The 72,089-nt window shown below is 39.2% G+C and overlaps 1 protein-coding gene and 3 long non-coding RNA genes across 5 annotated transcripts; all 4 read left to right on the forward strand.

The window, feature by feature from the left end:
* The first annotated feature begins 1,771 nt into the window (after positions 1-1,771).
* Positions 1,772-12,447, forward strand: LOC134623775 (butyrophilin subfamily 2 member A2-like). The gene is made up of 5 exons (XM_065470192.1): positions 1,772-1,821; positions 2,099-2,400; positions 3,423-3,704; positions 3,782-3,867; positions 12,436-12,447. Exons 1-5 carry the CDS (start codon positions 1,772-1,774, stop codon positions 12,445-12,447), a joined length of 732 nt encoding a protein of 243 aa, XP_065326264.1.
* A 6,986-nt stretch (positions 12,448-19,433) lies between these two features.
* LOC134624674 (uncharacterized) lies at positions 19,434-27,331 on the forward strand. 2 transcript variants are annotated; one of them, XR_010093599.1, is made up of 6 exons: positions 19,434-19,490; positions 24,733-24,844; positions 25,330-25,490; positions 26,312-26,360; positions 26,526-26,588; positions 26,985-27,331. It is a non-coding gene; the product is annotated as an uncharacterized LOC134624674 (long non-coding RNA). The 2 variants fall into 2 exon arrangements; XR_010093598.1 differs by lacking the exon at positions 19,434-19,490 and adding an exon at positions 23,978-24,187.
* On the forward strand, positions 19,785-21,626 carry LOC134624675 (uncharacterized). Its single transcript, XR_010093601.2, has 3 exons — positions 19,785-20,083; positions 20,980-21,063; positions 21,187-21,626. It is a non-coding gene; the product is annotated as an uncharacterized LOC134624675 (long non-coding RNA).
* A 41,230-nt stretch (positions 27,332-68,561) lies between the features above and the next one.
* Positions 68,562-69,478, forward strand: LOC134617209 (uncharacterized). The gene is made up of 3 exons (XR_010091502.2): positions 68,562-68,656; positions 68,943-69,166; positions 69,418-69,478. It is a non-coding gene; the product is annotated as an uncharacterized LOC134617209 (long non-coding RNA).
* Positions 69,479-72,089: the final 2,611 nt, after the last annotated feature.

The following is a 72,089-nucleotide window of genomic DNA, read 5'->3' on the forward strand; positions in this document are numbered from 1 at the left end:
GCAGTAAAGAACACTTCCTAAACCCCCTGGGTGTGCGGGGTTATGATATATTTTTCTCAGCGTGTTTTCCATAATCACTTTGACCAAAACACAAATACAAATGACCAGAAAAAAGTGTTAACATACGTTTTTATTTAATTTTCTGTGTAGTGCACAGTAAGGTTTTTTTTTTATAACAAATGTACATTAAATCTTGTGTCTCCCAGACCAGTAGTTTCCAATCATGTGGAGCAGCGCTGATTTAACACCGCGGGTTTGATGATTGGTGTCTAGCAGGTATCTAACATTCTCATCAATGGTGCATACAACGTGCGGCACTGGTCTCAGTTCACACAGAAGACGCTCTGCAGTACTGATGATTTTTTCTTTAGTCTCGCAGACGGTGTATGAGGATACAAACAGACGGATGGCTGGGATGAATCGAGGTGTCCGGAGCTTTTCCATCACCTCATCATAGTAGGTCTCGAAGAAAAACACAGGCAATTCAAACAAGCAGCTGTGCTGTAGCTGGCTGGGGTGACCGGATTGACATCCATAACATATCTCCTGCACATACTTATTCAGTGCCATCGACAGCAGGTGGAAGGTTGCGAGTTTAATGTTGATTTCCGTTTCCTCAGACGGGTGTGATCCTGCAAAGTCCTGTGAGCATCCTGGAGAGGGGGGAGGAGTCGGTGGGGTCTGGATTAGCAGTGCTGGAGGGGGAGACTCTGAGCGGTCCACAATACGGCAGATGTTGTCTGTAAAAGAAATCCATACATTGCATTTTTAAAAATATCGGGTATAATACCAGTGGCTCTCACACATAGACAACCTACCATTTGTTTTTTTTCTTTTTTTTCTTTTTTCAGTCCTCAGGGTTTTTGATGATTTTTGGCCTGAACATGGCAGAAGGTAAACCAATCTTCGGGCCATGTGCGAGCTGATCGTATACAAGACGCTTCCTAATATTCTCATAAGAAGAGTTGACCTTGTCTCTCTTGATAGTCTTATCGACCTCATTAAACACCCGCTGCAGTGCTCTCCAGTCTGACCACTGAATAAAAAACAAATCCTTAAACCATGATAAACGTTCTTCAAGGGTGAGGGGGTATGGGTTCAACCTCCAGTTTTCAAGGCCCCGGTCCGCAATTACACCCTCCCTGTCTTCACACACACTAAGAAAAATGAAGTCGTCGCCAGGACGATTGAAACGGTCCGCTTCTACACGGTAGAGTTCAGGACCTGTTGGACTGACCCATTGTGAAACATAAAGCATCTCCGGGAACCCCGGTTGATCCAGGTCTGGGCAAACGACTGAGCGAAACAGTTTCCAGTTTTTGATAGACATAGAGTGTGTCCCACTAACTCCCCAATTCTCCCCCTCACCAGAATCTACACACAGGGTCACTTTTCCATCACTATATTTAATTGAATAAACATACCCGCACACACCTCTAAACGCAAAATTAAAATCAGTCTCTGTAGACTCTTGATGGAGTGCTGAAGATCGGATATCTGCAGACATACCTAGAGTGTCAGAGGCAGCTCGGATGTCTGATGTGAAGGCCATAGTTGGAGGTGGAAATTCTTGCTGAAAGTGCGGTGGGTATCCCATGAAAACAGTATAAAACCCTAACCCTTTTTGCTCCAATATATAGCTATTTTCTTTAAAACACGCCCAGTAGGAGGAGACAGAGCATGCGCAGTGGGACCGCAGGAAGTGTCCCTTTTCGGAAGACTGAAAGCGCGTACATGAGAGTGCATGCGCGCGTGCTCGTACGTGCACAAGATGTCAGTTTTTAAGCTCGGCAAAGGGGGTGTGGGGGGCAATGCCCCCAGGCAAAACCCCCCTCCCCTGACCTCTGACCCCTCACCCCCCACCCCCACCCCTCACATCCCCCCCAAATAGGTATCATATATATTCTTCTCTTGTGTTTGCTAAATCATAAAACAATAGAAGAAGGTACGACCTCTTCTCGTGACCCCAGGATGTGAGTGTGTATGCCAGAACACTCTGGAAGGCACCCAGAGTCTTTACAGACTGCTAAGGATCAAACCTCTATCAATATGCAATTGATTATAAAACTCTAAGCATATATGAGTAAATATTTCTAAGCATAAATGACAATCAACCATATAAACCTAACAACATTAAACCAAGAGTGGATGCTAATGGGATGAGGCTGGAGTGGGCGAGACCTGACCTAACGCCCGGGTTTGTTTATGAGTGGGCAGACCAAAAAGAACATGTAGTGAACAAACAGCTGTCGTACATAGGAAGGACATCAGTGGTTAAGGAAAAACTGGAACATGGAGACATTTCACTGAAAATCTCAAATGTGACCATCTCTGACGAGGGAATATACAGATGCCTTGTTCCACAAGTGGGTCAAGAGGCCTTCATTAAACTCATTGTTGGTAAGTAAATGCACGTTATATTATTTGTTATGTCCTTTCGTTATGTATTAATGTGTTTTTAAAGTACTTTGAGTGCTCAATTTGGGTTGAAAAATCTCTTGTAACTGAAAGAAAAGAATGGAGACACCGGCTTCTTGTTCTCATGGAAACATTACAAACTACTTCAGATCAAGTTATCCTTTAGTGTCAATGGGACTGGATTGCTGCATGGAGTAGAAGGATTTTTCAGCCTTGAGGGAAGAAAACTTGGGATCCTCTTGTTAATATGTATAACACGACTCGGGATATGTCATTAACTTCGAGAGGTCTAATTCTCCAGCACTGATGACCTTAACCATATCTCAAACCCAAACCATAAGTTTTGTCAAAAAAGCAAAAATGAAAATAAGTCTTTTTTCTGTGCTTTCTGTGCGGCTTAAGAGGTTAATTTATTTATTGCCCCTTAATAAGTGAATACATTAATGTTCAGCATGCTGTTGCAGTGATACCTCACAGTAGTGTTTTGGGTATTAGCTCTGATGGGTTTGACTGGTGTTTTCAGTGTGGCGTTTACATGTTTTTCCCACAACTGTGTGGGTTCTCTCCCAGTACTCCCACCTCCTCCCACAGTCCAAAGACATGCAGTTAGGGGGGTCAGGTTAACTGGCAATTCAAAATTGTCTGTAGGCATGAATGCTTTTTGACTTTATGTGTTAACCTTTCAGCAGATTAGCGAACTATCCAGGGTGTACCGTGTAAAAATGCAATAATATTTGCTTCAAAATGCAACACTATGATAGTAATTTGCTTTCATATTGACTAACTTGTATAATTAAATTAAGTGAATATATGTCTCTTTGGTTATTTTAGCAAAGGTTGTTCCATCGATTCATTTTCTTCTGCTTATCCAGTTCACTTCTAAATTTCTAGTCTATACTAAGCTCCAGGTCACACTGATACCTTTTACAAAAATAATCAACCAATAACTGGCTCTGTGAATTTAAAGTATCTCTCTTGGTTTTGGTTTTCTTTTCTTTTTTTAGGTGCTGTCTCCTTTCCTACAGTCACTGTAATAAGCAAAACCAGCAGCAGGGTGGTGTTACAGTGTGAGTCTGCAGGCTGGTATCCAGAGCCTGAGCTGCTGTGGTTGGACGGTGAGGGAAACCTCCTCTCTGCTGGACCTACAGAGACCCTCAGAGGTCCTGATGACCTCTATACTGTCAGCAGCAGAGTGACTGTGGAGAAGAGACACAGCAACAACATCACCTGCAGAGTCCAACAGAGGAACACCAACCAGAGCAGAGAGACACACACACATGTTCCAGGTAGATTTTATTATGAAATGCTTCATATGCTATATGTGAAACTACTGTGGTTAATAATGTCACATGATATCTTCCAGTCTTGTCCTGGTCTTTGAAATTGGTCTTGGTTCCGGGCTTACTCGCTGTGTTTCTTAGTGTTCTATTGAGCATTCACAGATGGCGAGTAAGGTAAACATCTCTCTTTTTTTCCATTTTAAAATAGTGTTTTTGTCATTACAAGAACATGAAACTGTCTCTACTGAGATCTGAGAAAACATGGCAAACATGTCAACAATGTGCCATGACCCTAAACTTCTTTTTTCATTTATGAAGAATCAGAATAAAACCAATTCCAAATCGGGGGAAAATACTTTAAAAAGTGGGATAAAGTAAGCCAATATTCAAACACAAGTGAATCCTCTTCTCTGTGAATTGTATACATTATTCTATGTGACCACAAAGAACAGAAAATGACAAGTTAACATTGTATTTTAACTAGGATTCCTGAACATGCTGAAAAAGAGGTGATGCTCAAGAATCCAGATGTGTAAACACCACAAGGAACAGCTTTGATAGAAAACCACACAACTCCAGAGGGGCAAGAACTTCAGATCAAGTAAGATCAGGAAGTGGAGGAAGCAGGGGAGCAGCTGAAGAAGCTACACATTTCATTGACAGGAAAACGAGCTTATGTGAATACAGTGACTGTCATTGTCAATATTCCTGAACAAAGCACCTGTGCTTAAACAGTCTTCAGCATGGCTTTAGTCTCTCTGTATGTATTTATAAATGGCAATAACTCAACTCAGTTCATCTGTGCAAATTGGTTGTTACATTTCTTACTGTGTTAGATGACCTGTAGCATCTGAAGTTTCATGTGATGAGGTCATGTAATCACTTTTATTCCATTATAGAGAGTGGATATCATCAGTATTTTGATCTGAGACACGCAGTTCTGACCATGAGCACAAAAGGTCCCCTTACCATTCAAATCTTCTTTTTATGAGGGAAACCAGTCAGTCAGACAAAAGTTGGCTTATAGGGAGAGGAGCCACGAAAAGACAGAACATGAACTGAAATGTCAAACTGAGGCTTAAAATCAAAGAAAAATAACGATTATTTTGAACTGTGAACCATCCGAAGCTGCTTTGGAGTCCAAGAAAACAACATATTGTCTTGGAAACAAGCAGAATATGCTCCATTTCCCATTTCAGTGCATTATTGTAACTTTGTAACTACTTTTCTGGTTGTAGACGCACCATTTCAGAAAAAAAGCTTCTTTGGGTCTGACCCAAAGTCACAGACTGACAATCCTAGTATAGTTAATTTTGGTTAAAAATGGTCAATCAGTCTCAGGATTGGACCATATGCACGGCCATATTACAGGAAGTAAAATTAAAATCACTTTAGAAACCTCAAAAGACCCAAACTATTTTAACTTCCTCTAGGCAACAAAAGAAGGGCTTCTTACCTCTAACCTAGTTGATGACTGTCACTTTCATCAGCTGTTAAATTTGCACTGAGTCTAATAATCTGTGATAGCTACAATGCTAAATCAGAAGCAGCACTTTTCTGTGAGGCACCATTCATAAAGGTCTTGTATTGGAAAGAGTTTTTATAATGAATTTAAGTGCCATGCATGGCAGAGTTGATCTGATTAATAAGAGCTAAACAACATAGTATTAAGGTCTAAATAGGCTATATTTATATGCAGTCCAAATCAAGAACACTTTATTTGAAAATGAGGCAGCACATCTGTACAATATATAATCTGTAGATAAATAATAAGTTAACAGTTTTATTTATTTTGGTTCTCTTTGCATTGACCTATTCTTAATTGTTGTGATAGTGGGCCTTGTTTAACTGTATGTACCTCTGTCTCTCTCCTTTAATATCAAATTAATGTGTTTCTATTGAAAAAGAATACTTTTTAATACAATCTTTGTAAATAATACATTGTTTCTCATTTTTCTTAAATATAAGCCTATTTATTTACTGTGCATGTATCTTGTAACTCGAGCAGCTGCAGCTATGTTACAACTGTGCTACTTAGTGGTGCAATAAGCAGCTCAGTTTCAAGTGGAACTGCTCTCTTATTTTATACTGAGAGAGGACGAGTTGCAACATGTCTCTTGTTATCTTGTTATTCCAGTTTCATTTTTTCTTGGAATGAATACAGTTTGGTCTGCCGCATGCTAAGCCCTGCTTCACTAATGTCATTTTTCCTTTTTTTAATTCATGCCCTGTCTGGCAGCTGTTGCAATCAGAATTCTGATCTGAATGCTTGTGGGGCCAAACACATTTTACTTTTGGAAGATCAGTCTATACATTCTCTGTAGGCTCCACTTGTGTTTCTTTTATCTGTTTATTTATTCATTTGTATTTGTTGTTTCCATTATAAAATTTTGCATGGTATGGAGTATTATAATATCTAATCAGGGACAGGAAGAAAAAAAATCTAGGCCATCCACAGCCCCCAAAATTACTGAAAACCTGAGACCACACATTTCTTCAACATCCTGCGAAGGAGGAGGGAGGCACCAGATGGGGCAGTCATCCAAGAGGACCAGAGGCAAGGGAGGGCTGTTGGAGCGGTGTTATTAGTATCATTATTATTTTCATTTCTCTGTACTAGAGAGTGGAGCCATTCATCCTGTTTTGTATGTTCCATTATGTAACCTTTAGATCACAGCTCATACCGTCTTCCAGACTGTCAAACAGACTATACTATGAAGCAAAGTGTAGTGCTATGCTAACATTTGTATTTTTGCCTAGAGCAGGCAGAGTAGCAACTTTTATAAAATGTAAATACCTTTATTTAACAGTACTGGTATGTAAAGAGTGGGAAGCCTTTTTCTCTTTAATTTAGCAAGCTAGTTAAGTGGCCTATTTCTTTGCTTCTTCATTTTTTTGTCTCATGACCCCAATGTTAACTAAAAATTCTGTTTTGGACTCTAGGTTTGGCTGTAACATTCATCCTTTTAGGAAGTTGGAAACAGCTGAGTCATATTTGTATTATTCTCGTCTTTCCTCAGGCCAGGAGGTAACATCCTTCAATAGTATTACAGCATGATATAATAACTATAACTCTTTATTTTAGAAAATGTATACCCATTTTATAACCTGCTTTTTCCTCCCACTGTCGCAAACTGTTGCTTAAAGCAAAGAGGAGCAAAGAGGTGCCCTTTGCCAACCTGCCTAAGGACAACGTCTCCACAAATATTGACATTCACTGGTCAATTTATTAGTATTTGTGTAGTGACAGTGTCTGCTGATCCATATGAAAGAATGCAGCAACATTAACAAAATATTTACCCACCAAATTGCAGCAAATTATTTTAAAAAGAAATCTTGGCAGCTTTAAAATTTTGGTTTGGAAACAGAGATTAATTCGTAGAAAAGTGTTACTAGAGCAGGGCGTGGGTCAGTAAGGGAAAGCTAGGAATTCACAGGTGCGACTGGAACAAAGCAGGTACATCTGAGAAGAGAAAAGAACAAAGCTAGAAAGGTGGCGAGGCAAAGGACACTGGGGGAACACCAACAGATTTCAGGTTCCTGATGGAATTTTCCAGTCATACCTTCGGATCACTTGGTCTGTGTTACAAAAAAAATTAAAATAAAAAACTCATCTTCCAGTTCCTGCTGCTGATACACATAGTGGTAATAGTATCATGCAGTAGGGCATGACACCTCTACCACTATGCTTCACTGTGATGGTGGTAGCCAGCTGATGCACAGTCAATGCCTTTTATCTTCTAGATATATTGACCAGCAAATTTGTTTCTCATGGTCTGGTCATGGTTTCTCTAACCCGAACCCTAAAATATGTATGAAAAGCATTCATTAAATAAATAAATAAATAAATTTCAAAGAGTCAAAACATTTTGTATTCTGAATAATCAGTGTTTTGTTACATTGCACTACAATCACGTATTTTTTGGCTAAGTCCACACACAAATTCTTTTTACACATACAAATCCTGATTTAGAAGTACAAAATATTTATGACTGTTACGTCCCTCTGCATCCCCTAATCTCCTCAATGTTTTCAGCTGGTGCTAATTGGCCACACCTAGTCAGGTGTGGATAAAAGCATACCTGAGGCAAGCTTCCCAGGGAGCTCACTTGCTTTTGCCTTGGTGACACCAGCCATTTTAACCAACCTGGTATTCAATTTTAAGTTAAAACCTCTTCTCACCTACACTCTGCTATTCGTCTCCTTTTTTATGTTGCGGCTTTTGAGCCGGGTCGTAACATAAGTGGGGGCTCGTCCGGGATTGTTTGGACATTTTAGTGGAGACTGAATATCAGTTTTTTGTATTGCTTTTAAGTGGGTGAGTGATGGTATTCACTGTAATTGGGCAGACTCCCTTTAGTAAGTGTGTTTCAGCTGGGTGGCTGTGCTGCCCTTCCATCGAAGCACTTGTTTGTTGTTTTGCTTTGTTGTTTTAGTTTTTTGTGTTTGGTGGTTATCCTGGGTGGGGGTACGCTTCAGGGTTTGGTGGGAGACTGTACCCCTGGTCTGCTGCCTACCCTTGAGTTTGCGTTTAAAGGTGCCTCGAGCCCGGTACACCACTGAAGACTAGACAGGTAAAGTTTTATTGGTTTTTTTTAGCGTTTTAGGCTGGGAGTTGCTCAAAGTGAATTAGTGGCACCAAACTTGGCAGGAGGTTAAGACATGGTCTTGTAGCTGAGGCGGGTAGGTTGTTTTTAAGTTGGCATAGTGTGTACACTGTGTGTGCATATGTCAGTGTTGATGGATGCTAATAAGATCCTTGTGAGGTGAGTGTTTTGTGCTGTGACCTTTAGTGTTGTGGGGAATATGGCTAGTTTGTTGGATCACTTGTGAGTGTTGTTGGCCAGGTGATGGCAATAACACTGAGGGGTGCTGAGCCGCCCTTGACGTGATCATTGTGTGGCCATAGCTCTCCATTTGTGGTTGGTCACTAGTGTGCTTGCTTTACTGAACTTTTTGGATTAAAGTAACTTGTTGTGGTATAGGGCCACTTGTATGTGACTGTTTGTGTGGTGGAGACAACAGATCACTTAGTTGGGATTATTTGCTGCTACTTTTGGTTTTGTGTTGTAGCAGGTCAGGTAATCATTTTGGGTTTGTGACTGTTGTACTCCTTTGTGTTGGTCACATGTTACTTTGTGTGTGTTCAGTGTGGCAACTTCAGATCCTCATGACGGGGCATCCATGCTTAAAGATGCTAACTAACGAAATGTCAGTATTTACTTGTGTTAGGAGACCTGGTATTAAAGTACTCAAGTGTATGCTTTTTGAGGGATAAAGGCTTCAGAGGGGCTTTTAATTTGTTAAGGGGTCCTAGAGGAACCCTTTTGAGGGAGGAGGTGTTACGTCCCTCTGCATCCCCTAATCTCCTCAATGTTTTCAGCTGGTGCTAATTGGCCACACCTAGTCAGGTGTGGATAAAAGCATACCTGAGGCAAGCTTCCCAGGGAGCTCACTTGCTTTTGCCTTGGTGTCACCAGCCATTTCAGCCAACCTCCTATCCATTATAAGATAAAACCTCTTCCTACCTACACTCTGCTATTCGTCTCCTTTTTTTATGTTGCGGCCTCGAGCCGGGTCGTAACAATGACCACAATTTGAGCACTTACAAAACACAAACTTAGCAACGTGGTGTATGCTGTACAGTGCAGCGAGGAATGCCCAGACCTCTACATTGGAGAGACCAAACAGCCACTTCACAAGCGCATGGCACAACATAGAAGAGCCACCTCCACAGGACAAGACTCAGCAGTCCATCTGCATCTAAAGAACAAAGGTCACTCTTTCGAGGATGCCAATGTTCACATTTTGGACAGAGAGGACAGATGGTTTGAAAGAGGAGTGAAAGAAGCCATTTACGTCCACTGTGAGCGACCATCTTTGAACAGAGGCGGTGGCTTACGACACCAACTGTCTGCCATCTATAATCCAGTTTTGAGTTCCCTCCCCAGACGCCTTAATGCCCACTCACATCCTGGGCCATCTGACCTCAGGAAATCACATGATAGGGTGGGGCCAGGTTTCACAATGAGCTCACCCGAAACCCTGACTGATTGTGACCCACACCCGTTTTCACACCTTGGCTCATGTGATTAGGTAGAGGATCATCAGGGGGTCCTTTGTCCCTCTTTGGGGGGATACTCCCATTGGGTTTAAATCTGGGACTCTCCACCATTTGACCTTAGAACTGAAGAAGCTTCTCGGATGAGAGGTGAAACATCTTCAAGCAACTTAAAGTCCAGACGCTTTTTTTCCAAGCTCCTTAGACTACGATGACCTGGATGACTGAGAACCTTCACAGACATTGCACTACAATGTGTATGTGACAAGTGAGACCACTAGAGGGAAGTAGAGTATCAGAATGATAACCAGTAATTTCCATTAACTTGGTGTTTTCTAAGAGTGGAACAACGATTAGTTTCATAAGAATTTAAAAAGACATATTTTAAATAGATATTTAACTGACCTTGCTTTCTTTTTTCTTGTTTTCCAGCAATTCACAGAATAAAAATATTTGTGTAAGGCTTCCTCATTACTGTCAATTAATTGGCCTGGTTTGTGGCTGCTTGGGTCAATCTGCTGTGGGAGCGATAGCGGTTGCTAACCTATGGCCGTGCTGATTACACAGGCGTGGCTAGCTACAGGTTCATTTGAAGTCTTTTAGATGCTGGTATGGTCCTTGTATATGCATCTAGTTATCTCAAGTCTCTAAATGATTTCACACTTTTTGTTCTAAAATAAGATGAAGCGAGAATCCTTGAAAAACTGGCAAGGTCAGAAATTATAAAGAATAATTCTGCATGTTCTTGAACTCTTGCCGTTTGCCTGCAATCCAAAGAGTGGAGTAGAAGATGTTGTGGTAACTTTATTTTGCTTGTTTGTTAAGCATCTTGCAAACGTTATATATTAACCAGTTAAAGGAATTTGAGACACCAGGGCTATTATATTTTTATAGACCAGTCACCACCCATGTAAAATCTAGGAGGACTTTATTTTGTCTGTGAAACACAATATCATTCTCTTCTTAATAAAAGTGGCAGATAAAAGCATTGATAATGGAGAATAAAATTTTTAAGCATTACTTTGTTTCAGCATGGCTTGTATTACTATAACCAGTCACCGTCTGATAACCCCCTGATGTATTACTTAAGCTAAACATGCAGTTTCCTGTTTTAAAGCACTTTCATCCAGTTGAGGAAAACTGGTTAGTATAGCATGAAAATGATCACCCCAATGTGAACTTTAAGCCAGTTTTATTGTGGCCAGTCAAAAGTTTTGATCAGTCACTGTAGAGGTGCATTTTTCCCAAGTAGTAGCATGTGCATTTAAAAAAAAATGGAGCCACTCCAGATGTTACTTTGAAGCAACACGAGGAGTAGGTATGCTCGGCTGTTACCCTTCACGTAAATTCAGCTTTCATTCTTATTTAGCAGTTTTTAAATGAAACAAACCAGACCAGAATGCTAGAATTGGCTATCTTTGATTTGAGGAGAAGAAAAAGACCCAAAGGAGACAAAAATAAAAAGATACATTAAAAAGTTGAGCCTTTGGCGTTTATCTCTAGTTTCCAAACTCTAAAAAAAGAGAAGGAAAACGTCACAATTCCTTCTCCACCAATTCTTTTAAAGCTTTGACGTTTTCAGTATGCAAGCAGGTAGCTTGGTGGTGCAGGAGAGGCTGGATCTTTGCATGGTTAGAGGTCAATTATAGATGAAGGTGGCACAGGACAGTGGTGCTGCGCCTTCCACAACCCTGAATTGGACAAGAGAACATGGATGGCATCTCATTTTTGTGGACATTTTAAACATGTGTTCCCCTTTCTTTCCTACCAGAAATATTTTTAAATACTTTGAAATATTTTTCAGGTTGACAATTGTATATTGTCAATTTGTATTTATATTATATTGTATTGACAATTTTCTGATAACATTTCTGTAAACAGACACCCTCTGTTTTATAAATACAGGACAGGTTGGGCAATGAACTACCAATTAAAGAAATTAGAAATACTTTATCACCTGGAAAAACTGAGACACAGCCACAACTTTACTTTTTTGTGGAGAACAAAGCATTTTCATCAGAAGGTGGCAGCAGAGATCTCTAATCTGAATCTCCTCTTTTAACTGACAATTTTACAATTTTTACAGATTGTTCTCTCTTTGAAGTTTAAACACGATATTGAAAGAACAGTTTACACTGAACTGTCGCACAGTTAGTCTGAAAAATAAAATCTGCATACCTACTGACTACTTGTGAGATAAAGCAACAGAAATTAACATTGAAAATATAACGAGACGTTTCAAAATAGATCAGTCATACAGCAAAGTACTCAGTTATTAATGAGCTGTGATGACATTGAGCTGTGTTTGTTTAATAGGAGTTGGTAGCAAATGGAGAGGTGATTCTTTACTGATACAGTGGCTTTGAAAACATTCTCATATTACAGTACACAGAGTAAATAATATATATTATGCAGCTCAAGCTTCTTGAGGCGACTGCTCTTGTGAAGTGGCGCGATATAAATAAAACTGAATTAAAAATTGAAATGAATCATTCTGTGCTGTAGTTGTGTTTAACTCCTGCAGCTCTGTGATCACTTCTAATGACACATAAATCAATGTTCAGAATTCATGAAGTTCAGAAGTAGTTTGTAATCCATATGTCTGAATTACAGAGGAACGTGATTGGCTCAGACGGCTAATTTTTCTGCATTTTTATTCTCTTTTTTGTTCTGCAGCTTAAGGAATGAAGAAGTGTGTGCATTACACCAGAGATTTGGTGTAATGCACTCCATTGATTGCATTACACCAAATCTCCATTTTGCTTGTGAAACTGTAGGTTTTTTTTTTTTTAATATGAAATAAAATCATTTAAGCACAAACATCATAAATTATCTAAATATCATATATAGTGGGATGCAAAAGTTTGGGCAACCTTGTTAATAGTCATTATTTTCCTGTATAAATCGTTGGTTGTTACAATAAAAAATGTCAGTTAAATATATATCATATACAAGACACACACAGTGATATTTGAGAAGTGAAATGACGTTTATTGGATTTACAGAAAGTGTGCAATAATTGTTTAAACAAAATCAGGCAGGTGCATAAATTTGGGCACCACAAAAAAAGAAATGAAATCAATATTTAGTAGATCCGCCTTTTGCAGAAATTACAGCCTCTAAACGCTTCCTGTAGGTTCCAATGAGAGTCTGGATTGTGGTTGAAGGTATTTTGGACCATTCCTCTTTACAAAACATCTCTAGTTCATTCAGGTTTGATGGCTTCCGAGCATGGACAGCTCTCTTTAACTCACACCACAGATTTTCAATAATATTCAGGTCTGGGGACTGAGATGGCCATTGCAGAACGCTGTACTTGTTCCTCTGCATGAATGCCTCAGTGGATTTTGAGCAGTGTTTCGGGTCGTTGTCTTGTTGAAAGATCCAGCCCCGGCGCAGCTTCAGCTTTGTCACTGATTCCTGGACATTGGTCTCCAGAATCTGCTGATACTGAGTGGAATCCATGCGTCCCTCAACTTTGACAAGCTTCCCAGTCCCTGCACTGGCCACACAGCCCCACAGCATGATGGAACCACCACCATACTTTACTGTAGGCAGCAGGTGTTTTTCTTGGAATGGTCGAAATGTGCTTTAGCATACCTCAGGCAGCTCTGTTTGTGCTGTGGGCGGAGAAAAGGCTTCCTCTGCATCACTCTCACATACAGCATCTCCTTCTGTAAAGTGCGCCGAATGGTTGAACGATGCACAGTGACTCCATCTGCAGCAAGATGATGTTGTAGGTCTTTGGTGCTGGTCTGTGGGTTGACTCTGACTGTTCTCACCATTCGTTGCTTCTGTCTATCCGAGATTTTTCTTGGTCTGCCACTTCGAGCCTTAACTTGAACTGAGCCTGTGGTCTTCCATTTTCTCAATATGTTCCTAACTGTGGAAACAGACAGCTTAAATCTCTGAGACAGCTTTCTGTATCCTTCCCCTAAACCATGATGGTGAACAATCTTTGTCTTCAGGTCATTTGAGAGTTGTTTTGAGACCCCCATGTTGCTACTCTTCAGAGAAAATTAAAAGAGGAGGGAAACTTACAATTGACCCCCTTAAATGCTCTTTCTCATTACTGGATTCACCTGTGTATGTAGGTCAGGGGTCACTGAGCTTACCAAGCCAATTTGAGTTCCAATAATTAGTTCTAAAGGTTTTGGAATCAATAAAATGACAACAGTGCCCAAATTTATGCACCTGCCTGATTTTGTTTAAACAATTATTGCACACTCTCTGTAAATCCAATAAACTTCATTTCACTTCTCAGTTCAGTTCAGTTCATTTTTATTTCAAACATGTGCCTTCACAATCATTACAAAATATCATTTCATTATTTGTTTGAAAAGGAGTAGGCAGAAGTATTTACTTATTTGTCCCTACCCCCTCAAGTTTTACCTCTCATTCATTTAATTTCCTTTTAGTCTTAAATTAAACAAACAACATATGAAACAAAAGTAAAGCAAAACAAAACAAAACGTACATAAATCAAAAACAAGAAATAAGCAAGCCCCACCACAGTGTAGTTTCTTTCATATGAAAAATACAGAATGTGTATATTTGCAGATTCACAAGTTATAGAAAAACAAACAAACCAAAAAAACAAACCAAAAAAACAAAAAAGAACCACAACACCATTACCAGCAACATTACCGTCCTGGGTTAACCCCGTTTTCTTCATTCTTATAGTTATTTAAAATTAGGTTTTTATATTTTATTTTAAACTGGTTTATGTTTTTACTTTCTTTTATTTCTTCTGTTAGACTGTTCCATAATTTAACTCCTGCAATTGAGATAGACATAGTTCTTAAAGTTGTTCTAGCACTTTGTATTTTTAAATTCCATTTCCCTCTTAAGTTATACCCACCTTCTCTTTCTATGAACAATTTACAGATTTCTTTTGGAAGCAATTTATTTCTTACTTTATACATTATTTGCGCTGTTTTAAGCTTCACCAAGTCTTGGAATTTAATAGCTTTCATTCTCAAATATCACTGTGTGTGTCTCCTATATGATATATTTAATATGCCCAAACTTTTGCATCCCACTGTATTATCTGAGAAGTACCAGCAAAATATAGTCAGGGTCACCTTAATGCACAACTTGGGCTCTAGAATCAGTCCCCTGGAGAGCCAAAGTATAAAATTCTCACCTTTATAGCATGTTTGTAAACAAAATAATTTCTGTCTGTAGCCAATCTAACCCTTTGTAGCATATTTTGATTTAACTAATACTTTTGCAAACCAGTGAGTGGCTATTCTGTCTTTTGTAAAGGAAGAAAGATCTTTGGAATGTTATTTCATGTCTTTTTCCATCCATATATGGCACAGACAAATGCATGTTGCTTATCAAACTCTTTGTTCCAGCATTAAACATATCTCAAAAATTATTATTATTATTATTAATAATAATAATCATAAGAAGAAGAAGAAGAAGAAGAAAATAATATTTAATAATCATATTGTTATTATGGTTATAACTTTATAATTGTCGTTAATTTGTATTACCCACTTATAAATCACATCACAGGTGGAGGCAAAAATAACATAAATAGTATATCATTCTTTTCTCTACTATCCAAAGCAATGTTAGTTCTTAACAGATGTATAGCCATATAGTGTTTCTAATGAAGGTGTCAGTATAAAAAAATTTTTAAATGTTGACACACTGATCATCAGACACCTTCACTAGACAGTGACTAATAAATCAAGCATGAGTATGAATACGCAAATATTTGTGGAGATTTTTTTCGGAGGTAGGGTTACACCGAAGGACTGCTTTGTCACTCACTCCTTGACAAAGCAGTCCTTCATCTGATGGAATAGTGGCTAATCAAGCCAACGAAGTACGATGTTCTTACACCATTTAGTCAGTTGAGCAAGGTTAATAAGGTTTGTATTTTTCCACATCTGTTCAGCTTTTCTACATTATCATCAATTAATTTAATCATACATCCAAGAGGAAGGATTGACGGTTTGAAATAGGCTGTATTTTAAAGGGGCTACACAATAGAAATCAACATCTATTATTACAACAATTAAGGTTATCACAGATTTTTGAAAACTTGGATGTTTAAATGGATAAATAAGTGCAGAGAGTTTAGAATATAAGTGCAGAATTTAAATATAGCTTCTGAACTTCGGAATTGATTATGGAAGTAGTAATTTGTTGAAAATTGAGTATTTCTTATATAGCTTGTTTTTGCTCTACCTGAGCACTCACACCACTTTATACAACATACTTCATTAATGGCACAAGCTTTTTTTCTATAGTTAAGTGCTTTCTATCCCACATTTACACACATTCACACTACAATGGAAACACTGGAGAACAACTTGGGGTTAGTATCTTGCCCAAGGATATTTGGCATGCAGACTGGAGCGCACAGTGATCAAACCCCAACCTTCTGATTAATAGATGTGCTACCTTCTGAACCACAGCCACCCAATATTTCAGTGAGTCCTGTTTTCCAGACAAGAAATGCTATTAGGCAATAATAGCAATAAGAGTGATGAGAGAAATAAAGAGCTTTTAGAAATAGCAGTCAATAAACACATTATTGGAATAATTATTGGAATAAATTCCTTTCACCCTCTGTGCATTACACATATAACCTCGCACAGACACACACAGCACACACTGTAGACACAGGCTGAGTACACAGATGAAATGAGCACTACTAGCCTCGGGTACATTTGAGAGCTTCAGATATATAGAATTACTTAAGGTTATTGTTGAGTGTTAGTAAAAGGCATATATGTGACAGGCGTGTAGTCTCTGACTTGATATGTTTCTGAGGCCAAGGTAAGAGGGCCTGTTAGCACACCCTGGGGACTCTACGAATGGGTACGAATACCCTTTGGACTGACGAATGCACCAGCTGCCTTTCAGAGGTGCATGGAGGGAGTGTTAGAGGGCATCAGAGACGAGTGTTGCGTGCCGTATTTGGATGATGTCCTTTGCTATTCCAAAACGTTTGACGAACATGTAGATCATCTAAGACAAGTGTTCCACCGGATGCGACAACACGGCATTAAGCTCCGCCCAACCAAATGTGAGCTCTTTAAGAGACGAATTCGTTACATTGGGCGAGTGGTGTCAGGAGAAGGGATTCAGATCGATCCAAAGGATTTGGAAGCAGTTCTGGCCCTGAAAGACAAGAAGCCTCGCACAGTCGGAGAGATTCGGACGTTGCTTGGATTTCTCAGCTACTACCGGTCCTTTATCCAAGACTTTTCACGACTGGCGAGGCCCTTGTTTGAAATTCTCCAAAGCCCAGCTGAGACAGGTCATGCCATCAAGCCTCAGACTGTTAAGGAAAAAGTCCAGCGACCAAAGGGAACAAGGGGCAACTTCCATCTCGCTCACCTGTCACTTGGACTACTGAACATCAGAACGTGGTGTCCAGGTTGGTGGACATGTTGACAAACCCCCCCATCCTGGCCTACCCAGATTTTGATCTTCCATTTGTGTTGCACACAGACGCTTCAAATGAAGGTCTGGGAGCTGTATTATACCAACGCCAAAACAACAAACTGCGTGTCATTGGGTATGGCTCCAGGACCTTAACACCTGCAGACAGGAACTACCATCTGCACTCGGGCAAACTTGAGTTCCTGGCACTTAAATGGGCTATTTGCAACAAGTTCCGGGATTACCTGTATTATGCACCAACTTTCACGGTCTATACCGATAATAACCCCTTGACCTACATCCTCAGTTCAGCAAGACTAAATGCTGTGGGTCACAGATGGGTTGGGGAGTTGGCGAATTTCCATTTTGACATTAAGTATAGACCAGGAAAGAGGAACGCTGATGCCGATATGTTGTCTAGGTATCCCGTGAACCTGCAGCAGCAGATGAGTGACCATACAGAGACAGTGTCACCGGAGGTGGTCTCTGCTGTGTGGCAGGGGACAAAAATGGTACAAAACAATGATGTTCCCTGGGTGGCTGCATTGCAACTAAATGGTGATGATGGAAATGCTGTACCACACAATAGTGTTTCAGGCATCATTCCCAGAGATATTAGAGCTGCACAACAAGCAGATCCAGCTATTAAAGAAGTTATTTCTTTGAAACTGAGAGCTTGGACTCCAAATGAAAAAGAGAAAAAAACAATGTCTAAACAGACAAGGAGACTGCTCTATGAGTGGAACAAGTTAGAAGTAGAAAATGGACTACTCTACCGAAAAGCAAACCAAAACCGACAACTGGTCCTCCCTGAACAGCTCAAATCAGTGGTACTGAAAAGCTTACATGACGACATGGGACATGTCGGTTCTGAAAAGGTGATACATCTTGCCCGAGAACGGTTCTATTGGCCGTACATGCAGCAAGATGTGGAAGAATACGTGACAAAAAAATGCCAGTGTATTAAACAGAAGCACCCCAATATCCAGCAGAGAGCTCCAATGGGATCCCTCACCACCAGTGCACCTTTTGAGTTGGTCTCTATTGACTATTTGCACTTGGAGCCAAGCAAAGGAGGATATGAGTATATCCTTGTCCTCGTTGATCACTTCACGCGCTTTGCGCAGGCATACCCAACGAGAAACAAATCAGGAAAGACAGCTGCTGAAAAGATATTTCAGGACATTATTCCTCGCTTTGGGTATCCAGAGAAGTTGCATCACGACCAAGGACGTGAGTTTGAAAACAGCCTGTTCCAAAGATTGCAACAACTATCAGGAATTGCACACTCACGCACCACTCCTTATCATCCTCAGTGCAATCCAGTGGAGCGATTAAATCGTACACTTCTCCAAATGCTGCGCACCCTACAAGAAGAGAAAAAGAGTGAATGGAAAGATCATCTGCCTCAGATCGTGCATGCCTACAATTGCACAAGACATGATGCAACAGGGCACTCTCCATTTTTTCTCTTATATGGCAGGGCTCCACGGCTACCAGTTGACCTACTTTTTCACCAAAGTAAAGACACTGAGGCACAAAACCACCAAACGTTTGTCCAAAAGTGGGCCGAGAGGATGCGAGTCGCTTACCAAATAGCTGCAAATAACAGCCGACAGTCCTCAGCCAAAAGCAAAAAGCAGTACGACAGACATGTAAGAGGTATCACTCTCCAGTCAGGTGACAGAGTACTGGTGAAAAATTTGTCAGAGAGAGGAGGGCCAGGAAAACTGCGTGCCTATTGGGAGAAGGTAGTACATCGTGTGGTGGAGAGATTGGGAGATGGACCAGTCTATAAGGTACAGCCAGAGAGAGGTAGTAAAGCCATGCAGGTTCTTCATAGAAACCTCCTACTACCAGTAAACGACTTACCTTTTGAGGAAGAACTTCCTGTGGAAGAAAAGACAAAAGCAAAAAGGCAAAGACAACCTGTAAGAGTCCCATCATTCTTTCACCCCATCTATTCCCAGCCGTACTACCACAATGACTTCACACTCATACACTGATGGGTCCACACATGAAGAAACAAATGTCAGGAGACATTCTTTTAAGTGGGGGAGAGTGTAGAGAGTTGAAAATAGCTTTCTAGTAAAATCTGGTATCAGAAATAAACTGGGGAAAACAGCCCCCCCCCTAAAGGTTTTTGTTGTGATTGTATTTTTGTACCTGTCATTTATAATGCTATTCTGCATCCAGCCGCTAGAAGGCGCATTACGCGCAGTGGTATCGAGTAGCGTTTTGGGGCACAGAGGAAGAATAAACCTTCCTGTTGTGAAACTGACATCAGCTCAATGTGTGTCCCTTTTTCCTATTCTTTATCACAGGTTAGTAAATGCATTTAAATGAATGTATACTGCAGACCTTACAAACAGAGGATGTTGTTTATGTGGGTAATGAGCGCAACTCGCTAAAGAAATGGATTCGTTCTCAGTTGTGTCTGAATTGTGGGTTAAGGCTGCAGGCTAAATGATGCTAATGCTAGCGGACTTGGCTAATGTGGGATACTGAGGCTGTGTCCGAATTCAGGGGAAGGATGCTTAAAATGCCATATTTGGAGGCAATGACGTCACAGCAACGCGACGAGGACTGTCCGAATTCAAAGAGCACTCAAAATGTGGCGACAAATGTGTCCTACTTTTCCGTGAATTTGAGGGTTAGTCGTGTCCGAATTCAGAGGAAGGACGCTTCAATGCCATATTTGGAGGCAATGACGTCACGGCGACGAGACGAAGGCTGTCCGAATTCAAAGAGTCCTCAAAATGTGGCGACAAATGTGTCCTACTTTGCCCTGAATTCTAAGGATGGTCCGATGTATCCTTCATGTCCTACTATATCCCAGGATTCATTGCGGGTCATAGAGGAGATTTGTTTCTGATAACGATGGTGGTCGAAGCGGGAGAGGAAAACACTTTCAAATGTAAGTATATGAAAATCTGGTTGTACAAAAGTTAAATTGTTATAGTGGTCGTTTTGTTAAGCTTTGGGCATCTGCATAGACATGTTTCTTTTCTTTAAAATAACCGTAAACCAGTTTGTATGGGGGGTCCCGCGATTTTTCATGTATTGCTGCTTACATACAGCTAATTTAGATTTTTTTCGAATTGGTGATATGTTGTGTGGAACAAAGACCAAACGACTTAATTTATTAAAACGAGGAGAAAACGATCACCTCTTCACTGGGTGAAGAATTGAGCCGCTACGGCGTGGAGGTACAAGAATAAATCAGTTTACACATCATATTCATATGAGTGCGGTCCTATTAACCCTCATGCTGTACAGCAGCGGTCCCAAACCTTTTTTACGCCACAGACCGGTTTATGTCAGACACGGAGCGGCCTTTAAGGTATCGCGCATACATACAACCACATAAAATGATCCGACCAAGACAAAAACTGTGGTATTTTGTAAATATAATAATAAACGTGAATGTGCTGTGTAATTGTGTAACTTTATTAGCAGCGTCCTCCTGAAAATGCGCCAATATTGAGAGTAACATCCTCCTCTCTGCCGCTTAATGCTCTCTGGTCGCTATGGTAATGTGTAAATATTTCTTTCAAAATAAGACACGAAACTACAACAAGGGAAAGACCCAGGGAAACCGAGTTAACGATAAAACCCCTGAAAACCATAAATTTCACACCGGAGCTTTAACTCTCGTGGCCCGGTACCAAACGACTCACGGACCGCTGCTGTACAGAACCTGTGATGTCCAGACGGTGTTCCTCTGGTGTTCTGCTGTGAAAAATTTTGGGTTTAGGGATTAACATAGTTGCCATGGTTTCCCTTCTTCTCTTATTTGTTGTGTGTGATCAGGACAATTCTGGAGAAGATGGGCCTGCAGGGGAAAGTCACCCCCTTGCAGGCCAGAAGACATGAGATAACTTTAAAGAATACAAAGTACGTATGTGTGTTATCAAGAAGATAATTCTTAAGAACACAAGTTAATAAATGTGCAATTACTAAGAGTTGTTTTGGTGTTTTTATTTGCCTGCTGTCATTTTTGATTTCCTCTGCCTTTAGGATTGCAAGTATCCAGGCTCAGGAGAGGGGGTCAGTGGGAAGCCCACTGCTGCTACTTGGCCCTGGTTTGCCCTCATGGATGAGGTGATAGGACAGAGGCCTTCCATTAAGCCTCTTGTCCAAATGTCCTCTCTCCCTGAGGACACTCCAGGGCCAAGCACAACAGTGGGTGACCAAAACGACAGTGATGACGAAGCGAGTCAGCCACCTACGACAGGGAGAAAGAGATGATGAGCTGCTAGACCTCATCAGAGAGGACATGAGGCAGCAAAGAGAGGCAGAGGAGAGGAGAGCAGGGAGAGGATGGACAGACTGTTTTCACTTCTAGAAAGATGTGTTCCAAAATGAGTTATATATTGAGAAATTTATTTATTTGAATATATTTGTTACATTGTTACATGTGTTGCATTAGTTTAAAGGTTTTATGTTATTAATAAATTGATTCGAACAAACAGTAATTGTCACTGAACTCAATTTGATTTACAGGCATTTGTAACATGTATGAACATAACGCTAACTTTGAACAATTTTACTTGGATATTTATTTGATAGCAATAAAGTAAATAACAATAACAATTAAACAAGAATATTTCAAATACACAGTATGCAAAGATGGAAAAACAATATTTTCAGTTGTTCACACAGGATTAACCTGAGTGACCTGTTCCTGGACCGTTTCTTGAACAACTGTAATAGATTACAGGAAGTCTGGCAGTGTTGCTGAATCTGCCGGAGCAAGATCAGACGTGGATGTGCTGCAGCTGAGGTTTGTCTTTTCTGGTCGGGGAGTGGAGAATCACACAGGGTGGTCTGCAAAGAGCTTTAGGATGCTTCCTCCCACTGTCCACTGCATCGTCCAGCCACAGGGTTTGCAGGGCTGGCTCAATCAACGGCTGCCACAGCACTAAGATGTTTTCAGAAATATGCAAGCAGGAGATGGTGGATGCTATATTATTAGTATAATACTTGTAACTCTGTAGCAGACAACAGTTTGATAAAGTGCTATGTAAAAAAAACAAACAAAAGATTAGATTCTATACGTTTCAAAGATATTTAGTTTATATATTTTATATGATACAGTACATGTGTGAGAATGACCGATGTTGTGCCAAAAAATGATCGTCTGCCAAAAAACGGATTTCCGGTTTTTGCCCTAAACTGATTGCTCGTATTTAACCTGCTATGAATAACTTGTTGGTCTATAATACGTGAAACATATGTCAAATGTTTCCCTCATCAATGATATCAAGTCACTTTGAGTCACCAGCAACATTCCTGTAACAAGGTAGAAGCTGCAATCAGTTTTTGGCAGTGACTTTTATATATCCTTTATTTATCCAGTTCACAAACAATCTTGTTGACATTAGAAATTTATTTTTTAAGAGTAATCTGGCCAAGAGGACAGCAGACAGCGCAACAAATATATCAATTGTACCTAGATTATAACCAGAGTTATAAAGATACTTGAACAACAGGTAATTATTGTATATATAAAACCCCTTTGTAAACCATGTTCACCGAAGTCTATTTACCAACATACATAAAGATATTACACATGGAAACATTGGAAATCAGTTTTGGCAGGCGAACACTTTTTTGGCACAACGCCGGCAATATTTCAATTATCCGTGTAAATATCTCAGTAATTCCTAAATGCGTGTAGATTAAAGGAAATTATTTTACCTGGATATGATTGTCTCTGATGAGCCTAAGGTACAAAACGTGCGGCCAACGACGATAAGATTTTTCTAGCTCCTCGAGAATTAAAATTGCCCAAACAACGGAGCGACATTTCTGGGTCCATTTTAAAGTTTTCGCGCTGTGGCGCTAGCGACCGGAAAAACACGGAAGTAAGGGCGGAGTTGAAGGCTAGGAGGCTGTCCACAGCCCATCTGTTATGTTTGAATACTCATTGTTTGTTCAATAAAGTTTCTGTGGAGAAAAAAAGGGGGCTGTCCACAGCCGCTCACTTCCTGACTACCCGTCTGTCTAAGGACACTACCTTGTGACGTAGGTAGGTAGTGTCCTTATGAGCATCCTTTCCCTGAATTCGGACACAGCCAGAGTGTGTGTGGGGAAGCTAATCGGACCTGTGAGAGACTTCTGGACTGTGAACTCTTAATGTATTATGCACAATGATAAATGGGTTTTATACTATGTTTTATTCTTCTGGTTGATGTTGTGGTTACAAGAACAAGTTTGTGGTTTAATACAAAGACATTTATAGAGTGTTATAAGGAAACTGTTTGATCAATGCTGACTGCAAAGTAGTAGTGAACGCTGTTAAAGGAGCATTGCACTCTATATAGTTGTAGGTTGTATAAGAACAGTGAATATGTTTGTTTATGTCAAAGACATTATTTTCTTGTAAAGAGTAAAATAGCTATATTAAAAAAAACAGAAGTTATATTGTCAGTACAGTGGAAATACATTTCACATAAATAAGTTAGTGCTGAACGAGAATTCAAATGTTTAAAAATGAGTTCATTTCATGATGTTGTAAATGTAGTTAAAAATGAAGTACAGAGTACACTATTGTGTTTTGTTTATCTTTGTAAAACAAATGTGTTTATTGTGATACATTGTGAATCTGATATTATCAATGGATTTAAGCAACATTTTGTTTATGTTTTGTCAAAGTTGTATTGAGAGATTTATACAGTCTCTAGCTCAGGAAACTGTGGTCATGTATGGTAAACTGGACTGAAGTGTAAGGTCATTTCTTTGCAGTTAGTGTGGTGATACCTGAAGCTGTTCTAAGCTGTTGTGAAGAATAAACCTTCCTGTTGTGAAACTGACATCAGCTCAACGTGTGTCCCTTTTTCCTATTCTTTATCACAGCACCACACGTTGTTGAACAGGAAACCAGTTGCCCCTCTGGTCATCATCTTAGGGAGGCAACATGGGCAACTTTGGGCTGACTCAGCATGTAACGGAGACCACACATAATAGAGGACACACTCTTGACCTACTGATCTCCAAGGGCCTGAGCATTTCAAAGGTTACTGTGTCTGATGTGTATGAACCTTCCAGATCCCTCAGGTCATCTGGATCCGGTTTTTTATCAGTTCCCAGAGTCAGAACCAGACACGGAGAAGCTGCATTCAGCTTTTATGCTCCATATATCTGGAACAAACTCCCAGAAAGCCTCAGATCAGCTGAAACACTCAGTTTATTTAAATCCAGGTTGAAGACTCACCTGTTCTCAGCGGCATTTGAATAAAACACCAAATCAGCACTGTTTTACTTTTAAGCTTAAATTTTAAAACTAAATTTTAACTACTGATTTTATCTACTGTTCCTTCCTTCCTTTTTTTTTCAATTTTAAATCATGCTTTTTATTTGTTTTTGTGTTTTAATGTCTCTGTAGAGCACTTTGAATCACCTTGTTGTTGAATTGTGCTATATAAATAAACTTGCCTTGCCTTGCCTTATTCAAGACTTTTACAATTTATTCTTGATATTATTGTCTCTACATGCACATTTAAAACTTGGAACTGTAGCTAATTTTTTAAATTATTCTTGTGTACTTTTTCTGTTTTCTAGGAGAGTTACTGGTTTTGGATCGATGGAAGCCCTTTCACATATGCGAAATGGTGTCAGGGGGAACCTAACAACGCTGAGGGAAACAAGCCATGCTTGGTGGTGAATTTTTCAGGTAAACCTTCTATGAAATCCCTGAAAGTACAATGTATGAACACTGTAAATATTAAAGAAAAAAGAAAACAATGCCCGCAGTCAGTCATGTCTCAGTGTCAAGACTGAATTTTACATGTCTGTCTTGTATTTCCTGTTTTACTTTGACAGTCATGTGTGATTGTATTCAGTTTTAAGTCCTCCCTGTCTTGTTTCATCAGATTTGGTTCAGGTGTTTCTCCCTTCTGTTAAACAGTCTGTGAAGCGTATAGTGTGTTTTCCTTGGTTCCCTGTCAGATCGTCTCGGTATCTTCCTACACTGTAAAATGTAATATTGTGTTTAATTAAAAATATTAAATAGGCTGAACTCAATTTTTATCAATTTGTTATTAGAACTCAATTTAAATAAGTTACCAGTACTTTTTATGCAAAAATGCTGATAAACTCGATTAATTTGAGCTGTCCTAACTTAGAAAAACTAAGTAAGCTGGAAGTTTTGCTTCTCAGGGCGGAAGGATGAAAGATGTGTTTTGAAAATGCCACGTGACTACCATCCTCCTCCCTCCCGGATCAGTCCGCATGTTCATGGCGCCAGCATTTGTTATGGAATATATTGAGCAAACCTGGAGATATTATTGTTGTCATTGCTGTGGATCTTTACTGACTTGGTGAGTAAATGTTTACTCTTATTCAAACTGATTTTGTGGCTTCTCTTAGTTTAGCACCAGGTTTATAATCTTGCTAGCTAGTTAGTGTTAGCCTAGCGTTGCTGCTGCCGCTGTGCTCATGTTACTTAAAAATTAACACCACAGCCTTAAAAACCTTACATAAAACTATGTCGGTGAATTTTTTTGTTGATTGTTTGAAATAAATAAGTGAGATAAGAGCCCAGACAAAATTCTTTGGGAGGTGCAGCCGTTAGGGGTGGGGTGGGTGTGGGGGGTGGATAACGGAGCTCTCCGAAAACGTGGAAGCACTTTTGCAAATATGTGATATTTTGATAAATCAAGTAGATATTTGAGCATTACTCAGCTACATTCTCGCCTGAAAATATCTTAAAAGGTTATTTTGTGACCCAGAAAGGGTAGTCTGGTGAAAAGGAGGATCGCATTTGTCGGCCATGGTTGTCGGAGCCTGTGCGCACTTGTAAGCGCGGCAATGGCGGAGGAGCACTGCTGAAAAACGTATTACTTTTTCTGGGTCACAAAATAAACTTTTAAGATATTTTCAGGCGAGAATGTAGCTGTGTAATGCTCAAATATCTGCTCGATTTATCAAGACATCACATATTTGCAAAAATGCTCCGACGTTTTCATGCTTTGTGGCAGCTTTAGAACATCTGTGGCATCTATTAATGTCAAATCTAGCCTTTATTTAACAACATAAGCAAACTCTATGTTACAATGATTGCATAGCCATTAAGGATCAAATCAGTTTCTGAAAAATGTTCTGTTTTTTCTCCCTCTGCTTGCTTCTTTCTGTCTTTGAGGCTCGGGACCAGCACTCCTGTTGTTGGACAGGAAGACATCAACTCAGTGGTAAGTATTTTGGTTTTCCAATATATTAGCAACTGTCAGTGACATTTATATTAATCAGGCTGAACTTTAATCATACTTTAGATCAGCCTGTTTTACTTATTGTTTTGTTTGTGCTTTGGTTTGGGGAAGTTGTTTCTTTACTGATCTTTTCCTGTCTGTTATTAGACTTGAGATATGACTGCACTGTGCTGTTGCTGTGACTCCAGTTAATTCTACAAGACATGCTGTGTAAGTAAACAAACAACAACAGTTTGGTCTGCATTTCTTGAAAGTTCACATCCCCCAAACTTAGTTTAGAGGGTCTACACTGTATATAGTGAAGTCTGCAAGTTTTCTAACAGCAAAATTTGTTTTGTGCCCAAATCATTTTGCACATCATTAGAATGAAAGTTATTGCCCATGTTTGCATAGCCCTTTTTAAAATGATGCTTTCATGACAATATTGTGTGTTGCGTGGTGGTCACGGCTATCCAGACTGACAATTGGGACATTGGGTCACCTCTCCGGCGGGGAGGGAGCCTGAGATTGTCTAAATTGGAGTCTGTTTTATACCAAATGCAGAAAAAAATGTTTTAAGAAAGCAATTAAGTTCATGTTCCAAAAAATATGATTGTTTGCTTGCAGGACACCAGGAGAGATGAGTCCTCCATCACAGATGGTGTGGTCAGTGAAGGTGGTCACCTGCAGGTTCAAGCTCATTGCATCTCCAACCCACATCCACTGCCACTGTACTTAAGGGAAGTTAAAGACTTTCTTCTGCACCTACATTTGGATCACCTCGATCCATGACAGTCATTCAGGCAGTAATGCCTGGACTGGAAACAAGCCATCCTTAAAATATTACAACATTCCAGCTCCTGTGTTGGAATGAAAAACGAATGTGTTGTTTAAATTAGAGACTGCACTTGTGACAGAACAATAAATATTTTATGTTGATTATATAAGTAATGTAAGTACAAAACAAACTTGTGGTAGACCTAAACTTATTTTCAGAATAATTACATCTGAGACTGTTTCATTGTAAGATTATAACAGTGATGGCAATATAATTTTTATTCAGCAGAACAGTGTCCAGTATGTTGGCTGTTGTACTTTGTTGTGTTTGAAAATAAAACTTGTGCTCATTTTAACATCATTACAAAAAGTGTTGTTAATTATTTTTAGTCATAATCAGGTTACCACAAATTGTTTTTTCATTTAGTTGAACTTGAAATGTTTGTCAGTAGGTTAACAATTGGTATTGTCAGAAAGTCAGAAATATCAAGTTTTTCTTAATACTGCAGACTTGCAATGTATAAGTTGTCCTAACAGTCATCCTAAGTAAGCTTTACTTAGTTTTTTTGAGGCAACGAGTTTCCATAATTTTTTTGAGTTCTGGGAACTAACACGGCTGTGTACATTTTGAGTACAGTGTACTCAAAATGAGTAAGTTGCCCTAACTTGGTCATCTTACGTAAACTTGATCCAATTTTTTTGAGTTCTGGGAACAAATGAGCTTGTACAGAGTACTCAGAATAAATACGTTGTCCTAACTTAGTCATTTTTAGCTAAGCTTTACTCAATTTTTTTGAGGCAACGAGTTTCCATAATTTTTTTGAGTTCTGGGAACTAATTAGATTTTACAGTGTATGAGTATTTCTCTCATGTTTCCAGGTTTCTAGTTCCTTGTTCCAAGATTCAGGTTTGATGTAGTGTTTAGTTTTCCCAGTTGAGGTTTTATTAGCTCCTTGTAGTCGTTCAGACATTCCAATCTAATTTATTCCCAGAACTTAAAAAAATTATTAAAACCTGTTGCTTTAGAAAAAGTAAAGTTGAAGTAAGTAAGTAGAGCAAGTAGAGTGTATTTAAGATGATTAAGTTAGGGCAAGTTGTTCATTATGAGTACATGATGTTAAGATAACTTGATTTTTCTGACTGAGCAATACTAAATGAATTAGTTCCACTGACATAAAAATTTTCAATGTAACTGTCATGATTCTGGGTCATTTTGACCCAGCATTTATCTGTAATATGGTCTCTGTTCTGATTCTTTAGTTATCCTGTTCTGAATATATTCTATGTTTCAGTTTATTCTGGTTTAGGGTTTTGTTCTTAGGTTTTCTGTCTTGTGCCCTTGCGTTTAGTGTAGGTTTACTTCAGTGTCAAGTCTGTGTCTTTGTGAATTGTTTCTTGTTTTCTGTTTTACTTTGAAGGTCCATGTCTTATGTCATTGTATTCAGTTTTGCTTCCCCCCGTCTCGTCAGGCTTATCAGGTCCAGCTGTGTTCCCCACCTGTGTGTAATCTCCCTGTGTTCTTCTGTGTGTATTTAAGTCGTGTCTACGTATGTGCTGATCACTGGTCCATCTGTGTATCAACCGTGTATTCTCCCTGCTGTCAACCTTCATGTGCCTTCGCCCACCTTCCTTTGTGTTCAGGCTTGCTGTTTAGTTTTCCCCAGTATAGATTATCTTTAGTTCCATTTTGACATTTTCACCTTGTGCTTTATTTTGCAATAAACCTTCTTCACATCTCAGTGAGTGCCTGCTCTTGGTTTCCTCATTTATTTCCTCCGCTCACCCTGCTAGCTGTGACAGTAATTACATGAAAATACATATTTTGTTATAACTTACTATTTTCAAAATGGTTTCTTGCAAATGTATTGCAACTTAAGTACCACATTTCTTTTTTTTATCATACCAAGTTTAACTGTTACAGAAAGACTCACTAAGACATATGATTTCCAAATCAGCATTACTGTTGGCAGAAAAACAAAATGTAACTGAGCTAGACAATAAAAAACAGTAAGTGCAGGTAAATATTACCCAGTCAATAAGTACCCCAAATTAATGCATGTTATGACTATTGAATTTATATGTAGCTACACAACAGACACAGGTAGATGCTTGCCCAAAAGCTTTAATGTAGCAAGAAGGAAACTTAAAAACAAAGAATTAAAACAGAATAGTTTTCTTGGAAGACTATACAAAGAAACATGGTAAAATCAGTCTACTTATAACACAATCACACTTCTGTTGACTTGTGATTTTGTTGTTTAAGTGTTAAACAGAGAGGAAAATAGAATGCTGCACATAAAGATATAGGAGCAATCAAAACAGGAACATTGTATTTCAGTCTGCTGTTTTGATTCAAATTTCATGTATAAGTGTCAGTCCAGGAGTCCTGATCTCTTCTTGGCACAGACAGAAGGAAGGGAATTATCACACCACACATCATCCCAGCATTTGCCATCTGCGAGGTTCAAAAGCAGAAATCAGTAAAATGTCACACAAAGTGTTAAAGATGCAATCCAAAGCAAGATTGTAAGTTTTGATTTATGTCATATTTTATTTAAAGCACTTAAATTATTCACAAATTAAGCAACCATGTTCTGAATTACCACTATAATTAATCTGCAGGCAAAATGGACGGGAACCACTCATGGGCTCTCCTGGACACCAGTTTGTGTACTGGAAAGGCCTCCCATCACTCCAAAACCAAATATGCTCCTAAAATTAAACACAGCATTAGTTTAAAAGGTCAAGCCTTGTCACAGTCCCAGTATTAGTGCAACCCATCTCCACCCTAGATCCTCTATTCACATATTTTTTTGACAAAATGTAACATCTGCTATCATTAATATAAAAAGAGAAATACTGTGTAAAGATTTAAAAAAAAAGTACCCCTGGTGCATTGGTTCCTCCAACCCAAGTTGTTTGGTAGCCATGAGGAGCAGTCATCTTCTGAATCATATGGTATTCGCTGCTGCTGTGCACAGATGCAAGGTTTGCGTCCATGGACAAGCAGTTTCTCTTCAATGGAGAGTGGAGTTTTATTTATGTATGTATTTTATGTATTTTAATCAAGTGTTGAAGACAATACAAATAAGTTAACCTACCTCAGCTCTAGGCCAAGTCATGGATATTGGAACGTAAACAAAGCAGCGATCTCTAAACTCAGTCCAGCCATGAGGACAACCACCGGATGTCTTGATTAGGTCACCCTTTGCTGGGGGTCAATAAAAAGTTGTACATGTTGTGTCTCCAGTTGATATCTTATTTTGTAATATCTTAATCCTGACATCTACTATAAATGAAAACGATCATACAAGCAATATCTTGAAAAATAAACATTAGTTAAATGATCGACAAGGAACAGAATATTTTGACTCCTTCACATTTATATAGTGTAATTCTATGTATGCAGCTGTAAACTTTTATAGTGAATATTAGTGATGTGCGATACTACTGATTCCCTTTCCGATCTGATACCGAGTAAAATTCAGGGTGGTATCAACGATACTGATCCGATACCGATACTCTGTACAAAAACGTAATGTTTCATTGTATTTCATAATACAATATATAATTGTATTATGTAATTGTAATAATAATATAATAATAGAGCTTCATAATGATTATAGGACATCAGACTACTTGTTCTTATTGCTTAATAATGCAGAATTATCATACAGAAATAGCAAACGCTATATGTTGCCTGCCTGCAGCACTAAAGGACTCTGTGAGAGACGTCTGTCTCGCCCTAGCAGCACCTGTCCCTCTCCTCCTCTTCAGTTCACCTCAACATAAACTTGTCATATTCTGTGATATGATTTACTCTGAGGTGTTTGACGAGGTTAGTGGTGTTGCCACAACATCTCACTGTCTCGCCACATAAATTGCAAACCACGTCTTGGCTGTTTGTGGAGGTAAAATACGTCCACATATGACTCCATTTACGCTCAGCCATTGTTGTGAGTGCGCACGCCAGGGGCTGCGACACATTTAGCCGTGTTTTGCATATGACTATGAAAGCCGTAAGAGGAAGTAGTTCCTTCCAACTTAGACGATCCGAATGATATAGTTTATTTCCACTCTGTTCCTGTTAATGATAAACTACAAATTTACCGCAAAGTACTAAAATATTGATATTTTAATATGAGAATCGATTCTAGAACATAGATGACTGGTATCGGAAGAATTGATGATTCAGTATCGATCTGCACACCACTAGTGATTATTAATAATGCCTTTCTAGGTATTAAAATGATAGATTATTTATACAGTACCTTTAAAAATGATTTGCAAAGTTGACAAACAAAATCAAGGAAGAAGGTAAATTCAAACAGAGAGTTAAAATGTGAGGTTAAACAAAACTAAGTACAGTATCAAGAAAATGTGAATTAAATAAAATAAAAAAACTTTGACTGTGCTTGTGAAACGCAGAAACTGCTCTGCGTTTCATTTTCTCTCACTCTCTCTATCTTGCTATTATATTCTCTAGTACTATACTCTCTTTTATATTTAGCTATTTTTTAGAAATAAAATGTATTCTTTTCTCATCTTATAGTGAATCCTTTGCACTATAAACTGAGGTGCACATCTTCCATGAGAAAGGTGCTTTTCTTTAGAGATGTGATTACTTTTAGTCAGGAAAATGTCCACTAACCTCTTGGGATTAATCCCTTTGCACCACTGCTGACCTCTTTGTCTGGCAGAGCTGAACAAATTAAAACAGCAATTGTTGACTGATTATTGAAATACTTACACACACTTGCATATTGCAACTTGTCCTGCAGTACTCACTAGCAGCAGTGGTCAGAGCAGTCATTGCACAAAGAAGTGTAGACACATTGAACAGCTTCATTTTCATCTGTGTAAAAAAACAGAAATGTTAAAATAAGTGATGGTTCAATAAGAAAAGAGAGACGATAATTTATGAGTCTCCTTCTACAGAAAGGTCTGCTCTCTTTTCACCTTTTCAGTCAGTAGCTTCAGCGTGGAGGTGATGAACAGCTCTAAGATTATTGTTCATATACTGTTTCATATATTTAAATAGTTGTAAAACCAGGAACTACCCTCTTTCTCAACTAGAGATGGCACAATACCACTTTTTTTATGTCCGATACCAATATCATAAATTTGGATATCTGCTGACACCGATATGAATCCGATATAGTGTATTTTTTAATCAATAAAACTGTTTTTAATATCTTGCTGCATTTTGTATAAGTTCATACTCAAGTTTTAAAAAACAAAACACTAAAGGTAGTCTGTTATACCTGTATGAAAAAAAAAAAATAACTGTCTCTCTGTCTCTCTTCCACATCATGTCTTTATCCTGTTTTCCTTCTCTCACACCAACCGGTCGTAGCAGATGGCCGCCCCTCCCTGAGCCTGGTTCTGCCGGAGGTTTCTTCCTGTTAAAAGGGAGTTTTTCCTTCCCACTGTTGCTAAACTGCTATATAAATAAAATTGAATTGAAATTGAATTAACTGTTGTTTAAATATCTTGTTTAAAGTTCAGAGAGATTAGTGATTTCTGGTGCCACCTTCTGATCAAAATGCTTTGTACTCCAAAAAAAAAAAAAAAAAGTAAAGTTATTGCTCTGTTTCAGTTTTTCCAGATGATAAACAAATTGTAATTTCTTTAATTGGAAGTTCATTGCCCAGCTTGTCCTGTATTTATAAAATAGAGGTTTCTTTACACAAATGTTAACAGAAAACTGTTAACATTTCCTAAATTGAACAAAAGTGCTTTAAAAACAGGATATTGCACATTTAGGTTAAGTAATACATCGGGGGGTTATCAGAGGGTGACTGGTTGTAGTAATAGAAGGCATGCGTTAAAAAACAGTTATGATTAAAAGCTTTATCTTCTTTATCAATGCTTTTATCTGTCACTTTTATTAAGAAGACAATGACATTGTGTTTTACAGCTGGGCAGTAGAGTTGTGTGGTAGTTGGCACTGTTTCACAGCAAGAAGAATCCAGCAGCCAGCCAGGCCTTGCATGTTCTTCTTCTTCCTGTGCTCTTTTTGGGTACCTTGCCTTCTTTCTAGAATACGACAACATAAGTGTTAGTTTCATTCTAAATAAATCTCTGAAACATTAATTAAATTTTATTAATGTCAGCTTGTTTATGCATGAATGCATTTTAGAAAGGACATGCAGGCATTCTGATATTTCCCTCTGCCTTATTACTGTAGATTTCATTTTCAAAGTTCAAGTAGAGAGTTTATTAAATACCAGCAACAGCAAAATCCATGAATTTGTCCAAAGAATACTGTCCATATTTTCGCACAAGAAGCAACACAAGTGGCTCCATTAATCACTCAGAGAGAGAATCATGAAGACAGAATCTAAACCATATGAACTTTCTTTGTTGGCATCACAGTAAGTTACATCTAATTGAGGTAGGTACTGTATAATAACACAGATTCATACTGCACACAATGTTACGCCCCAGTCTAGGGGTACAGGAACATAGCATAAGGGTTAGAAAGGAAGTGACCCTGCCCTGGTCCCCAAAACCATAAACTAATCTTTGAAGGGAACGGTGGTTTAATTTTCTCTACACTGAAAAACTTAACTCTAGGGTGAACAAAGGCCAAAATAACAAACAAAACAAGCTAAGTCAGTAAAGGAGGTGCTATCTAAAACCCTATGTGAAACAAAAACCAAACAAAAGACGCATGCTACACCTAACTCCCTAACTGAAACAAACAGGAGAAAACGGTACAAGAAAATAATAAGGCAGCTCACCCCTTCTGTTTCAGTGTCTATTTACAATGTACTATTTACAAGTGAAGACTAATTTACACACTATATACAACGCTCAGTAAATCTCAGGAACCACACACAAATAACACAAGGTTTGGAAGCCAGGGCCAGCTGCTGTGCTGCTGCTGTCACTCGCTGCCGCCAAATACTGTTGGTGAGGGATCTTTTAGGGGAGTCTCTCGCAACAATCCAGCATCAAGGAGCACTCAGCCACACTGTTAAGCTCCCTGACGAGGCATGATCAGCTCCAGGTGTGTGTGATCTTCCTCGGCAGGTGCTCTGTCACACCCACACAAACCCACCTATACACAAACACATGGAAAACAAAGGACAGCAGCACCAAAAATACACACGTCCATACTTATTCAAAATCCCTGGGTCTGAAGGACCCAGGCCCGTGACAAATTAACTTTCCCGTCTGAGCCTATTTTGTCTTTACAACTTTCCAATGTTATAGCTTTTCATCATATACTTTCCACCATATTAGATGAAAGTTAGTGATAGAGTTAATAGTTTCAGAAAAAAAGGAGGCCAGCTTTATGTGGATATTCTGTCCATGTAGATTTTACCATGTGCTCTTCACATTATCATACTCATCAACCATTTTTCACTAGAGAGAATATACAAATGGCTGATGTAAGATGTGTATTATTATTATGTTTTAATTTACAGCCAAAATTACAATATCAAAACCCTGTAGAAATTACAATCAAAAAAGGGCTTAAACAACAACCCTCATAAAATTCTTAAGAAGCTTCAACTTTTGAAAATTCTCTTTAAAACTTAAGTTGAAATAAAACTTCATAAGAGTTATTATTCAATCTTTGATATGTTGTATTTTAGGTAACAGTGGTCACTGAGGCCAATGTCAAAAAACAAAAGATCTCTATGTGACATTTCAAAAGCATTTTTGTTAAGACTACTTGTAAATATATATTTAAATACATATCATAATGGAAGGTGACTGGTCTATAAAAGATATAATAACATCTCAAACTCTTCTAACTGGTTAACCCTTTAAGACCTACCATAGAACCAAGTCCGCCAGAGCTTATATTATATTTTTACATGCTGTAGTGCCAATTTTGGGAGCATTTCAAGTTGATATACATCAATACAACCATTACAGCCCAAATTTTAATAATATGTATGCATTAAGTGCATAGTAATTACATAAATTGCAAAAAAGTGCAATAAACTACAAAAAAATTGAAAATCGTTTTTTTGTTTTTTTAACATATATTTCTAGTTAGAGAAATTTAAGAGGCTTATCCCTCAAAACTGTAAATACAAAAAAGTTGCACAAACTAGTTTCCCACCACAGGAAATTTATTTGAAGTGTCTTCATAGTTTTACTTTTGAAATACACCAATTTTTATATACCGCAGGAAAAACGAAAATAAATATTATAGTGCAAATTTGCAAAAAAGCAGCATATGCATCAAAATAAACTATTTCCAGCAGTGCAGTTTGAGTTCTAAACATCCCAGAAACGACACAGAAAGTCATAAAGTCAAAGATAACTTTTAAAAACACCAGTATAGGCTCTGAGGCCCTGACAGTAAAAAAAACTACATTTCCGCGAAAATGACGTCACTTCCGGTTTCGGGCAGGTAATGGCGGACATGCGAAAGTTTGCGCTGACCTCTATTCCAACGTGGGAAGTGTTATGAACAGCTGATCGGATCGGCAAAGCGTGTTTCTGGAATATTATGTTTTTGTTGCTGCAAGCGCTTTTTATGCAGTTTTTGCAAAGCTATATGTGGAAGAAAACCGTGACCTAGGACAAGCTGATGGCATAAGATGTAAGTACAACTTCTCCGGTTTCATATGCAAAAAAAATTATTGCGCTGGCTTACGTGGTTGCAGTGATACAGGGATTTAAAAATAGATACGCAAATCGTAGCGTGGGCGCTACGCTCGGCTCTAAAGGGTTAATGCATTACTGTTTGCTTTTTTTTTTTTTTTTTTAAATAAATAAAAAAAATGCATTACTGTTTGCAATATGATAACAAGCTAGCAGAATAAAGTTATTGTAACATCTTCTACACCTCTCTTTTGCTAACAGGCCAACGGCGAGAGATCAAGGACATGCAGAGTTTTTCCTCACAATTTCTGACCATATCAGTTTTTTCTCACTACATCAATTATTACAGCAAACAATCTGAAATCATTTAGAGATTTGAGATAATTGAATTTATAACTAGGACCATAACAGCATCTTAAAGACTTAATGAAAATGTTATAAAATGCAGGACTGAACTGCTCCGCGCTTGAGTAAATTACCACAGATAACAACTTTCCATCCATCCATCTAATTTCTTCCGCTTATCAGGGGCTGGGTTGCGGGGACAGCAGCCCAAGTAGAGAAGCCCAGACCTCCCTCTCCCCAGCCACCGCCTCCAAGCTTGTCCGGGGGAACACCAAGGCGTTCCCAGGCCAGCCGAGAGATATAACCTCTCCAGCGTGTCCTGGGCATTCTGGGTACCTTGGCTTCTTTCCACAGTTCAAAGACATCCGTGTTAGGACAAATCTAAATTGGCCATAGGGATGGATGTGAGCGCGAATGTTTGTTTGGCTGTCTGTGTTGAACCTGTTACAAAAGGGGTACCATGATGTACTGTACAACACAAGGCATCACTGATCTCCTTGACAGTCTGAGGAGCAATCTCGTGGTGTTAGATGGACCGAAACATAACGTCCTAGACATCTTAGATTGTTTTCCAAAAACAATTTGAATTTGTTGGACCACAAAACAATAATTTTGCAATTTTGCCTGTCATTTTAAATCAGCTTTGGCCCCATGTTTGTATGTGTTCTGTGCTCAGTTATGGATAAAATCTGGGTTTGTCAGTTTGAAAAATCAATGAGTTCATTTTCTTATTTATTTATTTACTCATATTTTATTCAGCATTGAAACTTCTTTGGAACTGGGGTTGTACAATTTCTGTCTAGATAATATGGTGTTTTGTAACTTCTGTTTTGTTTGATAAAGGGAAATTAATTTCATCATCGCTTTTATGTACACAACAGTTCTCCTTTTTACTTGATAGTTTTATTAATTCATTTATAAGACAAAGACTTAAAATTGCCTGATAAATTTAGTTTTCATATTTATGATATTCTCCCAATTGAAATAACAATAAAACTGAAGTAACAAGTAACAGTTGAATCAACTTCAGATATTATGTCTAGTTCATTTGTCATGAAAGAATAAGGGAGTAGGCCTCATCTGGCCATTCTTACCAGTCAACTGCACCATTACATTAGAACTTTTGAAAATGGTGAACTGTGTATAAAAATGGTTCTGACTGTTAAATAGGTCATACAAAATGTATGTAAAACCCCTTTAGTTAAAGTTGAAAGTCTGCACTTCAGTCACATATTGATTGTTTGATTTACAATCCACTGTGGTGATTGAAGCGAGATCGATCAACTTTAGACCAGACAACAAACGACGGAGGCTCCAGAAAAGTGCAATCAAACGATGAGTTTATTAGCAGCGGAGAAGACATATCAGGATATGTTCTCTGACAGAAATACATGTGAAGAACATTGCGTCAACACAAGTCAAGAGTTCATCACGTACAGTCAATATCTTGTACATCTTTAATAGTTATAAACAGACATGAACCAGACATATAACTTCCCATTTCTGCAACACCTTCAATGCACAATCATGGTCTTAAGCCTTCAGAGCGTCTGAGGGCTGGTTATAGCCTCCCGTCATCTGCTACTAAGTAGGTAAAAGGCAGCCGGTTACCGAAGGGTCAGTGACACTTGCCTTTTAAGGCAACAAACTTCAAACCTCAGGGTCTCTAATGGCTAATTATGGACCCTCGTCATCAATCTCTAAGTAGACAGAACTGCCGCAGGTCTCAAAAAGAAGCAGAAGACACTTGGGCCTTCGCTCAGGCCTGCTACTAGATTAATATGTGTAATGTAAGCCTGCATGCAATTAACCTGCTATGTTCTCATCCTCCCTCAACATGTATCACCTGGACATCGCGCCAGTGAAGCTTACAACCCTCCTGAATGGAACATCAACTCTAAACAAGCACAGTTATGCATTATGTATAGAATGAACTCAACCTGTGAATATAAAGGTCAATGTAATAACAAACATAATGAATGCAATATGAACCCTATAAGAAATATTCCTGTAAAGATAATACTGTAAAACATCTTATTAATGCAGTCATCATAAGGCAGATTATATCATGGCAATAAAGAATCATTTAATCCCAACATGATGTACAGTGGCTAAAAATGTGTCTTGGACCTAAACATTAGCAGAGTCCTACGTAGAAAATAAAATTCCTAAGGATATCTATTTTCTTCACCATACAGTTTGCCAAGAAGAGCATATCAAACCTATGATTTGCTCTTGATTGTTTTTTTCTCCACAGGGACATAAGGCAGTAGTGCAAACCACTGTGCCAAGATGCTTCTGGTAGATAAAGTTATTATGATATTTTGTTAGACATGCACTTGAGGTATGATGATCAAACCCTTTGACCTTCAGTGTACTGTGGGACCAGAGACCTCCTCCACTCAGCAGAGCAACAATTTTGTTCCAATGTGCAGCAGAGGGCCCACTTGGTTTGCTTCCATATCCTCTGGCCATATCACAGGTGATGCTGTACAAATTACACTACAACCTCAGCTTCCTGCCCAGGTACATGCAGTGGCTGATATCCAGGGAAGTTTTGAAGCCTGAAAGACTGTAGTGAAAGACTGCAGCAGAAGAAGTCAAGGTTTTGTTTAGATGATGGCTCCAAAAGGTGAAGAACACCATGTAGAGCAGGGAATTAGGTGAACATGATGAACTTTCATTTGCCAATTTATATATAAAAGCAACAATATTTTCAGTCACAATGATGGTATCAAGGGGTGGCAATACATTTTTGTATGTGTTTTATTCTCCTTCAACAGAGTTTCTCTTTAACACTGTAACTTTTCCTATGTGATACAAGAAACCTTTATAAGGTGTTCTGTCGCTGGACCCTTTGGGAACTTTCTGTCGACCATAAGTTAAAATGATTTTGATTGTTTGTAAAAGGACTTTCTAAACTTTATTCAAAATAGGGTTATAAACAGATTAGGTATTACTGTGATAACTAAAATTATATGATTAATGATTATGAAAAAATTACACTTGCATACATATAATTACACTTTATAACTGTGAAGGAGTAAAAGTGCCCTGCTTTCTTCTTTCATTGTATTTGTCATTATCTAAAATAATGTAGAATACAATATCAGCTGGAGTCACGTATAAAACTATTTTCAAACCAGGAATTAGTTACCAGGTCAGGATGTCATCTCGTTGTCCTCGTGGTTGGACTCGGTTCTATCGTCGCTGCTTTGTCTATATTCCAAGAGCCATGAGTTGGGCTCACGCTGAGGTAAGTTTCTCTTATTTGTATTGCCTTTAGTATTTGAGAAAAACATCTTAAAACACATTTGCTCTCTCTGTCTCTTGCAATTTGTCACGGGTCGTGTGCGGAGGCGAGGAAGAGATGACCCACACGCAGGACTCTTGGTGCAGAATGAGGAGGTTTATTGGAAACTGAGACAACAGATGACAGGATGGCTGGCTGAACTTAATGGACTGGTAAACTAACTGGCTGACTGAACTGAGCACGCGACAAGAACAACATAACATCAATGACACGACACCGGACTGGTGTCGTGTCATTGATGTTATGTTGAGGAACATAAATACACAGGCTGAGTGATGAGAGATTAGAAACTGGTGAGTACACAGCTGAACATAATGAACTAATGATAAACGGGAAGAGGACTGAACATAATGCACATGGACCAAGGCTAACACAATAAAACAGGAAGTGAAACAGACAGAAGATAAACAGTGAACATGAACTAAGAATACTGGGTCAACGACCCAGAAACCCTGACAGTACCCCCCCCTTCAAAGGCCGGCACCCGACGGCCAAAAGAACGAAAAACCATTACAGGGAGGGCGGAGGGGGCCCAGGACGGAGGGACGGAGTCCAAAACAAAAACAGTTCAGGTGGGCGGCCACGCGGCCAGTGGCTGAGCCCGGACAGTTCAGGTGGGCGGCCGCGAGGAAGGCGGCGGCGACGCTGAAGTCGGTCCGGTGGGCGGCCGCGAGGAAGGCGGCGGCGACGCTGAAGTCGGTCCGGTGGGCGGCCGCGAGGAAGGCGGCGGCGACGCTGAAGTCGGTCCGGTGGGCGGCCGCGAGGGAGGCGGCGGCGACGCTGAAGTCGGTCCGGTGGGCGGCTACGCCGGCAACGAGGAGAAGGTGGCTGAGGAGCAGCCGCAGGAGGCGGCGTGGGAGCCGGCGGTGACTGAGGAGCAGCCGCAGGAGGCGGCGTGGGAGCCGGCGGTGACTGAGGAGCAGCCGCAGGACCGGGCGACGGCGGTGACTGAGGAGCAGAGGCTGGACCGGGCGACGGCGAAGCTGAAGCAGAGGCTGGACCGGGCGACGGCATGGGAGCCGGCGGTGACGGAGCAACAGCTGCAGGGCCAGTAGGCGCGGAAGCCTCTGGCTGGAGACAGGCCGGGCCAGCGGGTGCGGAAGCCTCTGGCTGGAGACAGGCCGGGCCAGCGGGTGCGGAAACCCCTGGCTGAGGAGCAGGAGAGCTCACAGCTGGCTCTGGATGCTGTGGCTGCAGGTCCGGGAACTGAACAAGATGGTGGATGAGTGACTGGACAGGAACAGGCTGGAGAGCAGGTGACTGAGCTACAGGAACAGGCTGGAGAGCAGGTGACTGAGCTACAGGAACAGGCTGGAGAGCAGGTGACTGAGCTACAGGAACAGGCTGGAGAGCAGGTGACTGAGCTACAGGAACAGGCTGGAGAGCAGGTGACTGAGCTACAGGAACAGGCTGGAGAGCAGGTGACTGAGCTACAGGAACAGGCTGGAGAGCAGGTGACTGAGCTACAGGAGACTGGGCTGGAGGAGACTGGACTGGAGGCTGAACAGCAGGAGAGTGAACTGACTGGACTGGGGATGCTAAGGGATGAACAGAGGTTGGTGAGGCTAACGGCTGTGCTGGGGTTGGTGTGGCTAATGGCTGAGCTAAAGACTGAATTACTGAAGGGGATAAAGCTACGGCCTGGGCCAGTAAAGCTGGTGCCTGAGCCGGGGACACCTCAGCTAGCCTAACCAGGGACAGTGCGAGGGCGTGAAAAGCTGGATCAGGCGGTGGATGAAGTGGTGGAGCAATTGGTAAGCGGGCTAGCTCTTCAGAGCCTCCAGAGCATGAGGGCACTAGCTGAAGAGCCTCGGCTGGCCCTCTGGGATGGTCAGGTTGGATTCTGGCCGCCCTCAGCCTGGGCGCTGGGACAGGTGGCTGGACACCAGTCACCCCCACCCGAGAAACAGGAGCGGGCGTGGGGGTAGACTGGGTCACAGCTGCCCTCGTCCTGGGAGCTGGAACAGGAGTGGTTGCTGGCTGGGCCCTAGCCATCTGAGGTGGCGTTCCAAGGACAGGCTGAGCCTTAGCTGTCTTCACCTGAGAAGGTGAAATAGTGGAAGAGGAAGGCCGAATCTGGGCCGCCATGCTGGCAGGAAATGGCTGAGTGATGGGTGTGGAAATAGTGACTGGGTATGTGATACTGGCAGGTTTATCAGGGTTTATTCTGGTCCTTCTGCCACCACTATTTACAGTCTTTGACTGAACAGTCTTTGGGGGAGCATAGCAGAACAAATCTTCCCAGTCCACAGAATCCTCCAGGAGGGAAACATCCCAGGAATCAGAGATAGGTTTATTTGTAGTTTTAAGTGAAGAATCGAATGAGGGTGGAAAACAGTCACTGGAACTCACCACCGGGAATTGCTGGAAATAGTCCATTTTATGGCGGCGTGTGCGCCGCTTTCTCCGGGAAGAGGAAGCGGGCGGGGTACACATTCGAGCCACTGGCGCGGGAGCCTCTGTTGAGCCGAGGTGGGAGGCGGAGGCGCTGTGCCGTGGCGAGGTTGAAGGTCCGGTGAATGAGGCAGGTGGCGTGTGAGCGAGGAGCGGACCCGCGGGAGAGGGAGCCGCCGGAGCGCGGCGCGAGACGCCCACTCTCCGCGGCAGATGCTCCGGTGCAGGTGGGGCAGCAGGTGGGAGAACGCGGTGTCTCCGAGGCCCGCCTAGAGCCAGGCGAGTTCCCTCGAAGATGTGCTCTCGCTCTGCGAAGAGCCGCTGTTTCTCCTTAAGCTTCTCCGCCCAAATGGAGAGCGCTGCCTTCTGCCGCTCAAAAAGGTCCGGGTCTGCTGGGTCAAAAGCGGGTCGTGTCATCCCAGCCAACATTTATATGTGGGGCCCATATGGTTTGGAAATGGGCTGAAAAATGGGCCCCATATAGGATTGTCCGCGGGTTCCGTAATGGCCCCATATTAAATGCCCATATAGGTGTTATATTGGTAAAATCTGGGATCTAAATGGGCCCCAACTGGGCAAAGTACACAGAAACCCACCCGGGCCCCATCTTTCAAGTTTTTGTGGGTACCATGTGGGTACCACAAAGGCTAAAAAGTGGGTTTTAAGTGGGATTGTCCGCGGGTTCCATAATGGCCCCATTTTATAAGCCCATCTCGGTGTTATATTGGTAAAATCTGGGAACTAAATGGGCCCCAACTGGGCAAAGTACACAGAAACCCACCCGGGCCCCATCTTTCAATTTTTTGTGGGTACCATGTGGTTACGACATAGGCTAAAAAGTGGGTTTTAAGTGGGATTGTCCGCGGGTTCCATAATGGCCCCATTTTATAAGCCCATCTCGGTGTTATATTGGTAAAATCTGGGAACTAAATGGGCCCCAACTGGGCAAAGTACACAGAAACCCACCCGGGCCCCATCTTTCAAGTTTTTGTGGGTACCATAAAGGCTAAAAAGTGGGTTTTAAGTGGGATTGTCCGCGGGTTCCATAATGGCCCCATTTTATAAGCCCATCTCGGTGTTATATTGGTAAAATCTGGGAACTAAATGGGCCCCAACTGGGCAAAGTACACAGAAACCCACCCGGGCCCCATCTTTCAAGTTTTTGTGGGTACCATGTGGTTACCACATAGGCTAAAAAGTGGGTTTTAAGTGGGATTGTCCGCGGGTTCCATAATGGCCCCATTTTATAAGCCCATCTCGGTGTTATATTGGTAAAATCTGGGACCTAAATGGGCCCCAACTGGGCAAAGTACACAGAAACCCACCTGGGCCCCATCTTTCAAGTTTTTGTGGGTACCATGTGGGTACCACAAAGGCTAAAAAGTGGGTTTTAAGTGGGATTGTCCGCGGGTTCCATAATGGCCCCATTTTAAAAGCCCATCTCGGTGTTATATTGGTAAAATCTGGGAACTAAATGGGCCCCAACTAGGCAAAGTACACAGAAACCCACCCGGGCCCCACCTTTCAAGTTCTTAGTGGGTACAACATGAGGAAAACATGAGCTAAAAAGTTGGAATGGCATTATCAGTGGGTTCTGTAGTTGCATCTTACTTCTAGTTTGAATTGGCTAATTTCTGGCACTGAGTGGGCCCCATGTAGTAAAACACTCACAAAATCAATTTTTCAGACAGCTAATACGGGTTCTGTGACACAAAGACACCAAATGTATTAAAGCTGACCACAAAAACTAGTTTGTAAATAAAACCATTTCAAAAATCACGAGGGTACACAAAACAACATTTTTCACATTTATTTTATCCAACAACTGTGATTTTACGTAACTGTATTCCAAAGTGCGTAAACTTTTAAAAAACTAGAAATGTCAAACTACATCAAAATTCCTTAGATATTTGGAACTGTTGCAACAGTGAGAAAAAGTCAGATGGAAAACTCAAAAGCTTATCTTGAATCAGCAGGGTTTCTTTTTTTGTTTTTTTACAGAGCCGTAAGTCTATTTTGTACCCTTGCAGCCCTCGGTCCTCCTCTGTCTTTAGCTCCAGTGAACCACTTGGAGAGAGCCTTCTCTGCTTCTTGCAAGTTGACTTTTGATGTTAAATAATTCTTCAGTGCCTCTGCAAATGAAGAAGAAAAATGGGCAAGCCAAAGTAAAGTTAATCTTAGCTTACTTAATTTGGTGATGATTTGCAAAGAACAATGTTTATTTCACTTTATTGCCTCAAAATATATATACAAATTGCATGATAACCAATCTCAGTTACACTTTCAAACACTTTATTAAAAAAGTTTAGTTTTCTAAAGTTCAAATGTCTCAAGTGAAACTAACTTACCATACACAACATTAAAAAGACGTAAATCTCTGAACTTTTTTTTCCCATGTCGGCCAAGCATGTTGTACTCCACAGCCAGCTCAGGTCATATGAGGAATTTCATCATCCTTCTTGTGGCATCGTCTACACTTGTTCCCCCTGTATCTGCTACCATGGCAACCTGAGGGGAACATACAAAAAGGACAGATTAGATAATGGCATCTGGTTAGGATGCCTCCCTGGTGAGGTGTTTTGGGCATGTCCCACCAGGAAGAGACCCAGAACACCCAGGACATGCTGGAGGGACAATGTTTTTCGGCTGGCCTGGGACTGCCTTGGGCCAAGTGCCTGGAGAGAGCGAAGTCTGGGCCTCTCTACTTAGTACCGGATTGGGTTGAGGGGCAGCAGCCTAAGCTTAAGATAATGGACCGGAATGGAGGATAAATGGACGCTTTACATATTACTTAATGTTCACTGTGTGGTGATAAAAAAAATATGGTAGTAAACACAAGCTAAACTAAAAAAATTAATTGCGGTTCCTTAACCCTTTATCCCCAATAATGTTACGCAGGATAACCGGAATTATATATTGTTTTAGCTGTAAAAGTGTCATAAAATCAGCTGTGACTGTGTGTGCTTTTGTCCCTTTTTTCAGTATTACTACTACTTTACACATCTGGTAGGTTTTTTTCCTCTACTGTATACTATATGAATGTAATCAAGGATTAATAACAGAAAAAAAAAAAATTGAAATTTTGCCATTTTTACTGAAGGCAATCAAAATGTACATGAATAAAATATTTAAATTAGTCAATTCAAATTAATAACTCTAAAACACTGAACAAAATCAAGTATTTGACCCTGTGGTTTATTTTTGGACATCTCTTTTCTTCTAAAAGTCCAGGCGTGTTGGGCCCCTGGTAGAGCTCAGGTTTGACGAGACAGGTTTGGAAAAACCTGTCGCTGGCGACTTTTTGGGGGCTGAGGGTTAAAATAAATATGAATTGGCCAAAATTTGTATAAACTATCATAGCAGAACAAAAGTAAAAAAAACTTTATCTGTTATCAGAATCAAATATTTGATTAGAATAAAAAATTTAACTTTCTGGAAGATTTCTCGTTACATCTGTCACAAAAGTAACAACATCTCAGAAAAGAAACATGATAGCAACAGAAAAATATGATAGCAGTGTGATGGTCCCTGGCCAGATTTATACACATATTATAAGCCCTGTGACACAAAAACCACTGAACTCTGACACGCACAGACTGTTTTCCTTCTTGGTAATGAAGAAAAATGCTGGTCTGGTATGTAAAAGGGAATTTATTCTTCCAGGACCTGAAGCTCTGTAATGCAGCCCTCCAACAGCCAAACCTATCTGTTGTCTGATTGTCTTGATGCATGCTCAATCATCCAGGTAAGTAAATCTGCAAAAGTTGATTCTGTTCATCTGGACGTAGCACTTTCAGCATTTTCTCCCACTGAAAACGCTACGTCCAGATGAACAGAATCAACTTCTGGAGATGTTCTCTGATTGGATTGTTTAATTGGTGATTGACATGAAATTGACCAATCAGCTGAAAGGAAGAAAAATAGGGTCAAAATTTGGATGTGTAAGTATAAATCCACACACAGCCAGGAAAGCCGAGCGCAGAGTTGTTTGTAGCACCAATTCAGCCAGAGTGGAGCCAGATGGATTTTCCATCCATCCACACTGTAAAGTCTATAGACCAGCAAGTGATAAATTAACAGTGTTGTTGGTATTTTCTAAAACAGTTGTATGCAATAGGAATTGCTGTTTATAGTCCTCCTGTATATCTGTTGCCTCCCAATTAAAACCTGTGATAATGGAGATTCAAATTCATGTCATACTTACACCAACAGTTATCAAGTATCCGGAACGACCTTTACTGATGTGCTTAAAGGAAAATTGTTATTTCCATGTATTTTCCTGTTCTGCCTTCAATTTTGAGGACTTCCCCCCACATTTCTAGTTGTGACAGTGCACTACAACAAAAAAATCTGCTGTGATTTACATTTGTTGAATGAGCAATTTTGTAAAATAGTCTATTTTTGTATGCACAGTTTACAAATCTGTCCTGTACAGCATGGACTAATTGCATGCTAAAAAGTTGTTGCTTAAAAATAAAACAATACATTTTTAATTAATAACATCAGCAGAAAGCCTTGTTATTAATTAGATGTACAATTTCTATAGAATACGAAACAACTCAGTTCATTTTTGATCATATCAATACCAGCATATTACACAACTAGTGATGGATTTCCGGCTCTTTTTAGAGAACCGGCTCTTTCGGCTCGGCTCACTAAAAAGAGCCGGCTCTTTGGGCTCCCAACCGGCTCTTCAGGTTGTTTTGTTGCTTTAATTAATTTATTATAACCAACAATATAAAATTATGCACAAAAGGAATTACTAATGTAAAAAAAGAAACGTGGTTGTATTTATATATGTTTATATATAAATATATACGGTGGCTCCTTGAGACAAAACACGTACAAACCCTAAAACACATTTCTAGCGTTAACTGAACTTCCAAAACAGAGCTACCTAGATCACTTAAATTACACAATTGAAAGCATATGTGTATTGTTTGTGTATTTATACACAAGCACTCAAATATATTCAAATAATTCCAAAAACTGTTCATTTACCTGTTACTACCACACACCAAATCCGGTCGTTGGTACTTCCTGGCTTGTGTAGCCAACTAGGTAACAAAAGCTCAACACTGTGCCTAGCATCCTGGAGCACTTCTGTTGTGTTTTGTAAGTGCTTCGGAGTTTGTACGTGCTATGGAGTTTTTATGTGTTTTGGAATTTTTTTACATGTTTTGGGGTTTGTACGTGCTTTGTCTCTAGCGGGCACCGTAAATATACTTTTATTTATTCTCTCCACATAAAATGTAATAAATAAATCATATAATACAAAAAACAACTATTTACATTTCAACTTTTAACTATTTAAATTTTCAGCTTTTTCCTTTTAAACAAATTTAAAGTGAAACAACTGCAGACCACAACACAAATATAAATTAAAATATGAAAACAAAAAGAAGATGCACATTCTCTGTCATATGGGCCTGCATGAATAAACTTTCTGAATCCTTTATCATCCGCAATTGAAAATAGTTGTGGATGATTACTATACCTTTCTAACGTGACATTGTTGTCCCTGGCTCTCTTTCTCTCTCTCTCCCTCCCGCTGTTCCTGTGCTACTGCTAGTGTAACTACCGCCCCTCCCCCCTCTTCCCAGCGCAAAGCACAAGGGTCGGGTGCGGAGTGAAGCGGAAAAAAGTGCGAGAGAGAGGGTGAGAGAAAGAAAAAAAAAAAAACACGCTCGCGTCGTTCACTTCAAAGAGTCGGCTCTAAGAGCCGTTTCGTTTCGACCAACACATCACCAACAACTATGATGAAAAACGCTCATCTGCTTCCATCACGATCAGCTGATTAACATTGAGCTGCTGCAGTCAACACCATCAAACTAACTTAGTGTTTAATGTTATGTTATTTAATGTTTTTATTTTTAAATCTTTACCAGAGCTTAAAGACTGTAGATGTTCACACCTGGTGTTAGAAAACCGAGCTCACAGCAGTATTTTTTTTTTTTTATAACAGGAAATTTAAATTTTTATTGGTTACCGTGTTTATTACCACTTTTATCAGTAATGTACTTCCTATAAAATATAGATTTGATAAGTTACCGGTTTATTGAAATCAGCTAGTGAACACATCGATCACTTTATTGAACTACATGCCTTGCACTCTTGTGAGCTCTGGTTACTAGCAGCAGGTGTGAATATTTGTAGTCCAAAACGCAGATAAAGATTAGAATAACAAGGCAATGTAAAATCAGTTTAATGCAGTTTGCAGTAGCAGCTCAGATGGAAATCAGCCAATTGTGAGGAGAGCAGAGGACCAAAACTGTCAGAGTTGTGGGACAAGTGAAGAGAACACTGTTGGCATTATTGTTAGCATAAAAGATGGAAATTTAAATAAATGTTAAATTAAATTTTGAAATTGATCATTGCCTCCTGTGCATATATATATATATATATATATATATATATATATATATATATATATATATATATATATATATATATATAGTGAATACCAGTAAAAAAAATGAAGTAATGCACCCCTTTCAAGGATGCACCAAAGACCATCACTTTTCAAAAATAATAATAATAAGTAATACAAATAATATGAAAGTTACTTACATGTTAAAGATGGTGCTTGTGATCTTGAAGAATCTAAACGTGATAAGGAAATGAAAGAAAGTGCATGAGAAAAAAAAATACAAACATTTTCGTTTTTTCCCAGGATAATTCAATATAAAAGATTCTCTTACTAATACACAAAATGAACAGTGTAATTAAAAGTTTGAAAGGCACTGCGTGTGGTTATATGGTAAACTGACTAATTCAAGCAGCAAACACTAGCAGTGCAAAAATGTATCTAACTAGCTGACAGACTTTAAAGTCACAGGAAGATATATCAAAATGGTGACTTATGCCAGAACAAATGTCTTGACAGACATAATTCCTAAATTCCTTTAAGTAAAAAATTGAAGACATAGTAATAAGTGGTCCCTAGTGGTTTTCAAATTATTACATGGCTTGTTAATTTTTTATTAAATTATTAAGAAGCCAGATGACTTCAAAACATTTACAAATTACTATAAAGCACTATCCAAACTTCAAAACAAGTACTCGCAAACTATAAAAATTTGATTATACTTAAAAATATCCAAAAACTAATTTAGTGGATTTTTTACCTGCTCAAGAATACATTAAACATGCACTATTTAATTGAAAAGAACAAAATTTTTGTACTTTTAGAAAGAATTATTAAATATTTGGGGATACTAGCCATAAAGAGGGTCTCGTACATTTACGGGCATCTAATTTCCTGGATTTAATGGTTTAAAAGTTTAATAGGTCTTTGAACTTGATAATAAAATTGAGTCCATTATTAACAAAAAGAATTAAAAAAGAGCAAAAAAAAAATGCTTAATATATAATAATTGTTTTAAACTTAAGCTTTGTAAGTGTAGCAGATTTCATTATGTCTGTAATTTTTTATTTAGCCCCACAGTAGTAAAAGCCATAAATGGGAGTTAGATTTATTACTAGTATTTTTACACAGCATTCAGCTATAGTAACATGTTCTGCATTTTCCTACTTCACCATCTGATCTGAACAGCTGCACTCTCTTAATTAATTAATAACCTAACATTTCTCAGTAACCAATAACTAGATGGAACAGCACAGTATCTAAGAGATCAGACAGTGTTTGAGCTAAAGAAGCTGTGTGTTTCTTTTGGGGGCTTTTTGCACACTGATCCACCACCGTTTTCCTATAGTACAATGCATATCTGGTAACATTACCGTAAACGTGACCAGTAGGTTCACGTTCAGATCAGAAAACTGTTTCAGCTGCAGGCATCTACTCCTGTAATTTAAACAATCACCTCATACACCTCATGTTTTACACCCCTATAAGGTGAGCTTGCTACACTGCACATGAATATTACGTGACATGGTATGACTAGCTCATGTTCAAACATTTAAGATACTGTTCAGCCATTTTGTTTACTGGGTAGTGCATAATGGCCAAGTTAGCTGAGCGGGAATCCACTAAAGCCAAAAAAATAATATATATATTTTTTAATTAATTACAAAGACCTTATAGGAAAGCCTAAGAAACAGTTGCAGAAGCACAGAAAAAAAAGCTGCCGTGTATGTTATAATATGTAAATTCAAAAACTGTATAGAGAGAATGGCAATGAAAACAGAATAAGATAAGATGAATTTTTTTGAGTAGAATATAGGCAGTAAGAGTTTTGTAATTAACTTTAAATTATGTTTGCCAAAGACAATGCAGTAAATTAACCCAGTTCTACCTGCTAGCTAAAGATGTTATGCTTCTCCCCCTATTACCGTTTAGGACGACTATAGAAAGTTACTAAAATAACCATTGATGAAAACGTAGAAAACTTTAAGTATTTACCTTTGTCATAGTTTTCGATTCTTTGGTATCCTTTCGTCCTCCACATTTTCAAACACCAGGCAGAGAAAACGCGCAACTGACGAAAGACCGCGAAGACTAGACGCTAGGCGGTGCAATCTGCTCCTCCCTCTTTTTAAACGAGCCAATAGGAGCTGCTCACATTAAAAACAACTTTATTTAAAAAGTCATTTTACACCTGATACAAAAATTTTCATTCAAGTCAAACAATGCACAAGTTTAAAAGAACAATTTTATTTATTTAAGCATAGGGATGGTTAATATGTTTAAAAAATTAATACATAATATTTATCAAATAATTGTCACCTAAATCAACATCATAATAAAAATATAATTAATAAAATAATAATGATAAGAAGAATAATAACAGTTTACCTAAAAGCTCTTCTAACATTAGACTGCTTTTGAAAAGTTTCAATAGTGTCAATACACCATAAGGACAAAGGAGTTTCACAGTTGCAGTGTGACTGCTTTAAAGACCCCATTCCCTCTCCTTTCCACTAGTTCAAAGAAAATATAAATTAATTCTGGTTATATAATTTGAGATCACAAGTTTGAAGAGTAACATTTTAACAGATCGGTAATATACTTCAGGAGCTTTACTGGATCTGATTAACCAAAACTTCCAACTTCCATGTAGCTAACTGTCTTTTCTCTAATACAGTAGAGTGTCTCTGATCTACTAAAAATCCTCAATTGCATGTTTGCTCAAGTAAATAGTCTTAATTGTTTGAACAACCAGTAGTCCTTAATTTGCAAATGCCAAATCTGGATTTTGTCTGTGTAATTCACTTTTATCTTAGGTTTTTTAGTTGTATTTTTTGCTTTTCTTTTTTTCTACTCTTGTGTCCGTTTTAATCACTTATTATTGCTGCTGTGACAAGTGAATTTACCTAAGAAGAATCATGAAGTCCTTATTTTATCTTATCTGAGCCTCACCATGCAGAGCGCTGAAAGTTCAAATTAAGTACTTAAAATGAAATCTAAAATTAAAAAGTAACCAGTTTCAAACCAGTTATTTGGAATAGTGTGCAGAGTGTTTTGAGTAACATTGAATGTTCAAAAACATCAAAGTTCCTATAGTCTCACTTGACAGCTGGGTTGTAGTGTCTGATAACACATAACATCTTGAGGTCTCAACGTGGACTTTAAGTACATTCGTTAGCCAAGGCTAAATACTGAGTGGGTCAAAAATGAAGGGTAAAGAACATCTGACTGTACGTAAGGATAGCAAAAGTGATAGACTGAGGTTGTGCCAAATATGTTAAAATTAGGGTGATTCGTTAGAGAATGGTACCCCATGGGTGCCGTCTGCAGGTTATAAAAGAAAGTTATGTTCATACTTTCTTTTGAGATTCTTTTTACAATTTGACTTTCAGAACTCCCTGGGTTGTGTGCAATCTGTGATGGGCTTGTTTGGAATAAATCCTCCTTTATTCAAATAACACTTTCTCAGGCTCTTCACAGAAGAAGAATCCTCACATAAGCATGTGCTACCATTTTGAACCAATGTACACATTTACCATCACTGACCCAACTAGGACCTACATTGGATGCCCACCCATATGGATTTAATGTTAGAAACCCATGTGGGTTCCATATATACTAAACAATCTTGAGCCCATGTAAAATATATGCCCATATTAACTTAACATAACCCATTTGGGGCCCACATAGACATGTTTTCAGGGTCTGACTTGCATTTGCCCATGTGTGACACATATAGTTTGACCAGGTGGGCCCCACCTATGTCATCAGTACCAAAAAATATATACTGATTACCTAACGTTGCCCCACCTGGGGCACACAGCAAATGCTTTTCTTTAAATGACTGTGTTTGCCCATGTCTAACCCAGGTGAAAAACCCAAGTGGGTCCTACGTGTGTTTCCCATTTTGAACCAAGTGAAGTGTTTCCCATGTTTGACCCAGCCAGGACCTACTATATGTTTCCACTTGGTTTTGCCCATATGGCTTTCATGTGAGAAACCCAAGTGGGTCCCATATATACTAAACAATCTTGAGCCCACGTAAAATATATGCCCATATTAACTTAACATAACCCATATGGGGCCCACATAGACATGTTTTCAGGGTCTGACTTGCATTTGCCCATGTGCGACCCATATAGTTTGACCAGGTGGGCCCCACCTGTGTCATCAGTGCTAAAAAATATATTGACTATCTCACCTTTGCCCCACCTGGGGCCCACATAGACATGTTTTCAGGGTCTGACTTGCACTTGCCCATGTGTGACCCATATAGTTTGACCAGGTGGGCCCCACCTGTGTCATCAGTGCTAAAAAATATATTGACTACCTCACCTTTGCCCCACCTGGGGCCCACATAGACATGTTTTCAGGGTCTGACTTGCATTTGCCCATGTGTGACCCATATAGTTTGACCAGGTGGGCCCCACCTGTGTTTTCAGTGCTAAAAAATATATTGATTACCTCACTTTGCCCCACCTGGGGCCCACATAGACATGTTTTCAGGGTCTGACTTGCATTTGCCCATGTGTGACCCATATAGTTTGACCAGGTGGGCCCCACCTGTGTTTTCAGTGCTAAAAAATATATTGATTACCTCACTTTGCCCCACCTGGGGCCCACATAGACATGTTTTCAGGGTCTGACTTGCATTTGCCCATGTGTGACCCATATAGTTTGACCAGGTGGGCCCCACCTGTGTTTTCAGTGCTAAAAAATATATTGATTACCTCATTTTGCCCCACCTGGGGCCCACATAGACATGTTTTCAGGGTCTGACTTGCATTTGCCCATGTGTGACCCATATAGTTTGACCAGGTGGGCCCCACCTGTGTTTTCAGTGCTAAAAAATATATTGATTACCTCACTTTGCCCCACCTGGGGCCCACATAGACATGTTTTCAGGGTCTGACTTGCATTTGCCCATGTGTGACCCGTATAGTTTGACCAGGTGGGCCCCACCTGTGTCATCAATACTAAAACATATATTGATTACCTCACTTTGCCCCACCTGGGGCACACAACAAAAGCCTATCCTTAAATGACTGTGTTTGCCCATGTCTATCCCAGGTGGAAAACCCAAGTGGGTCCTACATGTGTTTCCCATTTTGGACCAAGTTAAGTGTTTCCCATGTTTGACCCAGCTAGGACCTACTAAAAGTGCCCACTTGGGATTGCCCATATGGGTTTAATGTGAAGAACCCAAGTAGGCCCCATACAAAAAGCCCAGTTTGAGCCCATGCCCACATGGAACCCATCCAGCCCGAGCAAAAACCAGGTGGGGCCCATATATACATGTTGGCTGGGATTCTGTCACGGGTCGTGTGCGGAGGCGAGGAAGAGATGACCCACACGCAGGACTCTTGGTGCAGAATGAGGAGGTTTATTGGAAACTGAGACAACAGATGACAGGATGGCTGGCTGAACTTAATGGACTGGTAAACTAACTGGCTGGCTGACTGACTGACTGACTGACTGACTGACTGACTGAACTGAGCACGCGACAAGAACAACATAACATCAATGACACGACACCAGTCCGGTGTCGTGTCATTGATGTTATGTTGAGGAACATAAATACACAGGCTGAGTGATGAGAGATTAGAAACTGGTGAGTACACAGCTGAACATAATGAACTAATGATAAACGGGAAGAGGACTGAACATAATGCACATGGACCAAGGCTAACACAATAAAACAGGAAGTGAAACAGACAGAAGATAAACAGTGAACATGAACTAAGAATACTGGGTCAACGACCCAGAAACCCTGACACAATTGAAGAGAAACTGCTTGTCCATGGGGGCCCACCTTGCATCTGTGCACAGCAGCAGCGAGTACTTTCTAATTCAGAAGCTGACTGGCCCTCATGGCTTCAAAACTACTTGGATTGGAGGAACTGATGCATCTGGGGTACTTTTATTCAAACATTACAATATTTTTTCTGTTTCGCAAGACCTTGGTTAGGCTTAATCTTTTGGCCTGCCTGAAATAATGCTATCAACTTCTGTCTTCTAGGAAAATGTTTGGTTGTGAAGTGATGGAACCCGTTTCCGCTATACACACTGGTGCCCAGGAGAGCCCAGTAATGGCTATGGCAAGCAGCACTGTCTGTAGATAAATTATAGTGGTAATTCAGAGTACAATATTTAATATGAATGCTTAATATATGAATGACTTATAAAAAATAAAAATACATTTACTGATTTCTGCACTTGAACTTTCTTAGGTTCCAAGTGTTGGGATGATCTGCAGTGTGAATAACATCTGCCATCTATCTGTGTCAGGAAAACCTCGAGACACCTGGGCTGACACTGAAGCATGGAATTCCCATAAAAACACAAACTGATGTACAATAGTGTTTGTGGTTTGCTTGCTCCAATTTCTTTATTTCATTTTGAAGCATTACATTTTTCTCTCATTGTAGCACCCAGTCTAAACATAAAAATGCAAATCAACAAAAACTGCATTGTCTTTTAAGACCTTGTGTCTCTAATAAGAGCAGACTGGTTGTGTTACTATAGCACTGATTTTAGAAAACTGTTCTTTCTTCTGTTTTTCTTTTTTTTTCACTTGTTTTATGCAGCAATAAAGCTTTCAATCAAGCATCTGTCTGTGTTACATCTCTTGTGTTTAGGAATATACATATTTAGCGTTCATAAGATACATTCATTAAAGTTGGGGAATTTAACATTAACCTGGACATCCTAGTGGACGGTAGTGGCAAGGTCACCATTGGGATTGGCTTTTCAAGGGAGATCACCCACCTGTTCTCCGTTCACAAGTTGTTTCCCTTATGTCAGAAGCTCCTAAACCCTCAACTCCATCAGCCGCTGCTTGCCTTAGGTGCTGTTACCCAGCGTTGTTCATTCTTCCTTCCCACCATCACTCATAACGCAGTGCACTGGCTGTTACTAAATTCACTGTGTGCCTCTTCCAACCCATCACTAGCCTTTGCCTATTTGGGTTGAGCCAGCACGCTAAACGGGCACACCAATTTAACCTCCTAAAACCCAAACTCTTTCATGGCATGCATTTTTAATTTCTCTTTGCTATTTGGGCTGATTGGGACCTGATGAATGTAAAAACAAAGAAATATCTTTTTACCTGATTTTGCTCTAAAAGGACCTGATATCCACATTTGAGGACATTTGTTTAAAATTTCAGTATAGTGGCAGTATAGTGTCCTCGTAAGTGGATGTCAGGCCCTTGTAGAGCAAAATTTAATATTTTGGTCTAGACAACCCAGAATGTGATTTCCACGTATGTGGACGCCAGGTCCTAGGAGGTTAATATTAATAATTCGTGGGCATCCTCGCAATTGTGACAGGATGTCTGAGCCGCACATAGACCCAGCAGAATTTCGGCAGAAAGCCGAATTGTTGTATCTCCATGATGTGGTAGATCGACAGAGCACTGAGCTGGAAGCCCTGGATGATCATCCAGCTTTCTGCATCCATCACCACATTGCAGTGTCAATCCACAGCGTTGAGTGAGGAGCTCTGGATTGCAGTGCCAGATAAGTGGAATGGAAGGTTACTTGACACTCTGGATATACTTTTTGAATGTCAGCCTTCTAAATACTCCACCTCCCACGCTAAGGTTGCAATGTTAATGTTGGAATTGATATTTTTTATATTGTCATTTGTGTTTAGGAACATATAATCATTTATGCTTAGAAATATATAATCATTTGTATGCTGATAAAGCATCTTATCCTTATTAGGTCTGATAAAAGTCCGTGTGCACTTGTGTACCATGAGATGAGAAGAAGCAGCCTTGACGTTATAATTTCCATTATAGATTTAGAAATCAGACTGTTCAAGTGCAAGACTTCACACCTTTAAATGTGCATTTGAGACATGACCCATTGCAAGTTCCTGTTTTTATAGTTTAGCAAGACGATTACTTCTGCTTTTCTGCATACCTCATACACACAGTTTAAGTTCATTGAAAGGTTGTATGTCTGTGTATGGTATAGCTGGAAACACACACAGAGACAGGCGTATACATTGCTCACACACACATGCTTGCCTTAAAACTGTCACATGGTTAACTGTATTATGTGTAACCTCTGTTGTCAATAAAAGAGTGAGGTGGACGCAGACGAGTTGGAGTTGCTTCGACAGGTGAGTGACAACACTGCTCTCCAACGCTCCCCTTGCAAGTAAAAAGTACACTAGTGTCTGTGTGGTTGTTTTCAGTAACAGCTTCTGTTTACCAGCAGGGTTGACTTAAACCCAACAGTTAACCTCCCTTTTGTCTGGCCGTGCCCAGGAGTGGACAGCAGCCCTTTACAATGGCAGGTTTCATGCCTGCAATAATTAAGCCTTGTTTGTGGAGGAGTTAAAGAAAACCTTTGTTCCCCCTTTTGATGAAGTATAGGTGGAGTCACAGTTACTTCATTTACATCAGGATAATCAGTCCGTGTGTCACTTTATCTCAGAGTTCTGTTCTCTAGCTGCTAAATTAACCTGGGGAGATACTGCACCCCGGTCAATTTTTATGGAGAGGTTGGCCGATTACATCCAAGATGAGATAGCAGGACGTGAGGCGCCCAAGACTGTGGGTGAGACTGTAGATCTTGTTCTGCAGATAGACCAACAAATTATGTCATGGTTTCTTCATGCTACAGCTACAGCTCCACCACCTCCTCCATCCTCCGAAAGAGCAGCTGCTAATGCCAAAATATTTCCATCAAGGAGCCTATGCTGCTGGGGAGGCTCTCCAAAGAGGAGAGAAAAAGAAGCTGGTGTGAAGGCCTTTGTGCTTACTGTTGGTTGGTTTGACATCTCTGCACCTAACAATCAGGTGACTGACAGAAATGCCTGTAGTCATTCACTTTGGTAATTGTGAACATTGAAGGAGATGTCCTCCATAGTCACACATAATACTTACATTTCCTTAACTTGCATCCAGCACGACTATGTTCAGTTTAAATCCAGCTTCCCTTTATGGTTTGAGAGAAAATTTTGTTAAACCATTGCTCAACGTATGTCTGCATGAGAACAGATAATTCTGATGTACTTGTAAGAAGACTTGATGAAAAGGAAACCGACCCTGCAACTTATTGAAAGCAGGTCACAGCTGTGTTGAGGGGTAATAAAAACAAGACCATGTAGTGTCCAGTGTGACTACACGTGCAGTGGGATATTCCAACACTGACTGTGTAACTCAGGAGGCAAAGAAGTTGTATGGTTCAGTCCTTGCTGCCAGTGAAACCTATTAAAAGCAGCGATTCTGAGAGTCTTTGGTCATTTGCTTGAGTGTTACCCTAAAGTGCAAAATCGACAACTCCAGCATTTGGTTTATTACACATGGACCAAAAGTGCAAGTCACTCTTTACTGATGTTACAATATGGCTTTATGGAGCAGACATGACCCCATGTTCTCAGGTTTCTGCCATAACTTTTATTATTTGCATAACATCTCCCCCATCTGGCTTCCACATGAACTGCATCTGAATCAAGAACTATTCATGCATATCATGACATGCCCTCTTTTTTTCTCCTATTGATAAATACCACTTCATTACTATTCATACTACATCTAAGTACTTATTAAATAATATATAGAATATTAAATAACAGAAAAAAAATCCTCACTTTTTTTCAATACTGACTATAAAAAAAAAATAAAGCTTTTACAGTGGGATCACAAAAAAAGGAATTTTCTGCTGACATTACTGTAAACAGAAACTGTTTTCTAAATACAGGACAGGTTGGGCAATAAAGTACCAATTAAATAAATTACCATTTTTTATTATCTGGAAAAACTGAGACAGCCACAACTTTACTTTTTTTGTTGAGCACAAAGCATTTTTGTCAGAAGGTGGCACCAGAGATCACTAATCTCTCTCTTTGAAATTTAAACAAGATATTTAAACAACAGTGAACCTAAACTGTGGCACAGTTAGTGTGGGAAATAAAATCTGTGTTCCTACTAACTATTGGTGAGATAAAGCAACAGAAATTAACATTGGAAATGTAAAGAGACGTCTCAACATTGATCATACATACAGCAAAGAACTCTGTTATTAATGAGCTGTGATGACAAAGAAATAAAAATACAAACATAAAATGAGAAGTTTGTTCACATTAGATTTAAGAGATGCTGGTTGTACTTTATGGTCATTTTGGAGGTTTGTGGTGATGATTTATATTCATGGCAAGTCACTTATTACCCCCAGAAACAGAGGAGCCTGATGAAACACACAGCAGCTCCAGGCTGTGTTCACACTCTGGGATGTTTGTTAACGGTGCTGTACAGTGCAGAGGCATCCTCCACAGCAGCTTGGTGTTTTGATCTGTGACGTAAACAATAAAATGATACTACTATTGTACACGGAGTATTAAAACATTAAACTTAAGGGGCAGTTATCCTGAGTGAAGAGCTGCTCACCTTCTAGCACTTCTGACATTAGTGGTGGAGTATATAACACTCTCTTCCTGGTATCTGTCACGCTGAGCTGAGCTGAAGTTGGAGTTAGCAAAGTCTGGCCGGGTCGTAGCAAATTGTACAGCAGCATATTGAATTTCATCCGTCTGTCAAACACATGGATGAGAGTATTATTTTAGGGCTTTTTGACTTTTTGCAAAAGGAACTAATAAACTAAAACTGTTAAAATCATAAATCATTAAACATCTGTTACTACCTCCAGGTATCTTGACTTTGCTCAAAAGTTAAAGCAGAAAAGCATGAATGTGGAAGTACGAGATGAATAATATGGGTGAACATAGATACAATGGATATAATCAGTCTGTGTGATGGGTTGAGCTAATTGGTGACTCTGAAGTCTAAACAGTATGTTTTTGGATGTTTTGACTGGAATAACTCACCTGTGCTCCGTTGTCTGGCCTCTCTGCAGCCTCTGATTGGTGTTTCAATGCCCTTCTGATAAGACAATACAATACACATTTCAACAAACAGGATGGATTCATGTTTTAATGATACAAATGTCCAGTGGCATAAATTCAGACAATACAAACAAGGTAAATTATCACAGCTAACAGAAGCAGTCTTCAGCCAACCGAACCTGCAGTAAAGTGTTGTTATGAGCATTAGTTGTAATGAAAATATATCAGAAAAGTCTGGATAAACATTCAAAGGAAGTGAACATTAGATATGAGGCCATATCTGTATGCATCTCTCTTTTAAAATTCTTGCCAGTATAAAAGGTTTTGGCTCACAATTATTCCACAATTAAACCAAAACCAATTATTCCAAAACCTTTTATTCACAATTATTCTGCAATTTCCATGCTCATATATATACACATACATATACATATATATGGAGCATGGAAATTTTTTCTTTTTTTAAATTACATTAAAGATTTTCAAAAGGAGTGAAATCCATGGACTGAGATGGTTAGTCATATTTTAATGCTAAACAAACCCTTTGCTGATATGTTTTTGCAGCAAGTGCACTTATTGCATGCTTGCTTGTTTAGCGATGTTCTTAAAATATTTACAAACTGATCAGCTTCACATTATGTACCATGACTTTTAAACTTGTCAATGACATTGCCAACAAAGTCTCAGAGAACTTTAAGTGTCTCGAGTTCAGTAATAAAATGATCTTAGTTTTTGGTCTTTACTGTGCTCTCAGTGTGAACCTGTACATCTACAGACTGTATCAGTCAGATGAAGTCATTTCAATGTATTGTTCATTCCCAAAAGGTTGCAACAGTTCTGTTACATTGCATAAAAATCAGCGATTAGCAAACGGCAAAATTAAATGGTTTATCAAAATTGTGATTACATTTTGCATTTTACAACTCTGAAGAAGTTACATTACATATTTTTGTTAAAGATGTCATGAAATCACACAATGCTGACAAAAACTAATAAAGTTGAATATTTTTGACAGAAAATGTATTTCTGACTATTGTCTTAAGATTGACTTGAAGAAAAACACCTTTAAAATCTAAATCAGTTATGAAAACATCCCACCTAATCCAGAGCAGGAGAAAGAGGAGTATGATGACCAGAGCAGTAACAGAGACTGAGAGCATTACAGGAAGTTTCCATGAGCCTGGAAATAAGTGAAACAAAAATGTTGAACTTAATGAGTTAATCAGTGATTGATCATTAAACAATACAATTTTCTCTAAGAAATGTTGAAATATCAGGACGTTAAATGCTGTGAACTAAAACCAAAACTGGATAATCGAGGATTCCAGAATGTTTTGGTATAATTTCAGTTTAATTTTATTTGTGAAAAATTACAACAGTCCCCTCACAGTAGTTTTTATTGTGAGGTGAAAACCAAACAATAATAATATCAGTTTCAACATGAGGTGCATCAGTAACTTACCTGTCACAACAGTGAGATGATGGAAGGTGGAGCTGTGACGTCCTCTTGTGTTCTGGGCTTCACAGTAATAACTCCCACTGTGTTCAGGTCTGACATCAGTGATGATGAAGTTCTGTCCAGATGCTTTTGCTGTGTTATCATCCTCCTTGTACCAGGTGTAGTTAGCTGCTGGGTTAGCATCACTGCTACAGGTCAGAGTCACTGATCTGCCCTCCACTAACTCACCAGAGGGACTGACTGACACAGAGAGAATCTTTGGAGCATCTGGAAGAAACTGAGAAAAATTACTCTGAAATTTTTTACAGCAACATTTTAATATTCAGTGTGAGAAAATTTCGACCAAGAATGAAAACATTATAGGAAACTGCTATAAAAACTGATCACTGATCTGCTGCTGTTTACTTACACTGGACATCTATGAATAAAGACACAGAGAACTGGTCTTCAGTCTTGCAGTCGTAGATCCCTCTGTCCTCAGAGCTGATGGGGGTGAAATTATAAATACCTTCTGGTGTTAGAGGCAAGGTTTGGTTGCCTTTGTACAAAGTGTTCTTAGCTGCTGGACTAGCATGTGTACGACAGGTCAGAGTGACTGAACTGCCCTCCACTATCTCACCAGAGGGACTCACTGACACAGAGGGAAGCTTTGACGGATCTGCAGACAAAAGATTTCTTTGTTAAAGTTGGCGTTTAAACTCATGTAACATTACAGCATGATAAACTGTAGCTGGCTTGGAGCTGTGATATATTGTTGTTGAAACAGTGAATTAAACTCACACAATGATGGAGAGCGGTAATCCTCGTATCCAGAGAAAGCACAGGAGATGTTGTCTCCAGGATTAAAGTAGTCTGTATAAGCAGAAGTTTGCAGTGTCGTGTTTTTCTGTCCGTTCTTGAACCAGACGTAAGAAAGACGACCAGCTGGACTGCAGCTGCTTTGACACTTCAGCTCTGCCTCAGTCTGAGTCTGCTGGACTGATATTATTCTGCTCACCTTCAGAGAGCTGAATATGACAACACAGCAGTGACATCATGTAGAGAGAGACTTTGTGTGGATATGTAACTCTACATTTAATATCTGAGCTCAAAAAGCAATCACTTTTGTTTCCACGTAATTAAACCTGCTAACAGTGTGTGTTCATCAGTACCTGTGACAGTCAAAGTTGTTCCAGGTAAACTACTCTTCCATTCAAAGCTTTGTGTTTTGAATTTAAAGTGATACTCGGCTGAATCACTCTCTGTCAGGTCTCTGATTCTCAGAGTGGAGCGTCCTCTCTCTGTTTCAATGACCTCAACACGACCTGCATAGTGGGAGTCTTTTCTGAGGTCCTCGGGGTGTGAGCGATGCTGCCACTCATGACTACGTTCAGGACTGAACCAGAATTTGGACACAGCAGGATGTGTATGACTGTAGATGCAAGAAATGTCCACTGATGAACCTTTGAGGGCACAGATGCTTCTGCTGGTGTAAGACACTCTGTTACAGGTTTGATCACCAACACCTGAAATATATGAAACAGGATTTGTTAGAGTAAAATTTGACTGCAGCCCACAGAGCAGGAGGCTGTTGGGACTTATTGTTGATATATCGGCTTTACTGAGATATAAACATAAACATGAAGGTGCAGCAACATCTTTTGTATTAGAAACAGAAATTAACGACATAGATCATTAATAAAAAGACTGGAGCAGCAGCTTTATGTCAGTGTAAGACCGAAGTAAACTCACACACTGAAGGAGAGGGAAGCTTCTCGTATCCTTTTACAGCACAGGAAATGCTGTCTGTATAACCAAAGTATTCTTCAAAAGAAGACTCCTTTCTGTCAATATTCACTTCATTCTGGTACCAGACATATGAAAGAGGATCAGGTAGACGACAACTGCTCTGACACGTCACCTTCTTCCAGGAAGGATACAAGGTTGGCCAAGTTTTTATCACTTGTGCCTGGAGAACTAATATTAAATAGAGAAATAGAATAAACTGCAGCAAAATATAAAACATGCACAACATTCATAGCTTGTAGTGTCTTAAAGCTCAAGCAAAATCTTTCATTTTGAAAACATGTTATACATTTAAATATAAAAATCTGACCTGTGACAGACAGAGTGACTCCAGGTGATCCAGTATATTTCCCTCCTGGTTGGTTTGTCACAAATCTGAACTTGTACTCAGCTGAGTCGCTCTCTCTCAGGTCTGTGATTCTCAGAGTGCAGTCTTTGTTATCAAAGTGATACTGAACACGACCTGCAAACTCTGCCTCTGTCCTCACATCCACATGTTCATCACCTTTCATTTTAGTAAACCATACAGCTTTTTCAACTGCAGTCACGTTCCCATTTACTCTGGATGGGTACGTGTAGGTGCAGCGTATGTCCACTGTTGATCCTTTTAATGCACAAATCTGAGTAGAAGTGTAAGTCACTGACCAACCATCCTGACCCTGTACTGCTGTAACACAGAGCACATCAGAAACAAAACAATGAATTCTTCTGCTTTTAAAGGTGTGTCCACGCTCTCTACAGTTAATCTGTATGTGAGCTGAGGCAGGAGGACACACACTCTCAAAGTGCAGCCAAGGAATTTCACCTGTGAACCACGAGGAGGCTGAACTGAAGACGGGAAAAAATATGAGAAATCTTTTTGAGAAAAAGAGATGTGACAGAAATAAATTAGAAAAGCGAAACACTGATGTGTGCAAATTTCCAGCTGATGGGAAAGTTTCTTAAAACATTGCTCATCCTTTGTCTGCATGTGAGCAGTTATTTATGATGTACTTGCAGGAAGAACTGTCAAACAGGAAAAGTGCTCTTGGAAAAAAAAAAACACTGATGGGTCGTGTGATAATAAGAATAAGACCAAGCGGTCCCAGCGTGATTGCATTCACACTTGTAAACTCAATACAATTAAAGTACTCATTGTGTAACTGAGGATATAAGCTCGCTATAAGAGAGGTCGAGACATTGTACGGTTCAAAATATTTAAAATATTACGTCCCCACATGAAGGCTAGGCGAAGAGGGTGGGGGACAGTAACAGTTGGATCCGGGTTGAAATGAAAAGAACGCCAGGCAGAGGTATTTAACACAAAATAAATCTTTATTATAATCACTTAACTCAATAATCATATAAATAGTAACAATAGAAAGAGACAGCACCGCTGCTTTAATGATAACTCAGACAGGTCAACCCAAAGAGATGGTGACCACTTCAACAAAGAAAACAACTATAAGGCTTCAACAGAAAAAGACAGCAACGCTGCTATTAACAATAACCAGGCAGGCCAAACAAAATAATGGTCACTCAAGCAAAACCACTGCCCAGTTGAGCTACTCACAACAAGCCACGCACGGTGGGGCTGGACGGACGGACGGACGGACGCGCGCACGCAGCAGGCCTTTTCCACACCTAGACTGGAAGCACACACGGACCAACACAGAGGAAAATCCACTAGAAGCCTCTCCCATCTCCACACTGCTCTCCTCCAGCTTATATCACCTCTGAGGGTAATTGGTGGTCAACGAGGGCAGATGAGCAGCAGGTGTAAGGGGCGCCGTTTGTAAACTGAAACATGCCGAAATTAACGGCAACATTTTTCCACATTTAGCTCTAAATCTTACAAAAACATGTTTTTTCGAGTCATTTTTTACAACATTTAGTAAAATATTTGTAACTTTTTATATTTAAAACTGAATTTTAGATGTTAAATCTAAATGCTAAATGTTAAATCTAAATATTATATTTAAATGTAAATGTTAAATGTTAAATGTAAATCTAAATGTTAAATGTAAATATTATATATAAATCTAAATGTTAAATGTTAAATGTAAATATTATATATAAATCTAAATATTATATATAAATCTAAATGTTAAATGTTAAATGTAAATATTATAAATATATCTAAATATTAAATGTTAAATCTAAATATTATATATAAATCTAAATGTTAAATGTTAAATCTAAATGTTACGGGAAACTAAATATTTAGCTAATATGCAAATTTATTGTACGGGTCAACGGAAATACCAAAATAAAAGCTTCAAGAAAACCTCCCACGCTAAAGTGTACCGGTCGTGGTCAGGTTGTGTGTCTGCGCTCCTGTCACGGTCACTTATGGCAGTCAAAATTTTGACTGCCATGAGCTGCTTCACCTATTCCCTACGAGCATGTCCAGCGATTTAGCTGAAAACATTGGAAGAGCCGTTTTGTCGGCCATCCAACGATTCAGCGGTAGTGCAGTCTCCACTTCACAAACGCCGCAGCACTTGGTAAGTTTATTGTATAGCATTTTGGACGGGTTGATAGCAGTGTTAGCAAAACTAGCAAAGCTAAATTACTTAGTTAGTCCTCAATTATTTCATCTGGTAGGCAGCAGACAACTCTATTTATTTATTTGGTAGGTAACAGTCGTTCTTGATGTAAATGTTTCCTTAGGAATCCAGCAATGCACCTGGACCAAGTAGACCTGCCGTCTCCACTGGGATAACATACCGCTCGGTAGGCCTTCTTACACATATCATTTAGCTGACTGGTTTTGATATACAGTCAGGTTCATAAATATTTTGATACAGACACATTTTCTAATGTTGCTTCTGTACATTACCAGAATGAATTAAAAATGAAACGACTCCAATGCAGTTGAAGTGCAGACTTTCAGTTTTAATTCAATGGGTTGGATGAAATGATTGCATAAAAATGTGAGAGGAAAAAAAGTATTTTGTAAACACAATCCTATCATTTCAGAGGCTCTAAAGTAATTAGACAAATTAAATAACTGAAAATAAAATGATCATTTCTATTACTTTGTTCAAAACCCTTTGTTGGCAATGACAGCCTGAAGTCTTGAAGTTATAGACACCACCAGATGCTGGCATTCCTCCTTACTAAGGCTCTGCCAGGCCTTTACTGCATTGGCTTTCAGTTGCTGTTTGTTTGTGGGCCTTTCTGTCCTAAATTTAGTCTTCAACAAGTGAAATGTATGCTCAATTGGGTTAAAATCCAGTGACCGACTTGGCCATTGAAGAATATTCTTTTTCTTTGCTTTAATAAAGTCATGGGATGCTTGGACTGTATGTTTTGGGTCATCGTCCATCTGTATTATTAAATGCCGCCCAATCGATGTGACTACTTTTAGCTGGACTTAAGCAGACAAGTATGTCTCTGAACACATTCAGCTGCTTCAGTCCTGTGTCACATATTCAGTAAACACTACCAGTGCCACTGGCAGCCATGCATGCCCAAACCATCACACTGCCTCTGCCATGTTTTACAGATGATGTGGTATGCTTTGGATCATGAGTCGTTCCATACTTTTTTCTTGCCATCATTCTGGTAGAGGTTGATCTTGGTTTTATCTGTCCAAAGAATGTTTTTCCAAAATTTTGCTGGCTTTTACTAGATGATCTTTTTGTTTTGTTTTTTTGTTAAGTCCATTCTAGCCTTTCTAATCTTGAGGCTTATGAGTGGCTTGCACCTTGCAGTGAACCCTCTGTATTAGGGCTGTTCGATATGACGATAGGAAAACATCTATCATTTCATATTATACGCTATCATTTGTTCTGTGGTGTCGCAAAATAAATTTTACGTCAATATTTTTCATTGTTTTGATGGTCACTGTAGTGGCTATATTAATTTCTTAATTTTCTTTTTTCTGTTATGTTCTCTTTGACCGCATGTTGTCTGTTCACAGTAAAATTTTCAAAATGCAAACACTACGTCTCAAATCAATTCCAGGCCTTTTATCTGCTTAATTGGTAATGACATCGTCATTTTAATATGGATACCCTAAATTAAAGCTGAGTCTGCACATCATGTTCATGATATAATTATGATTGGAAAATGTTTCAGTAAACGGGCAACAAAATAAAACTTGTTAGGGTCCAAATACACATTGACCTAACTGCAGGCCTTTTCTACTCTAATTGAGTGCTCAAAGCACTTTATACAACAGATCTCATTTACCCATTCACAGGCACAGATTAATACAAGCACTTTTTCTGTCCAACATTCACACACAGTCATACTCAGATAAACCCATTGGGAGCTGTAGATTAGAGCACCTGGGAACTGAATCACCAACTTGACCAACAATCACCAAATGCTAATCTAAAAGATAAAAAAGGTTCAGTTTTCTGTGTAATGGGTAGACAATAGTAAGATGGTCTGAGTGTACAGGTTTTTTTTTTTTTGTTTGTTTTTGTTTTTTTTAATGAACAGATAACAGAAACCTTACGGATGTATTGTAATGCATAGGTGTCTATCTGTATCTGTGTTTGAATTCATTTCAGGTTCCTCTTCCATCAGTTCCTCAAGCTCATGCTACACGCTCACATTTTGTGAGAAAAAACAAGACCTGCAAACACTATACAAAAGATGTTGTGTGCTTGCCCTTGTCTTCAGCATCAACGTTTCTCATACCGAGAGGAGATTCAAGAGCAAAATTAGCACAAGATGGACTTATTGGGAAGATCTCCTTTACATCTGACTGGTCTGAAGCACAACTTAGAGAAGAAATAGCAGCAATCTTCAGAAGAACATTTGCACTGTCAACTGGCCAGACATTCCCTTTTGAGTATTTGAGTACAATTAGAGGATGTAAACGACTAATGAAACCAAATGTTTCTAGCAGTTTTCTTTGGGGTGGCCAAGAAGTTGGCTCGATTTGTTCCACCACCTGCCTCTATACAATGGCAGGGATACAAAAACCTGCACAGGTAAACATTTTATAATGCAGTGCAGAAATATTTATTGTCTAAAAAGTGAGTCTGTTCCCTTAACATAATTTTATTAATTGTATTAATTAATATTGCACTTTTAGCAGGTGTAGACAGTTTTTAGTGCAGCCATGTGCCTCTGTGTTACCAGTGATTTGGTGCAGCTGTATTTGATTTTATGTAGAACATGCTTTCTTTTCCCTCAGGAGGAACCAGAAGAGCTGTCTGATAGTGACTTTGAAAGTCCAGTCTGCCGGAGAAGACGAGGTATGTGACGTGAATGAAAACCTAGTGAGGTTCTAAGCTCAATGACCAGTTAGATTTTGTTACTGCAGTGAGTAATAATTCCTGGGGGGTTTGTTTGATGAGAGCATCATTAATTTGTCCGATTTTAATGTTTACGGATCATCACAGGTGATTACAGCCAAGGAGGAATATGCGCCCAACTTTCACTTGAACTAATATAAGGATATATAAAGGCTCTGTTAACATTATGAAGCAAGTCATGCTGACCTTCTTTCCTTTATTCAGTGCATCATGTGTTGCCTACAACACCAGGTGAAAGTGAGGCCAAGCATCAGGAAACAGAGGGCTGCACTCAGGAGAGTGAAAATGAGGAACAGGCAGAGGGACAGCAGATGTTTCCATATAAGCTGTTGTCTAGGGGTTAAAGAAATCCTTCATTTTAGATGTTGTTTAGGATATTGTTTCGATGCAGGTTTCCAATTTGCATGTTTGGGGTTTTTTTTGGGGTTTTTTTTGCTGAGTGACTGCAACTTTAGGATTTACATTTAATTAATTTTTTTTTTTTTTAATGCTGTAGTGTGAGAAATTCTTCAAGGCTGACATGTTTTATGATTTCTAATATCTCTTGTCTACTTAGCCCTATTTTTCTGGAGGAAGATGAAGCTCTTGAAGAGGCAATTCAGCGTAGCCTCCTAGAAGAGTCTGATACACAGAGTGAAGTTCATATTTCAAGGTAAGATTTGAAAGTAACCTTTGATAATTGAATATCTTATTTGCATCTTTACTTGCATCATTTTTTTTGAAGTTACACAATTACAAAGGTAATTGCTCATTTCGGACTAATTTAATATGGACTATCACAACATAATTATCTGTTGTAACTCTGTGCACTTGAGTCAAATGTACAGCAAATTTCCATTTTTCCCCAAGATCTGTTTGTCATTGTCCCTTTTTTATATAGGTCTTTTAAGATGCTCAGCAAAGAAGAAATTGAAGGTCTTCTTAGAGCTCATTGTGAGAAAGTCATTACACCAGGAACAAGACAACTCCATATCAGTCGAGCCATTGTGTGGTCGACTGCTTTGCGTCAGTTCAAGAGACCCAAGTTTGCAGAAAGCTGTGAGATGCTTGATGTCACATTTGCAAGCGATGAAAATGATACAGAGGAAGATGCTGCTGACCTTGGGGGGCCAAGGCGGGAGTTTTTCCGTTTACTGGTGAAGGCCATCTTTCAGGACAGTGGTGCTTTTGAAGGTAATATGATTTCATAGACAAACTAACTAACTTACTTACTCAAAGCCCAAAGGCTTGTTGACGACACTTGTTTTTATAATGTTACAAACACAACAACCACCTAATCTGAACATTGTTTGACAGAACATTAACAAGTTAATAAATGACTACAGATAATAAATCTGGTATGTTATGTTCTGTGAGTCTGAAACAGTAAAAAAAAAAAAGTAATACATTTTTGTCTGTCAATGTCAAGATATCAGTTGGGGTCTGTACAGAATATACTTTTTTGTGTGTTATTTTTCAGCTACACCAAATGGATGCACACTGAAATTTAACATCCTACACTTGCAAAATGGAGTATATCGAACCATTGGCAGGATGTTGTCCACGATAATAGTGCAAGGTGGAGAAGCACCTGCTTTTCTCTCTCCACATGTAGTAGACTACATTGTGTCAGGAGACATTCTTCAAGTACACCTAACACCGGATGATATAGGTGACCCTGAGTTAAGAGAGAATCTGAAAAAGGTGAGTTGCAATATTATAACAAGAATATTGTAATATTTCCTATATTCACAAGTCTTCTGGTCTTTTATAATATATAATAAATACACTTTTGGTTATTAGAGGCAATTCCATGTATTATATTTTCAATTTGTTTCCTTTTTGTTAAAAAAAAAAATTATTGGTGAAATACAGCCAAATAAACCAAAACAAAAACTTTAGAGTCCAGTTAAAATGAACCATCTGCAGTATTTGTGTTTTTCTTAAATATTTAGGTTGTAAATGCAACAACTCAACATGATTTGGAGAAAGCAGTCAGCTGCTGTGACTCATGGCGATATCAAGTTGAAGGTCTTCCACTCACAGTCACCATGGCCAATAAAGATCTGTTTGTGAAAAATGCAGCTCTATACCTTGCAGTTCTGCAACGGCAAAGCTGTTTCGATCAACTAACTGATGGCTTGTCCTACTATGGAGTGAGAATTATATTTTTTCTGTATCAATTGGTCATTATTTTATAATAAACATGTAGAGTGAGCTACTTTTTGTATTTAAAACTGGAATTTAACAATTATTTAAACTTTTCTGTCTAGATTTGATCACTCTTGAGAGAGAACCCCAGTTTGCGTGTTCTGCTTGACCTGTTGGGGGAGGACAAAGATCTGACAGCCAGTTTAATTGCTGGGGTTCTCAGGCCAAGCTATTCTGTCCTTGGGAGCAACAGAAGAGTTAAAGAGGAGCTGATGGTGGTCAAATTTCGGGAATTTCTCCAGTGTGTCGAAAGTAAGCAGAAATTCACATATAATGTAGTCTGGCCATGAAACAATTCAGGACACTAAAGTAAAACTTAGTTTGTCTTTTTATGTCACATGCACACACAAAACAGGAATAAAGATGTATGAAAGCTTACAACTGACAAGCAAAGCAAAGACAGAACCTCTGTATTTTTTATAAATACATTAGCCATCATTTAGTTGTTAGCTCAAGCTTTAACTATTTTAGAGTCCCCAGGTTAACGGTGGTTTTTCTTTGTTTTTAGATAAAGAGCTGAGAGACGCACTTGGAGAAAGGACTCTTACCAAGGATGAAGAGGCATTTGTGAAGGCTTTGAGGCCTGGTCACATCTTGGCTTTTGCCACCGGGAGCAGCAAGGTTCCAGCCATAGGTTTTGAACCAGCTCCTAAAATATCATTCATTCACGATGAAAGCAAACATCTCCCGATTGCACACACATGTGCAAATGAGCTTCAGCTTTTTGTGAATGAAACAACAATGGCTGATGATGATGCTTTTCATTACTGCTTCTTAGTAGCACTCATGAATGGAGCTTTATTCAGCACCATCTAAACATGTTCCAAAAAAGTGAAATTAAAATGGTGGGTTAACTCTAATCCTGTTCATTAATTGTAGTTTCAAGTAACTTTGCTTCATACAAGATAGTTGAAATAAATTCTGACTGCATTTAATGTTGAAATGTAATAATTTTCAAAGCTTCAATAGATTTATAAAAATGCTAACTCTGTATTTTCAACGACAAATCAATAAAGTCACTGGTGTAATACAATTAATAATTTTATTAAGCTTTTTCTTTTTTTAAACAAGGACATTTCAAAACAGTTCATGCACAGAGTATACTAAACATGCTTTGTAGAACAAGCCAGGATTACTTAGACATCTAACAGCAACATTTATTAAGACTATTGCGCTAATCATTACAATGATCTATCCAGCTGCTGATAACTGGCAGGGTTTATAATGTTGGTATTTATTTTAATATCAAATCCAGCGATGTCTGAATTCGTGAAGCAGTTATTTTTGCTTTATGGTGTGTTCTACCTTTGTAATAATGTGTTGCAATGACAAGCATCAACCTCTGAAAGAGAAGTACATGACACGTCTATCTGAAAAAAAATAGTTTATTTCAAATTGAAAAACTTGTTGCATAACGATGACCTCTGTAGCATTCACAGGGAACTGATCCTCAATATACAGAGCTGTTGTAGCTGCAGGTTTTTCTCTTTTGTTAACAAAAAACAAAACACAAGTGCTGTAAAATATTTTCTTCTAGATCAGCATCTTTTTGTTGAGAAAGCAGTTTTTACTGCATCTTTAACTTTTACAAACAAATGAATCTAAAAATACATCTTGGATAAGAACTTCTATACTGCACGTTATGTACCTGAACAGGTAACAGAAGACCAAAAATAAGCTGTAATTCTAGTCTAACGTTCTGCTGCTGACAAATAAACTTAACTGGAGCTAAAAGTAAAAATATAAATCTGCATTGCATCAGCATCACTCTCCACTGTGCTGTTTTTTACTTTCTGTTTCCATCAGCTGAGTCCTGTCTGTGGTTTGACTGCAATATAAAGTAACAGAGTCTCTGATTAGATCTTCTCAAAACTTAGATGGTGAACTTTTGCTTGAAGGTTGGCCTGATGTTTCCATCCAGCAAACTCAAAACAGATTGCCATGGATACAATCAGATTTCTTTATAAAATGTGGTCAAATGTTTTTACAGAAATTAACTTTTCTACTAAAAATCCATTTGTAATAAACTACTAAAATATTTACAATAGCATGGATAATGATAGTATATTAACCAGAGTAAGAGATTAGACAAGATGTTTCAACAACATCAATTCAATTCTGACCCTGTCTCTATCTCACTCTCACCTCCATTGTCTCCATAAGTTCATTTGATTCAGCTGTAGAGCTCCAAGGTTTCTTCTTCCTAATAACAAATAATCACATTTTAAATGTAAAACTATTAAATTAGAAAGTCAAAGACCACTTCTGAAACACGGAGCAATGTTTTATTTTACCTCATCCACAAAATCACAAGCAGCAGAGGAATCAGCATCAGGACCACCAAAGTTAACCTGATAATATTCTGTATTATTATTGATTTCCCTAAAAATAAAGATAGAAACTTGATGTGATTGGG

This window comes from Pelmatolapia mariae, linkage group LG3_W (genome assembly GCF_036321145.2).
Source record: "Pelmatolapia mariae isolate MD_Pm_ZW linkage group LG3_W, Pm_UMD_F_2, whole genome shotgun sequence".
Taxonomy (NCBI): Eukaryota; Metazoa; Chordata; class Actinopteri; order Cichliformes; family Cichlidae; genus Pelmatolapia; species Pelmatolapia mariae.

What these genes read in the sequence shown, in the direction of transcription:
- LOC134623775 (XM_065470192.1), top strand. Translation starts at nt 1,772, where the DNA reads ATGTCAGTTTTTAAGCTCGGCAAAGGGGGTGTGGGGGGCAATGCCCCC. An exon ending in GTGGGGGGCAATGCCCCCAG is followed by an intron (nt 1,822 to 2,098) that starts GCAAAACCCCCC and finishes AATATTTCTAAG; the next exon opens with CATAAATGACAATCAACCAT. An exon ending in CTTCATTAAACTCATTGTTG is followed by an intron (nt 2,401 to 3,422) that starts GTAAGTAAATGC and finishes TTCTTTTTTTAG; the next exon opens with GTGCTGTCTCCTTTCCTACA.